This window comes from Colletotrichum destructivum, chromosome 12 (genome assembly GCF_034447905.1).
Source record: "Colletotrichum destructivum chromosome 12, complete sequence".
Lineage (NCBI taxonomy): Eukaryota > Fungi > Ascomycota > Sordariomycetes > Glomerellales > Glomerellaceae > Colletotrichum > Colletotrichum destructivum.
This window is the reverse complement of record NC_085907.1, coordinates 328,359-396,860: the sequence shown is the minus strand read 5'-3', so window position 1 is coordinate 396,860 and position 68,502 is coordinate 328,359. Positions and strand designations below refer to the sequence as shown.

General features: G+C 50.5%; 11 protein-coding genes across 11 annotated transcripts, besides 2 other annotated features; 7 read left to right on the top strand and 4 right to left on the bottom strand.

Annotated features, from left to right (window-relative positions):
• Positions 1-1,572: 1,572 nt before the first annotated feature.
• Positions 1,573-1,600: a sequence feature (Short protein (CDEST_15531, WQF90517.1) was converted to a misc_feature.).
• A 39-nt stretch (positions 1,601-1,639) lies between these two features.
• Positions 1,640-1,647: a sequence feature (Short protein (CDEST_15531, WQF90517.1) was converted to a misc_feature.).
• Positions 1,648-7,693: 6,046 nt separating this feature from the next.
• CDEST_15530 (uncharacterized protein) lies at positions 7,694-9,858 on the bottom strand. The gene is made up of 2 exons (XM_062931686.1): positions 9,520-9,858; positions 7,694-9,458 (listed from the first exon to the last, which is right to left on the bottom strand). The coding sequence occupies exons 1-2, from the start codon at positions 9,733-9,735 to the stop codon at positions 8,481-8,483; spliced, it is 1,194 nt and encodes a 397-aa protein (XP_062787737.1). The 5' UTR covers positions 9,736-9,858; the 3' UTR covers positions 7,694-8,480.
• Positions 9,859-12,297: 2,439 nt separating this feature from the next.
• CDEST_15529 (uncharacterized protein) lies at positions 12,298-12,755 on the top strand (the record flags this gene model as incomplete). Its single annotated transcript, XM_062931685.1, has 2 exons — positions 12,298-12,557; positions 12,611-12,755. The coding sequence occupies 2 exons, from the start codon at positions 12,298-12,300 to the stop codon at positions 12,753-12,755; spliced, it is 405 nt and encodes a 134-aa protein (XP_062787736.1).
• A 463-nt stretch (positions 12,756-13,218) lies between these two features.
• CDEST_15528 (uncharacterized protein) lies at positions 13,219-13,921 on the bottom strand. The gene is made up of 2 exons (XM_062931684.1): positions 13,697-13,921; positions 13,219-13,650 (listed from the first exon to the last, which is right to left on the bottom strand). The coding sequence occupies exons 1-2, from the start codon at positions 13,764-13,766 to the stop codon at positions 13,220-13,222; spliced, it is 501 nt and encodes a 166-aa protein (XP_062787735.1). The 5' UTR covers positions 13,767-13,921; the 3' UTR covers position 13,219.
• A 2,770-nt stretch (positions 13,922-16,691) lies between these two features.
• On the top strand, positions 16,692-17,449 carry CDEST_15527 (Putative HNH nuclease; the record flags this gene model as incomplete). The annotated part of the gene is made up of 3 exons (XM_062931683.1): positions 16,692-16,851; positions 16,917-17,071; positions 17,132-17,449. The coding sequence occupies 3 exons, from the start codon at positions 16,692-16,694 to the stop codon at positions 17,447-17,449; spliced, it is 633 nt and encodes a 210-aa protein (XP_062787734.1).
• Positions 17,450-24,374: 6,925 nt separating this feature from the next.
• On the top strand, positions 24,375-26,021 carry CDEST_15526 (uncharacterized protein; the record flags this gene model as incomplete). The annotated part of the gene is made up of 4 exons (XM_062931682.1): positions 24,375-24,695; positions 24,783-24,902; positions 25,036-25,412; positions 25,479-26,021. 4 exons carry the CDS (start codon positions 24,375-24,377, stop codon positions 25,771-25,773), a joined length of 1,113 nt encoding a protein of 370 aa, XP_062787733.1. The 3' UTR covers positions 25,774-26,021.
• Positions 26,022-27,435: 1,414 nt separating this feature from the next.
• Positions 27,436-27,621, top strand: CDEST_15525 (uncharacterized protein; the record flags this gene model as incomplete). Its single annotated transcript, XM_062931681.1, has 1 exon — positions 27,436-27,621. The coding sequence occupies one exon, from the start codon at positions 27,436-27,438 to the stop codon at positions 27,619-27,621; it is 186 nt and encodes a 61-aa protein (XP_062787732.1).
• A 12,863-nt stretch (positions 27,622-40,484) lies between these two features.
• CDEST_15524 (uncharacterized protein) lies at positions 40,485-41,017 on the bottom strand (the record flags this gene model as incomplete). Its single annotated transcript, XM_062931680.1, has 2 exons — positions 40,485-40,943; positions 41,015-41,017. The coding sequence occupies 2 exons, from the start codon at positions 41,015-41,017 to the stop codon at positions 40,587-40,589; spliced, it is 360 nt and encodes a 119-aa protein (XP_062787731.1). The 3' UTR covers positions 40,485-40,586.
• A 7,208-nt stretch (positions 41,018-48,225) lies between these two features.
• Positions 48,226-48,981, top strand: CDEST_15523 (Putative superoxide dismutase-like, copper/zinc binding domain superfamily; the record flags this gene model as incomplete). Its single annotated transcript, XM_062931679.1, has 2 exons — positions 48,226-48,430; positions 48,494-48,981. The coding sequence occupies 2 exons, from the start codon at positions 48,226-48,228 to the stop codon at positions 48,979-48,981; spliced, it is 693 nt and encodes a 230-aa protein (XP_062787730.1).
• A 1,728-nt stretch (positions 48,982-50,709) lies between these two features.
• Positions 50,710-51,220, top strand: CDEST_15522 (Putative zn(2)Cys(6) fungal-type DNA-binding domain-containing protein; the record flags this gene model as incomplete). The annotated part of the gene is made up of 2 exons (XM_062931678.1): positions 50,710-51,018; positions 51,074-51,220. The coding sequence occupies 2 exons, from the start codon at positions 50,710-50,712 to the stop codon at positions 51,218-51,220; spliced, it is 456 nt and encodes a 151-aa protein (XP_062787729.1).
• A 4,446-nt stretch (positions 51,221-55,666) lies between these two features.
• On the top strand, positions 55,667-56,915 carry CDEST_15521 (uncharacterized protein; the record flags this gene model as incomplete). Its single annotated transcript, XM_062931677.1, has 2 exons — positions 55,667-55,688; positions 55,993-56,915. The coding sequence occupies 2 exons, from the start codon at positions 55,667-55,669 to the stop codon at positions 56,913-56,915; spliced, it is 945 nt and encodes a 314-aa protein (XP_062787728.1).
• Positions 56,916-65,925: 9,010 nt separating this feature from the next.
• Positions 65,926-66,642, bottom strand: CDEST_15520 (uncharacterized protein; the record flags this gene model as incomplete). Its single annotated transcript, XM_062931676.1, has 2 exons — positions 65,926-66,576; positions 66,628-66,642. The coding sequence occupies 2 exons, from the start codon at positions 66,640-66,642 to the stop codon at positions 65,926-65,928; spliced, it is 666 nt and encodes a 221-aa protein (XP_062787727.1).
• Positions 66,643-68,502: the final 1,860 nt, after the last annotated feature.

The following is a 68,502-nucleotide window of genomic DNA, read 5'->3' as shown; positions in this document are numbered from 1 at the left end:
CTATTCGCTGTGACTGCGGCTTCGTCCATCTGGGTGTGAGGCAGGATGAGAGAAGACTTGCAAAGTGACGGCCATGCATCACTGATGCCGTCAAACAGCAAAGCGTCCGCGTTCTATCGTTTCCGTACTGGGTGATTAAGCTTAAACAAGTGAGGATCTGTTAAGAGATTATTCAGTAGTAGCGACTGATGGGAACGTGCAGGTCCTGCCGCTCGTTTGCCCGTAAACATTTATGACCTGCAGACGTTGTTGATTGGCTGGCGTTTTCGAGAGAAATAGCAACTTCATCTCACCTCTTCGGTCTCGTGTGTACTTCAAGCTCCGGCAGCAGTCTAAGTTTGTGTCACAAGAAAGCTCAAGACAATGGAAGACGCATACGGGGAAACCAGCAAGGGTGTGCCCATACTGGTTCGCGGACACAGAGAGGTGTTGAATGGCTTCCGAAAGGAAATCGATTCGCTAACAGAGGGAATCAATTCGCTGACAAAGGAAATTGGTTCGTAGTCAAAGAGAATCGATTCGCTTACTTACATAAGCTTTGCTCACTGTACAGCCACAGGCATAACTGGGGGGAAAACGTGAGCGACCCGGGTACGACCTAGGAGAATTTGTGTTGTTATTACTGTACTGTAACAGCCGTCTCCCACGTATCACATTAGCGTGTCCAGTGCCACGATAGGGGTGGTGCCTGCGATTTGTTGATTGGCCCAAAGCATGTGATCGTTTTTTGCCGAGAGCTACGACGAACTGGGCCTCCAGGTGAAGGCCTCAGCTTGCTTTCCAGGCTCCGAAGACGTCCCTTCGTCACCAACTGCTACCGGAATCCAGGCGTACGGCGATGCATCATCGCTGGGGAGTGCACAAAAGACCTGCGCCACCCCCTAAACACATACGCACCCGAAGCCGGAAAAGCAGCGGATTACTGCGTCAAGCGCTTCAGAACCTATGGAGTGTCTCGAAGTCGTAGGTCTCTCCTCCCTTGCTGCTAGATACAATTGCGCGCTGACTTTATGCTGCGTCTCCCAGCATACGAGAACAAGTCGAACCTAACCGAGCTCCCCACGCTGCTGTACCGAACGAGACGATAATCGTCAATTGCTCTCTTCCCGCTTCCAAGCAGTCGAGCAGTGCATTCTGTTCCATACAATCGAGCCCATCCAAGCATCGTGAGAGTGCTCCCGCCGCGACCGAGCCCATTGAAGGCAAGGAACCGATCGAGAAACATCAAGAAATCAAGTCCGTTATTGGACATAGGATCGCACTACGCGACAGCTCTCGAAATGAGCTGCGCATCCTGTGGAGTGACGATGCGACGTCGTGGGAGCCAGAGCGAGTGATCCAGACTGAAGCCCTAGAAGCGTGGCTGGCATATACATCTAGAATTGATCATCGGGCTTCTTTGGGAGAAGACCAGCGCAACAAGTGGCACCTTCTGGCGATACACTCGCACTGGATCGCGACAGCAACAACGGGCAGGCGTAAGAGCAATAAGTAATGGTCGAGGTTTCTTGGGAGGGCAGCATGGGCAGGACAGAAATAACGGAAAGCTCTGCGCGGTTCCGAAATTCAGCCATGGTAGCGGAGTACTGGCACGACCGGGGTAGCAGAGATGTTGCGCTGCTTGATGCTGATGTCAGAGAGGTTTGAGAGGGCAAGATGGCGCCGGTGTGTTGGTAAATACGAGATGCTCCATTGCCGCCATCGAGGTTTCATCAGCGGCTACTGACGAACAGGCGCAGGGAGAGCTGCAGTCAAGAAGAGAAAGCCCTCATTCAGACTGCACGGCGTCGTAGCCATAGAACCAAACATCGCTTCCAAATCTGAGATACCTCGTTACCGCTGCTATCAGCATCGCTCTTGTTCTCGTGTCGGGTGTTGACGTACGATATTCAAGTCTATCTCAAGGTACTTTTGGTGAGCGCTGGTTTCATAGGCTGGGTCCGCACAGAGTGGTAGAGTTGCTGACGGGCAGGTAGGGGTCAGTTGGTTGTGTTATTTCGACCTACCCCCCTCATTCAGGTAGGCAGAGGCGCTCTCCTTTCTATCCAAACGTTCTCCTCACGGTCTAATGATCTTCCGCGCCCTTTCGTTGAGGCGCTAGTGGGCCCCTGGTGCTCCCCCGGGGAGCCCCACCTATGGCTAATGTCCCCTGTCCTACATCCTACCGCCTGATCCAATGGCCCGGCCGGCCCTGACAGCTGGTGACCCCAGGCGTTCAGTAGTGCCTTCTTAGTGCTCAAGACGGCTATTGCAACAATGGGTAAGAACCATAGCTGCGGTGTCTGCAGCAGCTTCCTTCGTCCACACGCATTCTGAAGCTTCGAGAAATAATTTCAATGACCGAGTGCATAGAGACGCCAGGAAACGCGAGTCGCCCTCAGACCCCTGTAGAAATCCACCTTATCCAACGCTCCCAAACGGCTTTATCTGTATAGGGAATCCCCAGTCTCTTGGATGTGGGCTGACCACTCGTTAACCTTCCGGTATATATCCGACATTTGATCTGGGGCCCGGCCCCGGCCCCGGCTCTGGCTGGGCTGGCTGGGCTGGAATTCAGCAGTGCTGAATATTCGCAGTCGCTGGAGTAGTAGCTGGAAACGGTCCCGGGATATAAACCGCGTAAATGGATGGATAGAATCCTCCCTTTGCTGCTGGGTTGACCAGTAGGTTGATAATGTAGATTCCCTATGGATCCCTATATATAATAGGATCCCTAAGAAGAGGTAGATCTCATCTACTGAAGTCTTCCTCCATTTATATACTCTAGACGTTCTAGCCCGCGGGCCCTCCTTCGACAACGGCGCCGCATTCGTCCACTGGGCCCACTGCTCCACGAGGCCCCGCGGAACGTATTGGACGAATAGATCAAGCGGGCTTGACGGCAGCCCCCGCACCGGCACGTTAAAGGGTCGGAAGGAGCCCGGAGGACCATGCTCGGTAGCCGGAGGTTCGTGGGGCCGAACTGTTGCTGCGTCACAGCATCCATCCGGTACAGCCGCAGACTAAAGCTTTATTGGTACTGTGGTGCTTTCTAGCCAATTCCGAAGTGTCTGTGGACATGCTCTATCGTGGCGGTACACCCAGAAAGCGTTGGACTGGAGATGGTGGAATCGAAGAATCGAGCTCGCCCCATGATATCACTCTTCGATCATTACTTTCCAACCTCTCGACACTGCACGATGCGGTACGCGAGCTTCAACAGCTGTCGGCGATATCTCCTAATGCTGGTGGGACACATACCCTTGAACCTCACGTGAAGGCGACAGTCCTGGAAACCTTGCCTCCTGCGTCTCATTGCTTCTGGCGGCGGCAAGCTCTACTAACGGCGTGCCGAGCCGTGCCCTGGAAATACCTTGAGCCTTTGTGAGTGTGCGCCATGCTACACTAGGATTGAATGCTAACAAGCGTCAGAGACCCGTGCTTAAGGGCAAGTCTTAACGTCAACAACCCCTTATTCGTCCACCCCCCTTATTCGTCACCCCGCATCATAAGCATCACAACATAACTATTAATCGCTGAAATTAACACAACTAATTATCAGCTACTACAATACAGCTGCCAACACTTCCACTAGGGCTTCTACTACCGCCGGTTTCATCTAGACCATCGCTGACTTCGCCAGCCTCAATTTGAGCCCTGTGGATGTCTTTGATCCTTGCAAACTTAGTGTTGGGGTCTATCTTAACTGCCTTACGTTTCCTCTTCCTTATGCTGTCCATCTGGGACTCCATCATGCTGATCTTCAGCTGGGCAGCTCCCAGCTGATAATCCTTATCATAAAAGGCCTTTTGGACCTTTCTGAATAACAGCCGTTGGGTGCTGTTGTTGCTATTGCTGCTGTTATCCAACTTGCTGTATAAGTCCAGGTGATCCTTGAGCTCAGCTGGCTTCCTTGGTGTATTCCACGTGACTATAGTCGTATGAGAGTCCCAGTCATCAGCAGACCTACTCTGAGGCTGCTGATTTAGTGCTGAAGGGCTGTTGTCAGGCACCAAAGGATTCCTAAGGGGATAACTGGCAGAGACAGGCCATAACCCTGTCCGCTTCCACCCACTAGTGATATTCTGCCCTGTCAGAGCTGCCAGACGTGCCTTTCCATAGCAGCCAAGGAAGTTTCTCTTGCCCACAACAGTTGAATCGTTCCAGAGGTCCAAGTACCCTAGTTGCTTCCTATAGGCAGCCTTCAGAGGCCCAAAGACTGACTGATCAAGAGGCTGGAGGACGTGTGAGGTGTGAGGTGGCAGAAAAAGTAGGTAGATGTTGTTTTGATAGCATAGCCACATGAAGTCTGTTGAAACGTGGCTGCTGTGGCCATCCAGGATCATCAGCCTTGCCTCCGCCTTGCCCCCTGCCCCTGTCAATGGAATAAACACCTCCTTCAGCCACGTGACTGCTGTCTCGTCTGTTGTCCAGCCATTCTCAGTTGCTGTGAAGGTCCAGGTGGTATAAGGGCCAAGATCAAGAGGAAACCACTGCTGTTGGACTGATTTACCCTTGAATATAACAAGGGGCGGCAGAGCATGCCCATCAGCAGAGATACACTCGATCATAGAGGTCCAGGCTCGCGATCCAGGCTGTTTCCGCTGGACTGCCTTCACTTCAGCACATCCAAGGACTAGGCCGTTAGATCCCTTGCCCTCAAGGATTCCAGTCTCGTCGATATTATATCGATTACGTGGCTTTATAGCCCTGACTTCTGGTATGGCGAGATGCTGAAACCATGGTCTGATGATATCAGCAGTTGCTCCATTAACACGGTTGGAATCGATAGATCGGCTTCTTTTAACCTTGATAGATGGGTTCCTTTTGATAAAGGCCTGGATCCAGTTCTTTCCAATAGGCTGGCTATCGCCACTGATCTGAAGGATCCTTTCTGCAAAGTCCTTCAGCTGGCGATGGGTTGGTGGAAGGCGTAGGGCATGCTGGATTCGCACCCATTCACTTAGATGATGCTCTTGATCAGTCGATAATCGCTGGCGATAGTTATTGCCTATAGATCTGGTTTGGCAGCCTCGCATGCGATACTCCAGTGTTGATCGAGGAATCCCCCATTCAATTGCAGCCCTCCTGACAGACTTGCCATCAGTAACAGCAATAAGGGCCTGTTGGATCTGATTTTCGGTATATTGACTCATAATGATAAGAGTAGTCTGTAGTGAAAGATTGATGTTGTTTGAGTAATAATTGCAATTGTTATAATAGTTTGAAATGAGGGGGTAGAAATCATGATCATAGGATTACGCGTCGTGCGGGGTGACGAATAAGGGGGGTGGACGAATAAGGGGTTGTTGACGTTAATCTTGATTCGAAAGACAGTGCCCCAGCCGGCACTGTTTGAAAAAGGTTATCTTGGCGGCACGCTTTGCACTTGCTAGTAATTCACCCCTGTAACCAGAGTAGTAAGCTGGTCGGAGGTGAAGTCATCTGGGCAATGTTTTAATGCGTTTCAATGGCCTAGTAGGTTGGTGGGGCGCCGACTTGACAGGGCGCTTCGCTGACTACCGCGTTACAGTACTAGCAGCGTTGGGGCATCTCAATAGTAACACAGTGCAAGCCACCATTAATGAGCGTCTTAAGCAGCTGGCAACCTTCAGGAATACTTGTATTCATATGTATATTGTTACAGGCGATCAGCTTAATGGCTGCGTGCATTCTTCTATGGCTGAGGTAGAGCGCCAATCAACTACCTTAGTGTGCACTCTCAGCCAGCTTTATGATCTCGCCGGCTACAGCAGCTATTTCTGCACATAATAAAGCACTTTACTACAGCAAGGTTCCATCCCTACGCTCCTGGCCTGCCGAATTTATGTAAAGATTGTCTGTTACTTTCCTTTTCTTCTTGCTAGTATTGCCAGAAAACAAAGATACTCTCACGCAGGCAAACTAAAAGCGGCTCGTGTTTCTTCCAAGTCAAACCGATGTCTTCCAGTCAAGATTAGTAGTGTTAGAAGTGGAGAAGGGATGCCAGAGTCTCGGTTTGCGGTTGAACGGGAAGATGAAAACCAAAGATAAATTTGCTACGAACGCTCTCATCTTTCATTGGTTTTGTTTGCCAGCGTAAGCGATACAGATGGATTAAAGGGTGCTATAATTGCCTAGTTAACTCCTGGTGCCAAGGGCAAGATGGGTACACGGGCATTCATGGCTATTGGAGCGCTGCTGAGCGAGCAACACTCACTTATGCATGACCTCAAGTCGTTCTTCTAGCTACTGTTGTCAGGGACCGATGACTAAGGGGCACATGGGGGGCACCGGGGGCCCGGTATGCAAGGGATCGGCCGGCATATCCATAGTCCGACGAGGCATTTAAGGGCCTCCAGCGAAGCCAGGGGCTTGAGGAGGTCAGATCGGAATGGTCATCCTTACCCATACCTACCTTTCAGTCTATTGAGGGCATCATCATCGACTCTTTCACTCTGTGCGAACCCAGTCTCTGACAACTGTTCTGGATATGCGTCCAACGAAGAGAACGGCAAGGACATTATTCCCACTGAATTTGACAGCTGGAACTACGAGAGGGGGAAAAAGTTGATCCTATCAAAATTTGGTACGGTTAGTGATGAAAGTCTCTTCTCAAGATTGCAGCAGATTGTTTCACACCGTACAATCAACCTTTGATCACGTGAATCAACAAGCTACGGAAAGGGGTGTTTACAAGCGATGAGAGGTGGAAAATCCTGGACCCTGGGCTCTACTCTTCAAAGATAAAGATTTTCACGACACACAGCAGGTTTGAAAAGTGTTGGCAGGCGGTCCACCTACCGTCAAAGCCATCAAGTCAAATAGCGCCAAGATTTGACTGATATGACTGCCTCTTTCGCCAGCATTGGTTGAATTTGGCTTGTTGGCCAGCTATCCACAACTGGTCACGATGCCACGAATGAACCAACCTCAACACCAACAGATATGACACTCCCCTTCAGCTAATTCTTTACCAGCTGCGACTGACCCACCATCCGGGGCTTTGTCGAGTACCTTTGTGGCGTCAGGGTCGACTTAGCAGCACTAAACGCCCTGTCACAGTCAACAGCCATGGCTGAAACGGCGACTATGTCAAGTGCCAGCTTGCTGAGGAAGGGCTATGTCGACTGGTGGTCTCTACACCACTTGGTAAAACTCTCTGTTGATTAATAAGGTTACCTAAGGTACTTCTCAAGCTCATCTTGCTGTCGAGATTTCTCACAACTTCGTCCACTCTGTACCCATTGCCTGAAATGACTGTCTTTGTGGGATGGAAGTGTAATCTCAAGGATGGACCTAGAGTTGTTAGAGACCTCCTCTGACCTACACCAAGTGTCAAAGCAGTCTCTGAGTCATTTCTTCGCGTCTCGAACCCACTCAAGCTGAACCCCTTGGTCCCAGACTGCCTCAAAGTATGAGATACCAAGTGAAGGGTGTAAAATAACAGAAGCAGCAAACAGGAGAGACTCCTCCAACTTTGTGTAGTAGGAGGAGAGCTTCTGCCAGGCCAGCTCAGCAGAACTATGGAGGTGCTCTCCGTATTCGGATGAAAGGTCCCGAAATCGGTCAGTACGTTGGTTCGAGTGCTCTCTTATATGATGCGGAAGTTGAGATGCCTGATGAGGCTGACTCTGGCCGTTAAGTTACGATCGAATGGGACGTGATGATTGGGGGTTTTCCTCGGCAGTCAGGTTAATCGTAGGCTCCCTTTCTTGCTGAAAAGCAACAGGATGGGGAACAGAATTATTCAGATTCTTCAAATTCTCAAAAAGTTCAAGAAGATACACCATACCAGTCATGACCCCCTGGAGTCGACCATGCCCATTCCCCAACCCCATTCCTTCTTCCTCTTCGTCTGCAGGTAGAAAAGCTCAAGGGTAGATGTAACTTGAACCAGTACTTTCCAGTCCTCTGAAGAATGAATGTCATCGTCAGGTGTCCTCCAATGGGCATCATCCTGCTCCTGGCCCAGTTTTCGTAGGTCCGCATTTCTGCCCTCCTCTGAGGAGTTTGATGGAGCATGAGGTACATGGAATTCCTGTCGTCTTGTGGAGGGGGTTTGAATCCTGAGACCCCTGGGTGAATAGCTCGAAATCTGACCCAGCATCAACCTCTTGGGCTGGATTTTCTATTTTAGTGTACTTGTCATGTCTCCTCTGGCCCTAATCGTCGTCTGTAAACTACTAGTTGCTCGTCTTCGCTAGGTGTGGTCAAGTACTCTGAATGTGACAGCCCGAAACCCTTCAGATTTATCGTTTCGTCAACAAGACTGACTCGGAGAAGACACTTGGCAGCGGTCGGTATAGGTGAGTTTCCTACAGGGAAGCCGTTGAAAAGTCTCATGCAAATGTGTTGCTGGAGCTAAGTGTAATCTACATCAATGAAAGAGCCAATATGAAAAAGAAACAAGTCTGAGCGATGAGGTCTAGACTTGCTAATTGTATAAAAGTAACGCAGTAGCTTCACGGCTTCCGGAACGGTGTGGACTCCCGTCTACCCGACATGCCATGTCCTCCAGTTTACTTTGCATGCTGACGACTTCGTCGCAGTTGCAAAGCGACCAATCGAAAAAAGCGATATTTTCTAATATCTGCGGCGTTAAGAGCATCCATTGGCGGCATTTCCAGCCCTCTGCTACGAAATCGAGCGGAGCGGGGAAGTTGGTCTCGGGTCATCAGACGAGGCTCTGTGCCATCTGCGGCCATCCGCTGCGGCACTTTAGTAAACTCGGTGCTACCTGGTCCGCTATTACTATTGTGTCGAACGGCGAGGTCCACTGGTGCCGACTCAGCATTCAATGTGACGTTGGGATGCCCATGATGTTTCGCGAACCAAAGTTGTTTGGATACTTGTTGGGAGAATTGACGATTGTGCCTGCTACCTTGACGGGCCGGAGCCACTCGGGCGTTGGCTGCATCTCTTACCAGTATCCGTACTGGCTCACGTGCTGGTGCTATTCTGAGCACCTCTCCACTTCGTCTCTCGTTTGCCATGATAGGCGTTCGGTCAAAGAGGGCAGATTCTTCGTGGAACTGCGCGCTATGCTGCCCTTCTGTAATTGAGCAGTTGGCCCCACCATGAGAGCGAGGTGGGCTCTTTTTACCGGCAGCGTTGTCGGCATGGCTGACTGGACCGTCCTTGATTGCTCCTGGGTCGAGCACGCTGCTTGGACGATCATGATTGCTAAGACCAATGCGAAGGCCGACTTCTGACTTGGACCCTTGAGTCGTACGAAATTTTGCTTCGTCTTGAAGCTCGTTCTTTGAGTTGTCTGTCACCGAGTTCGCTACGTGGCGTGGCTTTTCTTGGATACGGCAAAGAGTGACGGCAGCCTCAAAGACAGTGGCATCGGTGGTTCCCTCACTTCTATCAACTTTGTCGATTGTCTTCACCGAAATTTCGTTCTGTGCAGGAGTCCTTGTCCACCGTCCACTTTGAGCAGCTCGGTCATGCCGGTGCGGGACGCGGAGTTGCATGTCGTTTGAAAGCTTTCGCAACTAGAACGTAATCGTGTCAGTTCAGGCAGTAATTAACTTTTTCTTCAACACCACAGCTTACAATTTGGTTAACATTCGGGATGCTCTGCCCTCTCGGAACATGGACGGCTCCGTCCATTTGTTTGGAGATCAGGTTGTAGTAGATGACGGCGGAAAACACATTGGCCTCCTGGCCTAATTGGATCGCTTGTCGTTTAGCGCTACCACCAAAATCTTGAGCTTCATTTTTGGTGTTCTTATCGCGTCTGTACTTTCCTAACGAAGATGTATCTGCCATGGTGCTCTAGCATCGGAGGATGAAGGCGCGGAAATAAGCGTTTCGAATTGTGTTGTCCAGCGCATCAACATCGTATGGGCTTCGGCCGCTTAAATACACCTTGAATGGACATGGAGCCAATAATGGCTGTAGTTGACTCCGAAGGCCAAGGATGCTTGATTCCAACGTGCCCTTGGACTCCGGCTCGACAAACCCAGTCCAAAGCATAGCTTTTCTCCACAGGGACGTCTGTCTTGGAGTAGTCGTTTCCGGCCATTTGTTGGCTCATTACCAAAGTAAGAGCAAAAGTTCGCTTCTGTATGAAAGCGGGTCTGTCACTGTCCAAGGAAACGACGTTCATGACTCGAGAATGCAACCCTTTATCGTGCTGTGGTCAAAGCTGTGTTGGCTGTGATCCACATTTGCCTGTCGTCATGCGCCCCCAGCTTGATAAGGAAGAGCTTCTACTGGACACATGACTCAATGCTTCTGCATCAAGAGAATTCTAGACCCTCGGCCGACCTTCGCGATCCAGGGCTAATAACGCGGAGCTGCGATCCTGTTACATCCGGGTGGGTGGCTGGTAGGCGTGGCCCACAACGACCCCGAATAGGGCCAGGACAAGCTTGCTTATGACGGTGCATATCGTACCGAGACTGAAACTCCTTTGTGTGTATGAATGTCACCAAGCCAAAACCTGCTTTCACTTACGAACGAGACTGCGGATGCCAAGATCAAGAATGTGATGGTGTGGGCGTCAGAATCTTCCGTGTTTTAGTCTGCGTGATGTATATCATAGCAGATTGATGTTTCGACCTTCAAAGGCCTTTTACGCCTGGAGATGGCGTCTAAGGTATCGATTCGGAAGGGTTTGGAATCGGCCATTTCGACACTATGGGCTATTCAGTGGTTTTTGGATGAGGATTCCTTGAGCTACCCAAAAGCCGATCAAGCCCTCATCTTATATCTTCAGCGTTAACCATTGAGGTTATTCCCAAGTCTCTGCAAGTCATGGCTCTCTTGAACTCTAAACTTTGTGGTATTTATCAGGGTGTTACAGCAGACAGTAATTGCTGCTTAAGTTGCTTAAGTTTTGTGAACCAAAGGTTGATTTCGCCGATGACTCAGCCTGTTAGTTGGGGCCCAGCAAGGTCAAGCACTTCGGCTCAGTGTCTCAGTCATCAAGGCAATTGGAGTCGCATTAACGATGTTACGGTGTGTGCGGCCAAACTATCCTTGGGGTTGCTAAGCCACGGCAACGCATTTGCTTGGGGGTGCGGCCACAATCAACACTTTCGTATTTGGAAACATTGATGACTGGCTGAAAGTGGACTTTGGGGCGCCAAGAGACTCACGGTTGGGAGCAGAAGCAGCCTCGTGTCAAGCAGCTCTGGCTGGCAAACAGGCCTACTATGTAACATGACTGGTGATGGCTCGAGCTGCGAATAGTGGTAGGTGCACCGATCACAACGCGAGTCATTAACTCCACCGCCTCCTTCCTGCGCATCCCCACATCCTACGCACCAATATCACCACTATCACCACTACTAACATCAATTATTCCTTAACCCTACCACCCTCCCAAATACAGCTTTCTGCTTCACTAGATAATTCTGATGCCCTGGATTAATCTGGAGCCACTTCGCCGTTTTGCGACCGTCGGATGCACTTTATATCAGCGAACATGCTATTAGGCGACATTGGAACTTATTGATGTAGTTTCTGGCTCAGAAAGGTGCTGAGTAAGGGGTTCCAGAAGGAATTGCTCTGAAAAGTTGGCATTCTTATCTCCATGCCATAGCCCTTCGACCACGACATACGTGTCAGTCAAGTACATTCTCGACATGGATACCCGATCATTCCCTCCTCGGATTAGTGGTGTGGAAGAAATGGCTAATCGACTGCTTTCCAACCGCGACAAGCCTCCTTGGGGGAGGGCTGGGCTTCGAACTCATTAAACAAACACCGCAGCTCCGGGACGCGTTTCTTTCGCAAGTATGACTTCATGAGAGCCCAGTGCGAAGTTCCAGCCGCGATTAACGCGTGATTTTGCCTTGTAGCGAACACAATCGCGAAATACGGCATTGTTGATCCGCATCTCTACAACTTTGACGAGACTGGCTTTTGATGGGCCATATTTCATCCGGAATGGTCGTTACAAGTGCTGAAAGGCGCTCAAACACGAATATGGTGCAGCCTGGCAATCGAAAATGGGTTACAGTTATCCAGGGCATCAGCTCGTCAGGCTACTCCCCGTCTCTCAATCTGTCAAACTTTTTGTAATCGCAAAGCTGCTTCTGTCAGATTGTGGCTTTGACAAAGCTTCCTCTTCCCAATCGGACATGGCGCCCACGCCGCTTTGCACGTGCACCACCCCTGTCCACGCCAATTGCCCCTGTCCCTTACGTAAGTACGTTGCTGCCTCTTTGGGTTCCAGCTCTTCAACGTCAAGACGATACGTGCCCTACACATGCTGGTCGAATGTGCACCGACCGTTGTGAGCACCGTGTGTGCACGCGTGTGTTCAGTATGGCTGGGGTTCATCATCGCGTTGCTTCTTGTCATCAACGCGTCGCACTGCCCATGAACACCAAACGTCATTACTGTCAACACCACAACAGCCACCACGCCAATGCGTTGAGCGATTATTCGCTACGGATACTTTTTGACCGGAATTGGAGAGATGGCGGTTGCGAGGTTCTCTCGTCGAGTCAGCGCCAGAGTGGCCTCGAGACAGCCAACCACTATAAAAACCTGAAGTCGGTCGGAAGAATCTGCTCTGTCCGAGCCCAAGCTCAGGAAAAAGAAGGTATCCAAAGCCGCGGGGGTACGAAAATCGAAAGGTTCGAAAACCCGCAATGGTTATCTGAGTTTTCATATTCTGTTGCATTTTTAGAACAAAAGTTTACCATTGGGTAGACTATGTTGAGTCCGACGAACTTATTGGGTGGAAATGCTCTTCCTCGACCAAAAATGTTGATATACTCTCCCGTCGCCCTGCGGATGGTTCCAAACCACTTGTCCCGGGGAGGCTCATCTAGCAGATGTGCCCCTTACAGTTGTACGCTTACTGGGAGTCCTTCTCTCAACCCCGTCAGAAAGTAATCGGGACCGATCAATATCACGTTTTCGACATCATCGAGGGGAATCCTTCAGACAAGCTTAAAGTTCAATGGGTTGGTTACCCGCAATACGATAACGATGTGAAATGGAAACCCGCCTCAAAGATTCGCAAGATAGCTCCAAATTTGCTTGAAAACTACGTCATCCGGAAAGAAGTCAGCAAGTAGCATACACACACTTGCAAGTCTGTGGACATGTCTTAGCCAGATACTACAGATGGATCCTGGGGCTGAGAATGTTTGGCCAAACCGAGTTTCTCGAAGCGAGTACCCTTGCAACTACAAAGCTGCTGGCTGGCCCGATGGCGGGCGTTTCATATAGTTGATACAGCAGAATTTGATGGTATAGAGATGTAGAACCAGGCAGAGACGCTGTTCTCACATTAAATTTCCCCACATGATAAGGGTCTATACAACTTCTCAGGGAGCCGGCGAAAGAACTCCTTCCGTACTTGTTGTGAGGACATTCCTTGAAAGCATGGACGATACTCTATTTGACCATGTGTGACATTCGTTGCGTTTGGTTGAGTGTCGAGTGCCATTGACCCGAGCCGCAACTGGCGACGAAATCTACCCGTCGTATCAAAGCAGCCATACACAGCGCGAAAATTTCCGTCTGGTCCCTCCACTACACCGAGCTCGATACACTTCCCCACCATACCGGCTGGTATTGGAGATATGGACGCACGCTTCGTTGCATGGGGGCCTTTCCGCCTTGATTCGACAGAGCTCTTTGGTCTTGGGCTTGATGGGAAGGTTCGTCTGGCGTCAGGACCACAGAGGTCCTTAGCTCGACTCGAGGGAACTTTGGCGACTGTGTTTCGTTAGTAGAAGTTCTTGTCTGCGGCTGATTCACAAACCAGGCGAAGACCAAAGGAAGATAACTTCGTCATGATCAACGTTTCCCTCGTTCGATAGAGAGGCAGTCATCTCTGTGATAGTAATGGTGCGTGGCGATCGCAGGCAGTGATTAGCGAGGGGCTGTGTGGGCAATGTTCGAAGGTAAGAGAAGCGCGCGTCAGTTGGCAAACGGGAAGTTGTCGATCCGGAATAGACGATGATAGACGCGTCGAGTGGATGTCACGCTTTGCTGCACGTGTTTCAATCTAATCTTACCTTTTGGCACAGGACTACGGGGACGAAATCTGACGGTGCATACCACACAGAAGGACTAGTGTCTGACGCATGTATATACCCACTATGGTTACATGCATGCGTCAGGGAACCCCTTTTGTACACGGCCCATGGTACAAGCTACAGGTCTGATAATTAGCCACTACACACTGCAGTACATGCTGTGTAAAGTGTGGACAAACATACAAACACACACACACACACACACAAAGTTCAGTGAATAGCGCTTACTGACCCCTAAGTCACACCTGATGGGCGCGACAGACACATTTGCAACCTCGAGCTGGGCACCCAGGTGGGCCACGTGCATGCATGTGATAAGTGCATTCCCAACCTTATGGCGGCAGAGCCGTGACCAAGGCGTTTCAGCGCTTGTGCCAATCAAATAGTATGTTTCCCTCACATCTGACAGGGCTTCCCTGTCTACAGACCCGCCTCAGTTGTTTATATCCAATCGGATGATTCGCAAAGCTGCACAAGCGCTCTCTGTAGGTTGGGAGGGCGGGAAATAGGTCTTGCTTCCTGACCGTTAGTCAGTGCGGCTATTGAAATATGCATTTATGAGTGAGCAGAAAAGAGTGTCTATTCGTACGAAAGTTACCACAGCCTCTCGCTGGCATAGTCTTTCACTTTGACAGCTTTGTGTCGGATGATGGCGGTCTTCCATGCAAGGCAGCGTTCCTGGCTTCTCATAACCAAGCTTCAGTCCGAATCTTGTGCGCTCCGACCAACGTTCGCACCTTTCAGGTAAGTTTTTTTCTTTTTTCCCCTTAGGTCGACCTTCAGAACACTGTTTTTTAACTTGCCGTTTTCACAGTAAGGGCTAAATTAGTAGTTAAATTGGTAATTACTAGCAAATACTTAGTATTATATATTCTTCCTTTTGTATTCTTACACTTCCTAGCTTTTGCACTATAAGGGGATTGTTACGCAACGTATGGTCATTTGCCCTTGAATCCACGGAGAAAGGGTTTCTCCATTTCCCGGATTATTCACCATGAAATCCCCGGTATTCCGCATGAGCATTGACCACGGAATAACCAAGAAGACACGGAGAATAGATCAGCAATTCCGTAGATTAGCTAATAGGCGACAAGGCCTACTCTCCATTATTTCATGGAGAAATAGCAGCTACTAGCAGATAGGCGGGATATCGAATTTCACATCTATTTATCCGCACCCAAAGTACAACAGGGATACTGGACTGCATAGAGGAAGGACTTGACCTCCTTTATATAGAAGTCTTAGTTACTATTTTAAGTTAATAGAGCTTAATATAAAGAGTTAAAATTTATTTCTAAAATTTAATTTAGAATAGATAATACTTAAGAATTTCCCCTAAATCATTGTATTATAACTTTAGGCTATACCAGATGATATGTTACGGTCGGCTTTCCGTGGTAGTGTCTATTAGCAGAAGCCGAGGCAACGAAGCTGGGAACAGTGCTATAAGTCGTGCTGAAAGGATCAGGTCTTCAGAGGATACGGTGATCAGTCGTATACTCAACAAGGGGCTTGTAACGTGGGTCACTAGTGAAGGGTGCCGAGAGTATCCAAGGGGATAATCACAAAGTTGATTGCTGAAGAGCTATGGAAGTCTGTCCCTGAGTCCGTCCAAGTCCATCCTATATACAATTCCTGTCTTGTCTTGTGTAATGCAGTTCCTGCTGTTCGCGACATCTTGTCCGTCGCGCGCGCTCTACATTGTATCGCACGCGCTTCGCCAAGAAGCGTATCAGTTGCTTCCTGCATCATCTCCACGTGACTTGTTCATAGTTCTTCCGTTCCAAGGAGTCATCCGTCCGACCCTGTCTTTTGTCCATACAAAGGCTGTGCCGCCCGCGTTCCTGCTGGCCGGGTGGGCTCGTACCGCCTGTACCTTGTTGGGTCGTAACATAATACTAGTATACTACTTAATTTAGATAGTCTTACTAGAGCTAAATACTTTACTAATAAACTCCTTAGACATCCTTATTGCTAACTTTAATACTTTTACTATATTGAGTAGTATAGGTAGTATTTACAATCTTACTTTACTATTGCGTAGGCTGTCCTAATTATTAGAGGTAAAGGTTTAGTTAAGCCCCCTTAGTATTTATAAGCTACATCTCTTATACCCTACTACTGTAAGTTAGTAATAAGTAATACTTAGCCTTAGACTAATTTATTTATCTTCTTTATTATTTCTAATATATTATATATAACGTAGTTGATAAGCGAGCGGATCCGACAAGCGAGAGGATCAGCTTAACAGAATCTGACTAAGATGCATGCGAAATTCTGTTACCAAATTGTTAAGGACTCTGAACAGTTCTATAACAGAATTTTGCGTGCAGCACACCTGGATTCTGTTAAGGTGATGTTACGAGCTAGTCAGGGCAACTAACTGTGGCACAAAGCAAAAGCTTCGGTAATGATGCACCTGCATCATTATCCCCTGTTCTGCCTTATATAGTTACGCCGGCCAGCACCCAACTGGTTGGGCCGTAACAGGTGGGCTGCTCGCTTATTAACCACGTTAACAAAATATCATAGTTAGCTTTTTGTAGTAGTATCTCTTAGCAGAAGCTAAGGCTGCAAAGCTAGTAACAGTGCTGTAAGTTATGCTCAAAGGATTAGGTCTTTAGAGGATATAGTGATTAGTTATATACTTAACATGTAACAAGTATAATTATTATTAGTAAGAAGACGACCAAGTTTGTTCATAGTCACAAGGAGCCAATGGAGTTGCTCGACCCAGCAATGTTCACACCTTTAGTATGGTCGGCGCTCGCAATGGCTCCTATGGAGCAATTCAGAGACCTTCGCCTGTTTGAGTTCCCCCGTATTCCCGCCATGATGGGGCATCTCAAAGGCTGCCTGCCCGTACTCATGATCATTTGTAGGGCCCCCAACCTCATCCCCTTCCCCAATCTTTTGATCCGATTGTTAACCTCAGCTTGATAGTCCTTGCCAGAACCCCGGCTCCGAGACATGAAGATAAGGGTGATGCATCCGTTTCCACTCCTACCAACAAGAAAAAACGGAAGAAGGGCAAGAATGAGGCGGATGACGCGGATGATAAAAGCAAGAAGCCGCGCGACCAGAAAACCAGAAAACTCGTGAGTTTATCTCTCCCTCGATACAGTCAGAAAACCCAACACCCTAACCATTCTTTGCAGGCATTCGAAAGGGACAAGGGTACCTGTGTGTTGACCGCTGCGCCTTTCCCTCAGGTTTGCCACATCATTCCACACAGCGCTCAGGAGCACAGGACAGAGGTAGATGAGGCGGTGAAGGAGCTTTCAGCCCTTTGGGGGCCTCAGGTTGGAGCTTCCCGCGCACTCCTTACTGAGGAAGGCTACGATCAGCCTCGCAACATAACCTCTTTGAACTGTGCGTTCCACACTTTCTGGGGCAAAGCGATGGTGGCCCTGGAGCCATTCGAGGTTGGCCTATTCCAACACTCAGCACGGCTGAGTCCTGTGGCGAATCATTGAGGCAAATGACTTCCCATGTTAGAGATGCGCCGTTACCTCGTCCACCACCGCCCACCGACGCCCACGCTCATTCAGGAACGACCACTCGCCGCTTTACAATCGAGCCTTGATTGAGAATAACAGTAGAATTTTGAGACCTTGAGCTATTGGAGTAATGTAAAATGAAGCTAGATGGTTTTTCCACTTGGAAATTTGTTACTCTAACCTCACTTGCAGTAGTGTCGGGCAAAGCCCGCGGCAGCTTAACAAAAAAATGCAGTTGTATCACCTGCCCAAAGGAGTGACTTCCAGTCGGTCCATGTTATATTGCCTCGTGGTTAAATGTTTTCAACGAAGTGCGATACGCAAAACACCCGGGGTAGATGTTGGAGGGGAGCGCAACAGCTCTCCATGCAGGAGGTCAAGATGAGCGTCTCCTGTGGATGCCTTAATCGTCCCGACTGGTCCCTGAGATGCTCCAACGTCTTAAAGGGTTCTCAAGAGGGCCAGTCAAACTTGAAAAAGAGCTTTGTCATCACGTCATGCAACAATTGTTCCCGATTAAATTGTTTTTGACGGTTAGTCAGGGTGGCCAGCGGAATATGCATATATGAGTGAGCAGAAAAGAGTGTCTTATTCGTACTAAAGAGTGGATGGTATCACCACGGGCTTGTGGGCCTAATGCTATCCTAATAACTGTTCCAGAGCTAGGGCCAGGTGGAAATGACAGGCTGGCCTGTTTAAGTACAGTCAGACCATCCTGGATGGGTTATGTCCATGACTCGCATAGAAGCATGCATGGATTCTGTCACACCCCCTCAGAGAAGCAACTGTTGAAGTTGTGTCTCTGGATAAAGCAGAGCTTTTGATAACTGACGATTAGCGAGAGCGACAGAAGGTAGGGTAATGTAGTGTTGAAGACCCAAGATTGGGATTTCCCTTGATCAAGTCGTGTGGTGTTGTGACCACTGCTGATCTGGTCTGCAGATCATCCTACCCAAGCATCTAAGCTGCCTGAGCTATCTCGGCTTCTCTGAGAGCCTTGACTTGTTGCTCAACGTTTGCCATACCTAGCTGGGCTAGAAATCGGCAGTGCTTCTGAGCTGGCAGTGCTTTGGTGAGTCCGTCTGCGACCATCTCATTGGTTTTGATCCAGTTGAAGTTGATGAGACCACCCCTGACTTCCTGACGAAGCCAAAGATTGCTGATATTGATATGACGAAGCTTGCTAGTCACTTGAGGTCTCTCGGTGGTGAGGAGTCTCAAGGTTGCTTGGTTGTCGCACTGGAGAGAGTAGTCACCATCAAGATCAAGCTGAAGTTGTTCGACTAGTCGGATAGTGGCCTTGTATTCCTTTGCAGCTTGCGTGAGGGCGACCAGCTCAGCCTCAGTACTCGAGGTAACAACGCGACGTTGCTTAGATGACCTCCAGCCAATAGGGCCACCAAACATCATCATCATATACCCTTGGGTGCTCTTGCGAGTTGCGAGGTCGTCAGCAAAGGAGGCATCTGAGGCACAGAAGAGAGTTCCTGGTCCTTGAGAGTTGTATTCGATCGCGAGATAACGAGTATGATCGAGGTAGTCAAGGCAAGCGTCGGCTGCCTTCTTGTGCTTGGCTGATGGGTTGGTGAGGAATTCAGAGAGTCTGGATGAAGTTCTAGAGATGTCTGGTCTTCCAACGACTCCTGCATAGTTGAGGGATCCAATAAGTCGCTGATAGTGGTGGATTTCGGCTGGAGTTGCTTCCTGATCGTTAGGAGCTAGGTTGTCGACAGCCATTGGTGTCCCAGCTGGCTTCTTCCTCTTGTTCACTGCGAATTCGTCGCAGATCTTGGCAATGTAGTTGTCAAGGCTTAGCCAAAGCTTGCCAGCCTTGCGGTCTCTGATGACTCGTATGCCTAGGAAGATGTTCATTTCTCCTATGATCTTCATCTCGTAGATCTCTTGAAGTCCCTTGACGACTTGCTCGGCCATCTTTTTGTTTTTCTTACGATAAATCACAGCAATATCGTCCACAAAGAAGAAGACTAGGACTCCCTTACCGATGAGGATACAGTCGTCCTCATCAAGGGGAGCAAGTCCAAGTTTCTTGAGAGTGTCGGAGAGGCTCTTCTGCCACAAAAGAGGGCTTCTCCTCAGACCATAGAGTGCCTTGCGAAGGATGAGGCAGGATCCCGGCCTGCTGTAGCCCGGAGGGAACCAGACATAAACCAGTTCATCAAGAGTAGCGTTAGTGAAGGCATTTACAGCATCAAGCTGCATCGTCTCTAGGTTGAAACGTGCCACAAGGGCCATGACGCTGCGAAACGATCTTCCAGCGAGTGTCGATGCGTAGGTTTCCAGCCCATTGAGTGGCTGAAGATCTCCTCTGACACAGATCCTTGCTTTGAATCGCTTGAGAAATCCATGCTTGTCGAATTTGTAGGTATATACCCACTTGAGAGGAAGAATTCGATGGATCTTCTGATTGACGTCTTCTAGTCTGGTAAGCTCGAAGGTGCCCTTCTTCCAGACTGTTCGATATTCCACGTTCATTGCTGCCAGCCACTTGGGCCAGAACTTGTGCTCTTTTGCTTCGGAGTATTTCTGGGGAGGTGAGGGGAGGTCTCTGCGATGAATTTGACCTAGATCATGAGCGAAGTCGTCCCATCTGTCCTTTTCCTTGGTTGAATCTGTCAACTGGAAGAAGGAAGATCTGATTGATGAAGATCTATCCTTAAGTCGGCGAGAGGATCTTGTAGCTGCCTCTGGTTGGTGATTGGTTTGACCAATTGGCGTTTCCCGATTGTAAATAGGGTTATTGCGACTTCCTCTTGGTCGTCCTCTTGGTCTCCCTGTACCTATAGTAGGAGGTGGAGCATCCGAAGAATCAGCGACGTGGATTGTTGACTCAGCGGTCGTTGCTGAGGATGATGATGAGGTGGAGGGCGAGCGATCCTGAATTGCAGTATCCGGAGTGGGTGACTCTTCATGGGTTGTTGACTCAGGAGTAGGAGGGTCCTGAATGAAAGGTTGATCTGAGTCTGAAGTTGTTTGTAGTGACAGTTGCTGAGTAACTGTCTCTTCTTCTGGGTCTGTATAGGTTAAAACATGCTCTTCCACCCCCTCAACTGAAGGAGTGTGTGACTCCTGAAGTTGTGTTCCTGGAGAGCCAGTAGGAGTAGGCAGTTGAGGCTCTCGCTGTTGGTCGAAGCACTGTTCCCTGGCATCCCTTGGTCCAACTGCAGCAGCTGAATGATGCCAGAGGTCTTCGTCATTCCACAGTCGTGAATCCAAGGGGAGATCTTCACTCTGAGGATCAGGAATCGGAATCTCCAAAATAGAGAAAACTCTCTCTAGCTCCGTTCGATGAAGGAGACTGGTATCCTCCTGGCTGGGGTCGTATAGCTTCGTTTCGTCGAATGTGACGTCCCTAGTCCTCATGACCTTGTTGATGGCTGGGACCCAGATGCGATAGATGTTGGTACTGTCATAACCACAGAGATACCCAACGTGGGCTCTAGGCTCGGTCTTTTTCGCCTTCTCTTCCCCTCTAAGGTATGTTGCAGTGAGCGGGTAGGCCTTGCAGCCGTATCGTCGTAGATGAGCAAGTTGGGGGAGCTCAGCTCTCTGATGAGTAGTCCAGGGCCTAGAGTTGAGCCAAGAATTGATCAATCCCTCTGGGGTTTGCCAAGCGTGCCTCTTGCGGGGCATTCTGTTGCTGAGATAATTTGCAGCTCTCACAAGTTCAGGGGCTAATTCCTCTGGGAATCGTGATTGATATCGTAGGGCCCTGGTGATCTTGAAGAGAATCTCACCAGCCTTCTCTGCTGGATTTTGAGCCCCAGTATAGGCTGCAGATCGCTCAATAAGCTTGCCGTTATCTGCTGCCCACAAGTCGAAGGCATTTCGAAGAGCTGTTTCCCAATCAAGGCGAAGGATCGAGAGTTTGAAGTGGTATTGTTGCTCAAGAAATGTGGCCATCTGAATGATCGCCTGGAGTCCCTCCTTACGAGAATTGAGGAACCGGACCCATGTAAACCCACTCCATTCGTCCCTTACGAGCAGAACGATCTTCTCACCATTATAGGTCCTTCTCAGTGTGAAGAAGTCTATGGAGACGTAATCTCCTGGGGCGGTCGGATTGTGGTCAGGCCTCCTTCTTGAGACTTTACGAATCGCCTTGCCTGTGCTGCAAGCCTCGCATTCGATGGTCGTCACCCCCTGAATCTTGATTCCCCGGCTGTTCTTGAGCAGATGCTCGAGAGCTTTCGCACTTGGATGGCCGAGACGTTCGTGCCAGATCATGGCCTCTGCATTGGAGGGCGTAAGGGGATCCCTAGAATTAGGTTGACCTCGCTTTACAGCAGGCTGGGCGTCTGAAAGAACGAAGCTAACATGTTTATCAGGGGTTGGATTTGTTGGGATTGACGTCGAGGTGTCATTGTTGTTGAAGGATGAAGCTTGAGCAATAGTCGAGTCATGATTGTGGTACTCCAGGAGATATTGACCATGTTTCCAAGGTGTGTGGTACAGGACCTCTCCTGTTCTGGTCTCAAGTCCTGGATGGCGAACCGTGAAGATCAGGCCTTTTTCCTTCAGGGGCTCAGCTCCAATGAGGGTTACAGGGTAGTCTGGGCAATACCAGGCATCCCGTACGATAAACCCTTTCTTCCTGAGACCACCTTGGTTAGGGCGGATCTTCATAGTCCCGCGAGCGATAGCTGTCATTCTTCCTCCTCCAGTAGTGAACTCTGTTGAATGGCTGAAGTCTAGATCCTTCATTCTAGAGCGATCGTTGCAGATGTGGAATCCAGTCCCAGAGTCGACGATAACACTGTTCCGGAGTGGAAAACCAGCATATAGACTTATTGCTGGAGCGCTGTTTGGGGCAGCATAGAAGGACGAGGAATCAGAACTGTGTTCGGTGTCCCTATCGGAGTCTGACTGCTCTTGGTTGAAGTAGGAAGAACTTTGACCTGCGTTCTCCTTGTACGGTGGAGAGGAAGATTGAGTAGCCGGCTTGTCTGACGAGGCTGACGAGGAGACTTTAGCGTTGTTGAGTCGCCCCTGCGCCCTTGGGTTCTTCTTAAGCCAGGCCTGACCCCGTTCAATAGCCTTCTTGTTCTGAGGATGGTTTGGGTCGTAACTAGCCTTCCTCTTCTCCGGGTTGAAGTGAGGACAGTCAATGACCCAGTGTTTTATATAACCAAGGCAAGCAGGACACTTGGGAACCAGTATCTCGTTTCTTTTCCCTTGTGACTCTGTTGGATTGCCCTTCTCATCTTCTCCTTGCCAAGTGGCGAAGCTGGATGCTTTGGCGTCTCTGAAGAGCCAGTCAGGATGGAAGGACCTGACCCATTGACGGAAGAAGTTGGCTTGTTGAATTCCAGCACATTTCTCTCCTGTCTTAGGAGGCTTCTTTATGCCGTTTTGGTTGAAGGAGAAGGTAGCAGTTGTATAGTAGCTGGGAGCGAGTGGCTCTACTGCCTTAAGGAAGTCAGCAACTTGGGTGGTTGGGTCAAGAAGCGCTGGAAGTCCAACGTCAACGACCTCATCCATGATGTCAATGTAGTTGCTGAGCCAATCAGACAGCTTGGATCGCTTGATTGAGCCCATGTGAGCTTGATAGCGACGAAGAATGAGTTGTTGCCTCGCGTAGTTATCCGGGGCAAGCTCGTCCCTGAGAGCGATGATCATTTCTCTGAGACTCTCTTTACCACTGACGTGGTTGATGTACTGGGCCTCAACTGTGGAGGTGACCCAGGAAAGAACGGCAATGATGCCTTTGTTAGCCCTTTTGTAGTCTTCCATTCGATCGGCATGTCTGGCCTTAGCCAAGGCAAGCTCGTTGACGAAGTTCTCGGCTTCAGGGCTTGGTTCAGTAAGACGGGGCCTGATGTTCACCACTTGTTGGTCTGGATCTATATAGTTCCAGACCTCATGGATCCTAGCCACCAGCTTGAGGTTTCCGTACCATTTGGTCCAGTCAGCGTCAGAAGTCAGCTTCTGAGTGACCTTAGATGACTCCATGGTTGAGGAAGAGGCAATTGTAGCCTTGTGGGGTTGTATCGATATCGTTAGGATGGATCGATTGCCTATAGAGAGGCAGAGTTGTTGCTTCCGTTGAAGCTGAAGATCCTGGCCTGTGTGGCTGCAGGATTGGCGCTGGCCAAAGGAGACTGAATAGTCTCAAGAGTTGCAATGCACTTGATCGATTGATGCTGTCTGAGTGACAGGTCCTTGCCTCTTGGCTGAAGGAATCAATCAAGACGACAGTTGCTAGAGTCGACTGGGCTCATAACTGACGGTTAGTCAGGGTGGCCAGCGGAATATGCATATATGAGTGAGCAGAAAAGAGTGTCTTATTCGTACTAAAGAGTGGATGGGATCACCACAGGCTTGTGGGCCTAATGCTATCCTAATAACTGTTCCAGAGCTAGGGCCAGGTGGAAATGACAGGCTGGCCTGTTTAAGTACAGTCAGACCATCCTGGATGGGTTATGTCCATGACTCGCATAGAAGCATGCATGGATTCTGTCAGTTTTCAGGAAATTTGTTTGCTGTTACGAGCCCCTGCACCTGTGTCGACCAAAGCAAGCTGCAGGTAGTCTGTCACACCTCTTTGCGATTAAAACCAGAGCAAAGGACGGGCGTTTGACTTTCGGACGGATGAATTGATTAGCGGCGAGAAGCTCTTCCTATTCCACTTCTGGAAGCTCTCCTGAGCTACTGGAGTCTTATCGTTCCCCTGCGCTGCCCTCTGCACCCTGCACCTGCATCCTGTCTGCACGTCGACTAGAATAGCCGTCACTATAAGGACATGGTGTAAAAAGCAAACAACCACCATTCTTGAGCGCGCAGCTGGATGACCCGAGGTCTTGAGAGAAATGAAATGCCATCCCGCGGACAGCAGTAGAATCTGGCGACCCCAACAATAAAGCAATGTGTTCTCCATCTTCCCATGATCCCTCAATCCTCTGTCCCATCAAGTCTATCGCAACCACAAGGTGTTAGCCAGGACCCATCGTCCTGTTATCGCAAGCGCCCGGGTGAAAACGGCAAAGACAACATGGCGGCACCACCATCACCACCATCGACGAAGCCCATGATGGGAGGCGGAATCGCCATCTTTCCTCTCGAGAAGCAGACACAGATTTCTGTGGTCGCGGTTTCCATCGCTTTTATTGTCCTGCCGACGACAATGGTCATCCTGCGCCTCATTTCTAAACGTTTGACGCACAGAGGCGTGGATGCTAGCGATTACTGCATCGTCGCCGCATGTGTAATCTCCCCCGCCTGGATTTTCACATCTGATCAACTGAAAAACAAAAGCGGTGTACAGATGCTGATATGATGTTTCTTTGTCCAGTTTTTTTCCAACTCTCTTCAGGCCATCTCTATCGTCAGCGTCGTACAGTGTGGCGTCGGCTTACACAACTTTGAGATCATACCAAAGTTCGGATATGGGCCCATCGTCAAATTCCTCAAGGTCCGTGTTGTCTCTCTTCTATTCTTGATACGATCTCTCTATTTTCATAATTTGCCCAGCGGGCGTATGATGTCCACCGCTGACGAGATCTGCTCTGGGCATTTGAGCTAAAATGTCGCCTCCTTCAACACAGGTCCTTGTTGCCCAACAGCTTCTCTGGGCCATCAGCCTCAGCCTCTGCAAGATCGCCATCCTGTTATTGTACGCCAGAATATTTACCACGCGCGGCATGGTACTGTTCACGAGGACGGTGGCTGGCTTCATCATGATGTGGACCGTCGTAGTCATCTCGATCGCCTTCTTCATCTGCCGCCCGCTGTCGGATCACTGGTCGCTCGACCTCAAAAACAGAAGCTGCGGTAACCAAACTGCGGCTGACAGTACCATGGGGTTTTTGAACATAATTACCGACGTGGCCGTCCTCCTTATGCCCGTTTCGCGTTTGTGGCGGCTGCGTATTGAAATTTACAAGAAGATGGCCCTCGTTGTGGCTTTCTCTCTAGGAATACTGTGAGTTGTCCGACGTTGGACTCGGTGGTTTTAGAGCCGCGGCTAATCGTGATGTTGCGACAACAGCACATGCATCGCATCGGCTTTACGGCTATACTACCTTGCCAAACTGGAATACTTCGACGTGACTTTCAACATCCCGAACGCCCTCATCTTCAGCGCCCTCGAGCCCGGCGTCGGCATTACGCTCGCGTGCATCCCGTTTCTCCGTCCTCTGCTAGATCGCTCACGGTATTCGTCGAACGGTACGGCGGGCTACTGCAGCTCTAATGGGAATTCGAAGAGATTAGCGAGTGATGGGCGCCAAAGCAACGGCTTTGTTCTTGTCGAAGAGAACTCAGTTCAACTCCAGCTGCAATAGTTTGAGCACGGCGACAACATGTCTTTTCCAAGCAAATTCGGCAGAAAAAGCAGCGAACGAGACAGTTGTTAGAATAATGGCGTAAATGATAAAAATCTATACGTAATATATTATCAGGCAATAAGGGCGATATACGAAATAATGGGAACAGTGTCACCTAGATAAGAACCGTAGCGATGATTTGCGAACGTCTGGAAAACATGAATATGTAGCAGAAGTTAAGAGCGCCGTTGTTTCAATCAATAGTGGCGAGCAGCTGTTGTCACAATTTCCTGCGACTCGATGAACCTCTTGGAGATCACGGTCGTGGACTCTTGCTAACGCTATGACAACGAAGACTGCACCAGTGATCTGAGAAGGGTCTGGGTTGAGGACGATGGGACTTCCACGAACCGTCATGGGAGCATAACAATTTTACTGAGTTCCGGCCTTTGTTTCAACCGTCACATAACTGGCTACATACTCTGATGAAGGGTCGTGGTTAGTTTGACCGTTAAAGTGGTTGTTGTTGCCTGGGTCCGCTGAGGGCCACTGGTTATTAGTTTTGGCACCAGGCGAGCTATTGGTGTCGAAGCCACACAATGCGGGGATTAGTTGTGATGATGTTGAACTGGCACTCGCTCAGGATCGAGGTCGTAGTGTACCGTAGCTGTCTCCAGACGCAAGGCGACGGCACCGGAACAGAATGCTAGCCCACCACAGGTACGTAAGACGGCGTTGCCACCACCACTGCGGTAGCCGGACTCGCCGCTATCGTGCCTGAGGGCTGAGTGAAGACAAAGGTTGAAGGATGACAGGCGAATTACATGACATACTCGACGCTAAGGTCCATTGAAGAATAACAAAGTACTTTTCGACGTGGCGGACGCAGAGTTGGTGCTGCCAGTCTCTTAGGACGTCGTTTGCTCCCTGGGTTTATCCTCGCAAGTGACTGGGCTTCTTTGACCAGGTTCAGAACCGTCAAGGATCGAGGCAAGAGCTCTGAAATCTGCGCAACTGAAACCAGCCACTTCCACAATCGCTCAATACTATCTCCTGAAGGTGTGAGCTCTTGTCGGTCGTCAAACGAGACCTCCAAGCCACTTAACCGCGCTAGGGACAAAGGACCACGCGTTACAACTTGTTTGCATGTCCGACACTTCATGAATGGCTGTTCGCGCGCTCCACCAGCGGAAGTAAACCAGCAGTCACCCGAAAAAAGGCTCGGCGGAGGCCAGCAGAGGCGATCGCAGATTGCCAGCGACAGACTGGTCCCAGATCATAATCAAGGGGTCCACGCTCCAGAGAATTGTAGCAAAACTGCGGTCAAAGACTAGGACGCAATTCCGCATCCTGGGCAGTGTCCCAAATGCAGAAGGAAATGACAAGTTCACCTACTGATTAGGCCAGCCACAAAGCAAACTTCTCCACTTGCAAGCTTACCCGCGGCGAATCAACTGTTGATTGGAGCGGATGCGTCCTTTTGGAGTGGAGAAGGCGACAAGTGGGTTATGTATGCACCCTTGATGTTTGTTGTTGACTGTTGGACAAATGGACCAGGTGTGGCAATCGCAGCTTCATAGCAACACTGCCCCAGGAAAGGTAGCCCATGTCGAGGGGCAGCTGGCCCCGAGGGTTTGGGTAACGAGTGCCAACTTGGCGCCTCAGCGAGCCCACTCTGTCATGGATCAGGTTGGTCTGGCTACGCGGCGCAGAAGACAGTTGCGCCACGTCTTAATCTGGAAGTCACCGGCAAACTATGGCTTGACAAGTCACCGGAGCTGTTTTAATTGCGCGCGGATAATGACGACCTTGCACAAGCATGGGTCGCAATCAGCTTGGGGCGCTCCACCAACGGGATTCAGCTAGTAGTTCCTAGAAATTCGGCTGGATATACTATGGTGTGAACCAGCAGTGGCGATTAAAGATTATTCATACCAGATCACAACCAGTGGGGACACACCTCAGGAATTGCAGACAAGGTACGATCCAACATTAGCGTCCTGTAGCAACATGAAAGATCACCCACCAGCCACGGACCACATTCTCCGCATCCTAGCGAGTGTCCAAAATGTGGCAGGGGAATGACAACTTCACGTATGGATTGAGTCGGCTGCAAATGCAACCTTGGCCACTTGCGTGCTTATCTGCGGCGGATGCGTCACTTTGAAGTGGAGAAGGCGTTGGATGAGTTACGCACCTTGATGCATGTTGGACTGTTGGACAAAAGTTCCTGCAACCGCAATTTTAGGGCGGGGCGACACCCCAGGGAAGACAGCGCGCGTTCTGGAGGCAGCAGGTCCCGACAATCTGGTTGCTAGTGCTGCTTGGTGTGCTAGTGCTCTACTGTAATGGATCAGATCGGCGTGATCACGCGGCCGACTAGACTAGTAGAAGAATGCTGCGCCAAACCCCACAGGAATACGCTGCCTCTGTTTCTTTGGCCGTAGTAAGATTCATCCCACCTACGATGTATGGTAAACCACATCCTTGCCCAGGCGAGATCACCCGGCGTAATCTGTGCGCGTGAATCGTTAACGAATCAGAAACTCGGGTTTGCATCCGCGATTGTCAACCCTGTTGGCTGTACCCCATCTCACTCTACTGTCGCTTTTGCGACCCAGCAGGTCATTTCCGCTTCAAGAAATACAACGGCCTGAATACCAAACCGACTCATCCTGGAAGCTAGGCATGCTTCGACCCTGGGATTTCATGAGCGCCACCATCCCTTGGGTTCGAAACTGTGGCCTAATCACTTGGCGACTGGCCGAAAGTGTGTACCGATGCGTGTTTGCGAACGAGGCTTGAGCCCCTTGGATCAAAGAAAGACAGAGTCGCTAGTGGAGATACCGGGGTTTTTGGGTGCGCGCGTAGATTGAGGACCTTGCAACAAGAGGAGCAATCAGCTCGGGGCAATGGTGACAGCCCAAAAGTGGACCTCGTCGAGAGACGCTCTGTAACTTCTTGCCAATGTTTGCTCGACATGCAGCCCCGCAATTCATCGGGGCACTTATGGGTGGCGCATGACCTAGACCTGCATCATTCGATGCCTGCCGCTCCACTTCAAAGAAGTGATGCACACGGTGTTATTAGTTCCTGAAGGGCTTGGGCTTTCTCGCCGATTGTCCGGAAATAATCGATCGGTCTTTCGGGATCTTTTCATGGACTGTTCTGTTGCCTGCCAGGAGCATTGCGTCTTGACGCAGAGTTTGATACCGCTTCGTTGGGCAGCGGCGCTGACGATTACTGAAATTATTGGCGCGGCCATCAACATGGCCTGGATAGAAGGCGTTGTTATCAACTCAGGAACAGTAATCTTAGGTGTTGTTGTTGTTGTTGTTGTTGTTGTTGTATTTAACGCCATGGCGGCAAGGGTGGAACCCTTGTCGCAGACCTCCCGAGGGGTATGTGGCATGGAGAGCCGTGGGCTAGGACTATGTACTCCATACCTCGCCCTTCCTTTCGTCCTCCAAATCCTGCCTGATGGCTACTATGCGTTCTATCTGTCCCTGGTTCCCGCTGGTTCCCCAGATTCATTGCTTCCTGTCTATTCCCTATAAGGGTTGAGTTGGCTGTCTAGATCCCGTGCCGAAGCCCGTTCCCTAGTAGCGTGGACAGATCTTCCGGAAGAAGTTTGTCACGCGAAGGAAGGGCTCAAAGCCTTTTGGGTCAGTCATTAGTCCCTTGAAGTATCGTTCAAGGGATCCCATAGGTCCTATGGGGTCGAGCGGACCAGTTGGGTCGAGGGTGGGCCACTGCTGCCTCCTCGCCAGGGTCGCTGGGCAGTAGACCAGATGATCTACCTCCTTTGCCTCCCCGCAGGAGCAGGTTAGCAAGGCCTCGGTGTGTTTAAAGCGTCGGTGATAGTGTTCAAAGTCCCCGTGACCCGACCGCGCCGCTAGAGGGTGGTGGAGGGTGTTCCGTGGTAGGGCGAGTTCGGGAGGGCAGGAGAAGTGTAAGCTCAGTCCAAGCTGGGTGTACCGTTCTGTCGCCTCTTTACCCCACCACTGCCTGTACTGGTTTTGCAATCTCTCTCTACCAAGCCGTTTGATCCCGGAGAGCGTAGCCAGTTGGCCTAGAGGGACCGGCAGCGCCGTGCCCTTCTTGGCTAGCCGGTCCGCCTCTTCGTTGCCCTTAATCCCCTGGTGCCCTGGCGCCCAGTGAGTGCGGATGTTGTATATACTAGCAGCAGCTTGAATCTCGAGCACCGCTGCTTGTGAGGTGTTCAGGGCCTCACCCAGTGTTCCTTGGATGACACTGCTGTTGTCGATGTAGATGTGTATAGGTTGGCTTTGGGGAGTTAAGATGGCTCGCCGGAGTCCTGTCCTCGGCCCTTCAGCCTCAGCGTCGAACACCTCTGCTAGACCGAGTCGGCCGCAGCCCTGGGCCACGCGCCTGTTGCTGCGGTAGGTGACAAACCCGTACCTTTAGACTCCGTTCGTCGCTCTGAAGCCATCTGAGAAGACCACCATGTGGTTGTCTGGTACGGTTTTAGCCAGGCCTGGAAAACTTTGGCTGCTTCTTTCTTGGTCTTCAGGACTATCAGGTCTTGTAACCCTGGGAGGGACTGCGGTTTGATGATTGCAAATCTGGGGCATTTTGGTGCAAGGTCTGCAGTCCGTTGAAGCTTCGCCTGCTGCCGCCCTCGTTGGGAGAGCCTCAGTACAAGAGGATGTTGTAAATCAAACTTCCTTGGGCGCGCTGCGAAGCGTAGGCGGACTCCTTCCAGGGCCACTTTGCTTGATGGTAGTCCAGCATCCCTAAGGAGGCTGCGTGTTGGAGTTTTCCAGGCCGGCAGGATAGCCTTTGCCGCTGTTGTGATGACGCTTTCGACCTTACACGCAAGGCTCTTCTGGCCTGTACTGACTGTGCTTGTCTGGGAGGAAACTTTGCGGCCGGTATTGGTGGCTCTGGTAGGGGCTGGCTTGGTCATGCCTACATACCAGGTCTCGGCCCCGTAAAGGGCGATTGGCAGGACGCAGGAGATCACAGCCTTGCGTACAGCAGCGGCCGGGAGCCCGCCTTTTGTGTTTGTCAGGTGACTAAGATGTTGGGCCGCCTTCTTCGCCGCAGCCAGCTTCGTTTCAACATGGTGTCAGAAGGAGAGCCTCTTGTCGTACCAGACCCCTAACCAGCGAATAGGCACAATGGATGCTTCTATTTCCAGCTCTCCCGCCTTTATCCCTGGCAGGTCTCTTGATTGCTTGTGTTTTCTTGTGAAGTGGATAGCTTCGGACTTGTTGTGGTCGAAAGCGACCTTGTTCTCGGCTCCCCAGTCGAGGATACATGTGATCTCTCGGCAGAGGATCGCAGCGTTGCTCTCGAGGGAGGGACCGATGTCGTCTGCGTACCCGAACCAAAGCTTTAGGTCTTCCGCTAATCATCCGCGATATATAACATGAAAATGATAGGCGACAGCGGGGAGCCCTGGGGGAGTCCGCAGGCCAGGGTGAATTTCTCTGTTGTTGCGTCCTTAAGCCTGACTCTAGCGGTTCGGTTCAAAACAAAATGGAATATCAGTCTGATCAGGCTGTGAGGCCAGCCTTGTTGGTAGACTGTTCCGAAGGACAGATTCAAAGGCCCCTTGGATGTCCATCGTCACCAATTTAGCTGTGGGCCCCTTATTCAGAGCCATTTCGATAGCGTGGGCAAGGCAGGTGGTTAGGTCAACCGCTGACCTTCCAAGTAGAGCCCCTAATTGTTGTGGGCTTGTCATCCCTTCTAGGATGGCAAGGTAGGACATTGGTCTGGCTATCAGCCTCTTGAGCCCTTTCCCAAGACAAGATAGTAGGGCAATTAGCCGCCAGGATCCTGGTTTGGAAAAGTCTGTTTTCCCTGCCTTCTGGATCATAGCGAACTCCGCTCAGCGGAAAGGCTGGGGGAAGTACCCCGTCTGCGTCTATGCCAGGCGTCGTGGTCCATGTCAGGGTAGCCTCCTTCAATTCGTCCCTACTGATGGCATCATGCCAAGGTATCCGTCGTCGAAGGACTGTAGGGACGTTTAACGGGTCTCCAGGCAGATCGTCCTTGGCACTGAACCTCTCTAGGAGGGCCCTTCGGAGTGCTTGGGCCTTACCCTGAGTGGCGTTGGTCGTCTCACCCTCCACTACCAAAGGAGGGGCTTTTACCTCCAGGCTAGCCTTTCGCCAGCCCATAATCTTGTAGAGTTCTTGGTCCGAGGTAGCTCCTTCGATCTTGGCAGCCCAGTAGGCCCGCTTAGCTTTTTTGACTGTACTCAAAAATACTTTCTGCTCTTTGAGGATAGCAAGGCGTGGGGTGAGAAGGCGTGGGGTCTGCTCTAGTTCTTGGGTTTGTCGGCATCGGGCCTCGCGGTACGCTGGGTGGGCTTCAGCGCACTCCTGTGTCCACCAAGGGCCCCTTTCCCATGCTTTCATCGTTTCTTCCCTACAGCCTGGATGGCCGTGGAGAGAAGGCCACCTATTCGTCCTTCTTGGGTGTCCAAGTCAGCTGCGGTGGGCATGTACTGGAGAGTAGGCAAGACTGAGGCTCCTCCTGCTCTGATCAGAGCTGAGTCTGGGACTGATAGTGACTGTGATTGGTCTGTCTGTTGTTGTCGGTCCTTTTGAAGCGGGATTGTTGAGATAATTGCTTGATGATCGGACCCCGGGTGAAGGTGTGGGCTGGACACTGCGTGTGCGAGGAGGATGTTCGAGAATGCAAGGTCAATTACATGACCTTGGGCATGAGTCGTAGTCCCTGTCTCCCCGATGAATGTCAGGCTGTGGCCATCTGCCCAGTCTGCTATGTCGTCCCCCCTATTCCTGTTCCTCGATCCAGGCTCCCAGGAGTAGTGATGAGCGTTAAGGTCCCCTGCTTCAAGGACTCTTCCTGGCGGCCTGTATTCTAGTAGGTTTGTGGTTGTGTGATTGTGAGGGTCCCCTGGTTGTCTGCACACGTTAACCACAGTAATTGCGTTATCAACTGTGGTCCATAAGATGTCCCTCGTCTGTACGGGCCTCTGCTGCTGGGCCTTCCACTTCATCCCTTTCCGTATGTAGGTCATGACCCTAGGTCTGGTTTCCCTGTCCTTCCAGGAATCCACTGGGACGTAGGAATCGAAACCTGGGTGTGTGTTGATTTGCATTTTGTCAACATAGCCTATCCAGGGTTCCTGGACCAGTACAATGTCGATCAGCTCAGCCCAGCAGAGCTCCAGGAAAGCTGTATGTGCTGGCGACTGCTTCCCTACGTTGCACTGGGCCATGTGTAGCACCTGTGGAGAGGCCTGCTTCGGCCTACGTCTCCGAGTCGAGTTCCAGGTGGGTGTAGGCATTAGCAACGTTGTAGTCCGGTTTCTGGGCTATCCTCTGACTCCTGCTCAAGAGAGGTAGGATAGCGCGGTTAGTCTGGTTAGTCTGGGGAGGGTCCTCAGCATCCTCGGGCTCATCCTCACCCATGCTGCTACTATCGGTGTCCCTGTCCCCGAGGCACACAATTGAACTCTCGGATGGTGTCCTTTTGCGTGGCCGCTTGGAGCCGGGCGGTTGATCCTGGTCGGAGGGAGGGAGGTCCCCAGGCTGTTGGGTGCTGTTCCGAGCGGCGCTTTGACTGGCCTCATAGAGGGCATCATAGGCCTTCTAACCAGCTTTGCGGATCCGGGCCCGCTCCTTCCGGTCTGGGAGAGCAGGGAAGCCGTTCATCGTCAATGGCCTTGCTGGACAATTCTTGTGGCTAGCCTGGAATGGGCCACAACAGTTTACGAACTTAGGTTGAGCTATACAGGGCCCAGTCTCGTGCGAGTCTGAAGGTCTGCCGCAGTTGTTACAAAGCGGCTGCTGGTTGCAGTAGCTCTTTGAGTGGTAGGCCTGACAGCCAGGGTCGTGTCTGATAAGTGTCTTCCTCTTCTGAATGAGTTGGGACCTGCCACTTTGGTTAAATAGTCTGAATGGCTGTACCTCTGTTAGGAATGAGATCACCCAAGAGACTTTGTTCGTGATGGGGTCCGGCCCAAGGCGGGATTGCCTGGCCCGGGTGGGCTTCTGTCTTGTCTGGGCAAAGACCTCGTTTTCGATCAAGATGGCCGGGTCCAGGGCGTCCCCGTCAACGCTCCATAGTTTGGCTGGTCAGCGTGGGACGACGTAGGTAATCCACTTTATGGGGGTCTCTATCTTGTAAGCCCCGCTAGTTTTCGCTTGACCGCCAGGAGGCCTTGCTGGATCTGCTTGTTTGATGGCCTCAGTGAGTATCCGGTCGCAATGAGGTAGAAATGAGGGATATCTGCCAGTTGGAGGTCAAAGGTCCGGCAAACCGTCTGGCGCAGGGCAAAAGGAGCGTTCTTTCGGGCAGCTGACAGGCCCTCCTCCGGGATGCGGGCAAAGTCTCTGAGGTCCTCTCTCGTCTGGGGTTGAGGCTGGGTTTGGGGCTGTGATTTTGTCTGGGGTCTGGCCAGCGGGCGGGTCGGAGCCCTGTGGGGGTCCAGCGCTATGGCTGGTGCCGAGGCCGTGACGGCGGCCCAGCTCCGGGTCAGTGTCGGAGCATGTTCCTTGTTAATGAGCTTTTTTAGAGCTTGGATCACATAGGCCATAGTCTCTTTTGCGATCTGCTTCTTGGGGCCCTCAAAGCTGGATACGATAATATCGACAGACTGCGCGATAGTCAAGAAGACATCCTTGCGGGCCTCATGGTGCCTGGCCTCCTCGTTAAGGGCAGACAAGACAGACCTGTGGCGGTCCTACCAGTGGCTGGAGCTGAGATGTAGTCCTGTGTGTGTGTGTATAACACCCATACACAAATATCCTCCTAAATTTGTCACATTTTCGCTTGCGTTCGTCGCCGAGACTCTCATTAGATACGTATCAAGTAAGTCTTACAAGAGCGAGACCCTGAACGATTCGTTGTTGAATACAATCCGCCTGTAGCGACGTCTTGGCGTTCGCGTGCTCATCTCTACTCAAGAGCCCACTGGGTTGTCCAAGCTCCTTGACCTCTATTTGATGACAGTAGTTCATCGGTTCACTTTGCCGGGTTGGCCACACACACCCTGCGCGGTCATAACGCTGTATCTCATCTCTTCCAGTGACTGGACCAGAACAGCAAGAATTCATTAGAGATGTTAGTCCCCGTTGGGTTGGGAACAGTATTCAGTTGGCTAGCTTTTTGCTAGAATTGTATCTCTACAAACGGGGCAGGCTTTTGTATTCGCGTTCGTTGGGGCCATTGGACTGAGAAGAAAGAATAACGAATCGGAGGCCATCGTTCAGCGACTGGCACATAAACCCCTTTTGGTCAAGTTCCGGTTCCGGCCGATTCAGGACGGTGAAAAGACAGTGATGACCTAGAAGAGGAAAACATCTTATAATCTTATTACATATGAGGTTATTATGGACGGAACACTGTGGAAAAGTCTCGGCGCCATTTGGGAGAGGAATTGGAAGTATACTGGTGTATGGTCTAATGGGGAGAACAGACGTGATCTCACAGGTCCAAACTTCATTTTCCATACGTTCCCAGAATCCGGTGCCTCTCATCCCTTGAGAAAGTCTCGACAGCTGGCGCATGCAATGATGCCACAAGTAGGGCAACTGAAGGCAAAGCGACTCTGTAGGCGCCGACATCGATGGCACTTTTCGCGACCCACAACATGGGTCCACCAGGCCTTGTGTCGGCAAGGAGAGCTGCTACTGGCCGTGGATTCTCTTGGAAATTCTCCACGTGCCCTCTTCGCGTCTTCGTACGCCTTGTGATGTGCAGCTTGTTCCTTTCTCAGCTCGGTCTCTCGCCGGATCCGATCCTTTTCCTGCTGCTCTCGTGTCTTTCCAATCCCGCTTCTCGTGCAAGCCGACCAGTTGACCGCTCTGCTGCCCGTTTATTCCACAATTCCTCGTCCTCGACAGACAAGCGTGCCTTGAAGAAGTATCCAAACCAACTTTTCCTAGCAGCGTCTTCCATGTCATAATTTTTCTGCTCCGCTTGTAATCTTTTGAGCGCTTCTCGACTTTTGAAGATACCGTTATCCGCTTCTTTTAATGCTCTTTGGAGCGTTACTCTTTTCCAATGAGAGTTTTTCAACAATCCCTCCAATTCGTCAATTTCCGCTTGCACGTTCGAGCCCGTTCATGAGCTATGTAGGGTTCTTCCGCATTCGAAAATGAAACGTTGCACTCGAGATTCGTTCTGGCTGCGGCAGAACGTTGGATGGAGGGGTATTGGATGTCGTATTTTTGCCTTAGGGCTGGATCGACCAGGGTATAATAGGCGGCTTGCAGCTAGAAAGACTCATCGCATCAGATGTCTACTTTCTTCATTTAGTCGTCAGCAATGTACCCACAGATTGGAATTGATCTTTTGCGTGGGGATTGTGCAAGTCTTTGTCAGGATGCCGCAACAAATCCAACTTTTTGTACTGCAATTTTATCTCAGCATGGGTGGCTGATGGCATGACTTCAACAATGGCGTAATAGTTATCTTGGAACCGGCCTGAAGACATTGTGAAGAGAGCGTCTGTGAAATAGCGGCAAAGTATGCGCAGGCTTGGGCTAGGTGTCAGAATATCTCACAGCGGCGTTTGATGGTGTTGGGGGGAAATCCAACAGGCTTATCCGAAGATCAGTTGTTAGTTTCATTTGCCCGTCCCGCCTCTCAATTCCGACCCCACTGTGAACGCCATCTGCTCCCGAGAGTTCGTAATCAAGCAGACCCTGATTAGATCAACGGCAAGGCGTCCTTCTTCCGTGTGCAGGCAAAGCAGGTTTATCGAACCCGGCTACCTGCATCGTGCGCCCGGACGATTGCTTGCACACCAGCTACGTTCCAATGATTTGTTGGTCCCATGCCGGGCATGCATGGTTGCAAGCACAAAGACGGATGATTGCGTGGTGCGTCTTGTGCCCCCCCCCCCAAACTGCAGCCTCTCGACTAGTGCGCAACAAGCTCGCCCGGTGCTGGAGATATCATGTACTAACGTTGGTTCCCAGACCCTCTGGACTGGCCAGGCAATTGGGTCCACAACGGAAGCTTTGGGGGTCTATCAAATCGTTTGCGTTCTGCAGTACCTCGCACGGTGGACCGAAAACGAGTATTGACCTTGGTACCGTCGAACGGTTCTCGGGCTCGCCACCCCTATGCCTGCCAGTCCTTCAGCCGGTTGAAAGCGACGGATAACAGAAATGAAAATTAGCGACATGTAGGCAATGGCTGTTGCAAAGCACAACGATACCGTATTCCCATTGAAGAATTCCATGTTCTCCTTCACAGAGTACCATGAAATGACCATGTTGAGCTGCTTACGAAGATGCAGTCCTGGATGAGATAGGAAACCTTGTTCGTTGTAGACGTAAAATTGACATTACTTGACGTTATAATATTTTAGCATTACAAGTCAAACGGAGGTCCGTATATAGACTTCTTCTTAGACCCTTTTACTATGCGCAGGAAAAGGAGGGCTAGAGATGAATTTAGTTCCCTATTCTGCCCTTTCTTTTCTTAACCTCTTCACTCCGTACATAGCCCCTGCTAGTTAGACATAATGTTTCAATAACGTCAACAACCCCTTATTCGTCCACCCCCCTTATTCGTCACCCCGCACGACGCGTAATCCTATGATCATGATTTCTACCCCCTCATTTCAAACTATTATAACAATTGCAATTATTACTCAAACAACATCAATCTTTCACTACAGACTACTCTTATCATTATGAGTCAATATACCGAAAATCAGATCCAACAGGCCCTTATTGCTGTTACTGATGGCAAGTCTGTCAGGAGGGCTGCAATTGAATGGGGGATTCCTCGATCAACACTGGAGTATCGCATGCGAGGCTGCCAAACCAGATCTATAGGCAATAACTATCGCCAGCGATTATCGACTGATCAAGAGCATCATCTAAGTGAATGGGTGCGAATCCAGCATGCCCTACGCCTTCCACCAACCCATCGCCAGCTGAAGGACTTTGCAGAAAGGATCCTTCAGATCAGTGGCGATAGCCAGCCTATTGGAAAGAACTGGATCCAGGCCTTTATCAAAAGGAACCCATCTATCAAGGTTAAAAGAAGCCGATCTATCGATTCCAACCGTGTTAATGGAGCAACTGCTGATATCATCAGACCATGGTTTCAGCATCTCGCCATACCAGAAGTCAGGGCTATAAAGCCACGTAATCGATATAATATCGACGAGACTGGAATCCTTGAGGGCAAGGGATCTAACGGCCTAGTCCTTGGATGTGCTGAAGTGAAGGCAGTCCAGCGGAAACAGCCTGGATCGCGAGCCTGGACCTCTATGATCGAGTGTATCTCTGCTGATGGGCATGCTCTGCCGCCCCTTGTTATATTCAAGGGTAAATCAGTCCAACAGCAGTGGTTTCCTCTTGATCTTGGCCCTTATACCACCTGGACCTTCACAGCAACTGAGAATGGCTGGACAACAGACGAGACAGCAGTCACGTGGCTGAAGGAGGTGTTTATTCCATTGACAGGGGCAGGGGGCAAGGCGGAGGCAAGGCTGATGATCCTGGATGGCCACAGCAGCCACGTTTCAACAGACTTCATGTGGCTATGCTATCAAAACAACATCTACCTACTTTTTCTGCCACCTCACACCTCACACGTCCTCCAGCCTCTTGATCAGTCAGTCTTTGGGCCTCTGAAGGCTGCCTATAGGAAGCAACTAGGGTACTTGGACCTCTGGAACGATTCAACTGTTGTGGGCAAGAGAAACTTCCTTGGCTGCTATGGAAAGGCACGTCTGGCAGCTCTGACAGGGCAGAATATCACTAGTGGGTGGAAGCGGACAGGGTTATGGCCTGTCTCTGCCAGTTATCCCCTTAGGAATCCTTTGGTGCCTGACAACAGCCCTTCAGCACTAAATCAGCAGCCTCAGAGTAGGTCTGCTGATGACTGGGACTCTCATACGACTATAGTCACGTGGAATACACCAAGGAAGCCAGCTGAGCTCAAGGATCACCTGGACTTATACAGCAAGTTGGATAACAGCAGCAATAGCAACAACAGCACCCAACGGCTGTTATTCAGAAAGGTCCAAAAGGCCTTTTATGATAAGGATTATCAGCTGGGAGCTGCCCAGCTGAAGATCAGCATGATGGAGTCCCAGATGGACAGCATAAGGAAGAGGAAACGTAAGGCAGTTAAGATAGACCCCAACACTAAGTTTGCAAGGATCAAAGACATCCACAGGGCTCAAATTGAGGCTGGCGAAGTCAGCGATGGTCTAGATGAAACCGGCGGTAGTAGAAGCCCTAGTGGAAGTGTTGGCAGCTGTATTGTAGTAGCTGATAATTAGTTGTGTTAATTTCAGCGATTAATAGTTATGTTGTGATGCTTATGATGCGGGGTGACGAATAAGGGGGGTGGACGAATAAGGGGTTGTTGACGTTACATGATAAGCACCGGCTGGAAGGCGACGGCCACTATTTCCCACCGCCGAGAGTCACATTACGCAGCAGTAGACCGGTCGGATTCGTTAGACGGGGTAAACGGGGATCCGAGCGCCCTACTACGCCGTAGGGACACATTGGCCAACCGCCCTACATTGGGCTGCTCCATTTGGCAAGGTCAAGTACTGCTGTTCCTCTGCTAACTGGATCCAGGCTACAAACAAGAACAAAGGTCCCTATTCTCTTACTCGTCTACATGCACGATGCAAGCAAGGCCAGAGTAAGGGATCCACGTGACCTCCGGATACTCCAGTTGATCCGTCCTCCGGCCTGCATTCCAACATATTACATCATAACGCTGTCAGCTAGGTAATATCTACGTCCTGGTTAGGCTGAAATGCTGCTGCCTGAAAACACATCTTGTGTCCCCGCATTGTAGTCCTTTTAAGCACATTTCGATACGTGTTGTGGCCGCATTTTTTTTAATCAACTACTGCCTCCACTGTATCTAGATCCTGCGGAAACAATGGGCCGTCTTGTTATCCCTGAGGGATCGTTCTTCACTGCGAGCCCGGAACTTTTCATCCAATGCGCCAGAGAATATGACCGACTTGCTCAAGACACGTTGACTCAGGAGAAGCGGCAGTTTCCCAATAAGGGATTCCATATGGATTGCTTGTTGCGACCCCAGAGTCCTGCTGAACGAGATGGACATTTGGCCCGGCTTGAAGGGGTCCGGAGAATGGATTATTTCTTGCGAATGATACGTACTTGGGCCTCAAAGACTGTCTTGTACCAACATTAAAGAGTGGGTCTGCACCAACTTTAATTTCGCCTCCTAATATTTATGGGACAGCCGGTTGGATGGGAGGTCACCATTGGCGAACATCCTTGTGTTATGCTAGCCTACAACGAAAAGTGGAGGAGACTCAAGTAGGGCGAAGAACAACCTGAAAAAGGCGAGTACGGATACTCAAAAGAGGGTGAGTTCCAGTGTTTCTACCGTGGTGTTATCAAATAACTGCTATTGTATGCAGAATGTTTATACTGTAACAGAAACTATGACAAAGCGATTCAGGAGAAGTTATGGTCTGAGATTGGCGAGTTGGGAAGAATTGAATACGCTGTACTCCAGATGCTTGACTCTAGCCATTCGTCCACTGGCCCTTGGTAATTGGGGGATTAATCGCCGCTGACAGACTCATAACCGAAGGTGAACGATTTACATCCACTGTGCGTGGGGCTTCTACAGTCGTCTGCACATGGACATTAAATGGCGTGCCAGCCTCCATACAGATAAAGGAGTCTTGAGACGGGGGGTCTTTGGCCGATGAGTGGTGCTTATTTCCTCAGTACAACTTACGTATATGCTGTTTTGAACGAGGGCGCCCCTGTACACTGGACGAAAAGCCCTTCACTGGTCTCAACCAAATTCTGTCTAGGCCGGGACCAAGAAGGTCGCAACATGCCTCGAAGAGTTCACCTATCATTCTTTTCGTCCGTTTGCCACCTTTTCCAGGATCTCCTCTGAGTAGATTCGGGATACATAAGGTTGAGAACGACCGTGACGCCTATTGAGGTGTACTTCATGCTTTCGTGGAAGGACTTGAGACTTGGAATAACCCCCCTGAACTGTAATACACTCTTGCGCATCTTTGCACGGAGCTGCGCATCTTGAACTCTTGTAAAGGCCTTGCCGCTATCAAATGCTTCTTTCACGGTTCTTCGGTCGCTTTTGATAAGCTTTGGTGCTCGCCCTTCAAGAAGCTGTACTGTAGCTATGTCAACAACTGCCGGATGGTTGCAAGAGATGTCTACCCAGACATTGGGGATGCGCTGTGGATAACTAACAATCTCATCATCGAAGTGCAAAGCGAGGTGCTTGTGGAAACTGCCTAATGGTAGACCATCCAGAAGGCTGGGAAAAGGTATCAGCTCGTCTAAACTGCTGTGACTCGCGGAACCCCGAGATCCGGCTCTATCTTCTATCCCTATAAGTCAACATACCCACTTTCGGACACCCCCCACATGCGGACACCCAAAAATGCCTCATTTCCCCCTCATCACCACCACCCTCCTCCAACTTCAACCCATCACAGCATTATCCTACCTTATCCAAATGGGCTCATTTTTTCAGCATACCTTCTTTTAGGTATTATGACCCAATATACCGAAGATCAGCTTCAACAGGCTCTTGAGGCTATCAGTCGTGGCCAGGCTATTAAGAGTGCATCTCGCGAATATGGGATCCCTCGAACAACGATATATCGACGCATGACTGGTGCCCAGCCAAGGGTTATTGCCTTTGCAGATCTCCAGAGGCTTTCCCCTGACCAGGAGGCTAAGCTGGCTGAATGGGTGCGAATACAGCATGCCCTTGGCCTTGCTCCAACTCATCAGCAGGTGAAGGTATTCGCAGAAAGGATCCTTCATGCTATGGGGGACACAGAGCCTATAGGCAAAGGATGGATCCAAGCCTTCCTCAAGAGAAACCCATCTATCAAGGTCCAGAGAAGTCGCCCTATTGACTCCAGACGTATTAATGGGGCCAGGGTTCAAATCCATACCACGAAATCCACATATGGATCCACAATATGGATCCATGTCCATTCCATTCCATTCCACGTAGGCTTCAGCCTTTCCATATTCACGCCACAGAACCCCTTCCATATGTTCCATATGTGGAAATTGTGGAAAGGATTGAAGATTTAGGTGGGGGCTGAAAAAACCTGGATTTCCTTGTGAAATAGCGCATACCCCAAGTACTTTCTATCGCCAACGACAACGCAATAGCAACAATTTTCCACCCCGTTTTACCCGTACACGAAGTTCAAACAAGTCTATTCTAGGGGGGTTACTACTACTCACGCCCTTATTTCCCCAAATCGAAATGGCCGCCCTCCATCCTACCAAGTCAACCACACCCGTTCCAGAACGTACAGAAGAAGACAATCAACGACTCTTTCAGCTCTACAAAGGCTGGACCTTGACGGAGAGAGACGGCCAAGTGCGTCAATGGGTATATCAGTTCGGCTACGATATCCAGCATGCCCAGAAAGGGGAACGCCGATGGGTGTGTTGCCTTTGCATCAAGCAAAAGCGGCCGAGGCCAAAGAGTTATGCCATCAAAGGGTTGCAGAATGCGGAGGGTCACCTGTACGCGGACCACAATGGCATTATGGATCCGACAGGCAAGAGGCAAAAGCCTGCCAAGGCATCTGAGAAAGCACATCAGTCCATTGCAACAATTCTACAGTTGAACCCGAAGGAGCCGAAGGAACAAGATTTGATCAATACCTTGATCAAACGTTTTGACAAAACTGTATTCCAGCAGAAACTTGTCAACTGGATTGTCAATTCTAACCAATCCTTCTCGATCGTTAACGATCAAGATCTTCGAGACATCTTCAACTACCTCAATCCATCGGTGGAGATCACAAAAGCCAACATTACTGACGTGACCGTGCGTGCCATCGCAGAGCGAGAATTTACTAACAACATGGAAAGAGTGAAGGACGCTTTGCGAAAGAGTCCGGGACAGATCCATATCCAGTACGATGGCTGGAAGTCTGGTAACCGACACGCCTTATACGGCATCACATGTGTTTTTCGGGATTCAAACAATCGGCCACAGAAGTGTGTCCTCGGACTGCCTGAGCTTACAGAGAGGCACACAGGCGAGAATATCGCCGGGCAGATCATCGAGATCATTCGAGAGTACGAGATCAGCGATAAAGTCGGATATTTCACACTGGATAATGCCGGTAACAATAAAACTTCGATGGGGGAGCTTGGATTAGAATTCGGCTTCGAGTGGGAGAAGCGATGGGTTCGCTGCGTTGGTCACGTTGTCAACATAGTAGTGAAACAGATGCTGTATGGCAAGAACCCGGATGCTTTCGAGAAAGAGGTCTTCGAAGGACTTCATACGGCAGCGAAGGAGCATGAAGTCTGGAGGAGGCGAGGCTCTGTTGGAAAATGGCATAACTTTGCTGTTGTAGGTGGCTGAATCCCCGGCTTTATTTGTTATACTCACGAATACCTAGGAGGTGAGCAGATCGGACACGTGGACCGATATGCTCAAGAAGGTACAGGCTATCGAGAGCCAACTCTCTGATGACGCTCAGCTCAAGAAACACCGTCCAGTTGGAGTTGTGGTCGACAATGCTACCCGGTGGCTTTCTCAATTCTCGATGATTGAGCGCGCTCTCGTCTTAAGGCCATTTTATAATTCTTTTGTCCAGAGAGCGTCAAACGAGTGGGAGAAGGTCAACTTGACGAGAGCTGGCCACATCAAAAAGGGCTCCAAGCTGCCCTTCTTCCTGAAGGAAGAGAATCACATGACACCTGATGATTGGCATGTGCTCGGGACTCTTTACGACATTTTGCTTGACTTCCAGCTGGTTGTGAGAGGCCTTGAGGGTGATGGGCAGGGAAAACACCGGAGAAAGGTCGAGGAAAACGAGATCGACCCTCCACTGTCTGGTAAGCCTTAATTATACTTCTCAAAAGCGGCCCGATTCTTATTCTAACAGCTGATTTGTACAGGAACAAGCTGGGATCTTATTCACGCGTATGAATTTCTTCTCGAAACCCTCGAATCCGCGAAAAGAGCAGTCGCCAATTTTCCGGACGGCCATCACCTCGCTGTCAACATCAATCTGGGCTGGCTCAAATTGAACGAATACTACGAGCATCTGAACGATAGCCCCTTGATCTATGGCGCCGCAGTTCTTCATCCTGCCTACCGGTGGGCACTGTTTGACGATTTGTGGGGAGACGACGACGAAAGACAGTTATGGATTACCAAGGCGAAGGAGATGGTCCAGGATCTCTGGGAGAGAGAGTATAGGGACCTGGAGGTCGATGACCCAGAGATTGAGTTGCCTGCCAATAAGCGGCTGAAGACCTCAAGAAACAAGTTCACAGCGTGGCGCACAAAGAAGCGAGGACTGACGGCCGGGGGGGTTTCTGTTACCGAGTCGCCAATTCAATCCCCTGCTCAATCGCCTAGGTCCTCAGTTGGCGGTCTGGATCTTGATGAATACGGGCAGTGGCAGCGTGATATCGAGGATGCTGATGCTTCTGTCACAGATCCCTACGAATACTGGCACATGAGGCGGCTTAAATACCCCCGGTTGTCTAGGATGGCCTTGGATCTGCTTACTGTGCCACCAATGTCAGCCGAGTGCGAGAGGTTATTCTCGACCACTGGCCGCATGGTGACCAAGAGCCGCAATAGGCTAGATGCCAGCACAATTGGGCTTTGTCAGACACTACGGAGTTGGTTGCGTGCCGGTTTGATCGGGTCGCTAGATAGGATTCTGATGGACGAGTGACAATAACATCGACGTCACCAAGGCATGGATGCGGCCCACTAATTACCATTGTTAGACAAAGTAGGTTTCCATTCCACCCATTCCACAATATGGATCCATTTCCATAATGGATCCATTTCCACCCATTCCACATCGAAGTTATTAGTCAGCATCCATATCCACGCCATATTCACGAATGTGTCGTGGAGTGTCGTGGATTTGAACCCTGAATGGGGCATCTACTGAGGTCATCAGGGAATGGTTCAAACTCCTCGCCATACCAGAGGTCCAGGGCATTAAACCATCCAATAGATATAACATGGATGAGACTGGTATCCTTGAGGGCCAGGGATCTAATGGGCTGGTGCTGGGCATGTCTGAGACGAAGTCTGTTCGCAAGAAACAGCCTGGATCAAGGGCATGGGTATCCATCATCGAATGCATCTCTGCCCTGGGCCAGAGGCTTCATCCCCTTATTATATATAAGGGCAAGACAGTCCAGCAGCAGTGGTTTCCTCTGGATCTTGGCCCTTATGAAGGATGGCTATTTACAGCAGGGTTCAAATCCACGACACTCCACGACACATTCGTGAATATGGCGTGGATATGGATGCTGACTAATAACTTCGATGTGGAATGGGTGGAAATGGATCCATTATGGAAATGGATCCATATTGTGGAATGGGTGGAATGGAAACCTACTTTGTCTAACAATGGTAATTAGTGGGCCGCATCCATGCCTTGGTGACGTCGATGTTATTGTCACTCGTCCATCAGAATCCTATCTAGCGACCCGATCAAACCGGCACGCAACCAACTCCGTAGTGTCTGACAAAGCCCAATTGTGCTGGCATCTAGCCTATTGCGGCTCTTGGTCACCATGCGGCCAGTGGTCGAGAATAACCTCTCGCACTCGGCTGACATTGGTGGCACAGTAAGCAGATCCAAGGCCATCCTAGACAACCGGGGGTATTTAAGCCGCCTCATGTGCCAGTATTCGTAGGGATCTGTGACAGAAGCATCAGCATCCTCGATATCACGCTGCCACTGCCCGTATTCATCAAGATCCAGACCGCCAACTGAGGACCTAGGCGATTGAGCAGGGGATTGAATTGGCGACTCGGTAACAGAAACCCCCCCGGCCGTCAGTCCTCGCTTCTTTGTGCGCCACGCTGTGAACTTGTTTCTTGAGGTCTTCAGCCGCTTATTGGCAGGCAACTCAATCTCTGGGTCATCGACCTCCAGGTCCCTATACTCTCTCTCCCAGAGATCCTGGACCATCTCCTTCGCCTTGGTAATCCATAACTGTCTTTCGTCGTCGTCTCCCCACAAATCGTCAAACAGTGCCCACCGGTAGGCAGGATGAAGAACTGCGGCGCCATAGATCAAGGGGCTATCGTTCAGATGCTCGTAGTATTCGTTCAATTTGAGCCAGCCCAGATTGATGTTGACAGCGAGGTGATGGCCGTCCGGAAAATTGGCGACTGCTCTTTTCGCGGATTCGAGGGTTTCGAGAAGAAATTCATACGCGTGAATAAGATCCCAGCTTGTTCCTGTACAAATCAGCTGTTAGAATAAGAATCGGGCCGCTTTTGAGAAGTATAATTAAGGCTTACCAGACAGTGGAGGGTCGATCTCGTTTTCCTCGACCTTTCTCCGGTGTTTTCCCTGCCCATCACCCTCAAGGCCTCTCACAACCAGCTGGAAGTCAAGCAAAATGTCGTAAAGAGTCCCGAGCACATGCCAATCATCAGGTGTCATGTGATTCTCTTCCTTCAGGAAGAAGGGCAGCTTGGAGCCCTTTTTGATGTGGCCAGCTCTCGTCAAGTTGACCTTCTCCCACTCGTTTGACGCTCTCTGGACAAAAGAATTATAAAATGGCCTTAAGACGAGAGCGCGCTCAATCATCGAGAATTGAGAAAGCCACCGGGTAGCATTGTCGACCACAACTCCAACTGGACGGTGTTTCTTGAGCTGAGCGTCATCAGAGAGTTGGCTCTCGATAGCCTGTACCTTCTTGAGCATATCGGTCCACGTGTCCGATCTGCTCACCTCCTAGGTATTCGTGAGTATAACAAATAAAGCCGGGGATTCAGCCACCTACAACAGCAAAGTTATGCCATTTTCCAACAGAGCCTCGCCTCCTCCAGACTTCATGCTCCTTCGCTGCCGTATGAAGTCCTTCGAAGACCTCTTTCTCGAAAGCATCCGGGTTCTTGCCATACAGCATCTGTTTCACTACTATGTTGACAACGTGACCAACGCAGCGAACCCATCGCTTCTCCCACTCGAAGCCGAATTCTAATCCAAGCTCCCCCATCGAAGTTTTATTGTTACCGGCATTATCCAGTGTGAAATATCCGACTTTATCGCTGATCTCGTACTCTCGAATGATCTCGATGATCTGCCCGGCGATATTCTCGCCTGTGTGCCTCTCTGTAAGCTCAGGCAGTCCGAGGACACACTTCTGTGGCCGATTGTTTGAATCCCGAAAAACACATGTGATGCCGTATAAGGCGTGTCGGTTACCAGACTTCCAGCCATCGTACTGGATATGGATCTGTCCCGGACTCTTTCGCAAAGCGTCCTTCACTCTTTCCATGTTGTTAGTAAATTCTCGCTCTGCGATGGCACGCACGGTCACGTCAGTAATGTTGGCTTTTGTGATCTCCACCGATGGATTGAGGTAGTTGAAGATGTCTCGAAGATCTTGATCGTTAACGATCGAGAAGGATTGGTTAGAATTGACAATCCAGTTGACAAGTTTCTGCTGGAATACAGTTTTGTCAAAACGTTTGATCAAGGTATTGATCAAATCTTGTTCCTTCGGCTCCTTCGGGTTCAACTGTAGAATTGTTGCAATGGACTGATGTGCTTTCTCAGATGCCTTGGCAGGCTTTTGCCTCTTGCCTGTCGGATCCATAATGCCATTGTGGTCCGCGTACAGGTGACCCTCCGCATTCTGCAACCCTTTGATGGCATAACTCTTTGGCCTCGGCCGCTTTTGCTTGATGCAAAGGCAACACACCCATCGGCGTTCCCCTTTCTGGGCATGCTGGATATCGTAGCCGAACTGATATACCCATTGACGCACTTGGCCGTCTCTCTCCGTCAAGGTCCAGCCTTTGTAGAGCTGAAAGAGTCGTTGATTGTCTTCTTCTGTACGTTCTGGAACGGGTGTGGTTGACTTGGTAGGATGGAGGGCGGCCATTTCGATTTGGGGAAATAAGGGCGTGAGTAGTAGTAACCCCCCTAGAATAGACTTGTTTGAACTTCGTGTACGGGTAAAACGGGGTGGAAAATTGTTGCTATTGCGTTGTCGTTGGCGATAGAAAGTACTTGGGGTATGCGCTATTTCACAAGGAAATCCAGGTTTTTTCAGCCCCCACCTAAATCTTCAATCCTTTCCACAATTTCCACATATGGAACATATGGAAGGGGTTCTGTGGCGTGAATATGGAAAGGCTGAAGCCTACGTGGAATGGAATGGAATGGACATGGATCCATATTGTGGATCCATATGTGGATTTCGTGGTATGGATTTGAACCCTGATGTGATCAACCATTATATAAACGCGTAGTACATGACTAAGCGCCAATCTTACGCGCCTTCTCTCATCAGAGTCTCTGAACGAGCAAAGACAATGCTCAGTAACTTGTTGGGTTTACAATATCACAAAATGTGGAGGCTCTGTGTCTTCTTCGTCATCACTATGGCCCTTGCCAGCACCGTATCGCGAATCACTGGTGTAAAGCCACCCAAACTCCCACACTCTCACGTCAGGGTTGACGAATTCTTGATGCAGGACCTTGGAGATGCTCTAGTCGTCACAAACCCTCCGGGAGTTGTCTATGAGGCGACGCTGCCGGACACGCCATTCTTCAAAGGATGCTCGTTGAACGACAACGTCCGAGGCATTATCACCGCCGTAACAGCTCCGGATGGAAACGGCGTCAAGTTTACAGTCGACTTTTCGAACCTGCCAAACGAGGGTGGACCTTTCAGTACGTTGACAACCACTTCCGCTGACTAAACCGTAATGTAGCTGTTCTTCTAACATGCTGGAGCCTACCATCTCCATGTTGATCCGATCCCAGAGGACGGAAACTGCACCAAAGCACTCGCACACCACGACCCGTTCATCCGCGGAGAGGCTATACCGTGCGATGCCTCCAGGCCTGAGACCTGCCAGGTGGGTGACCTGAGCGGCAAGCACGGCTCCGTCACTGGCGACCACCAACAAACCTACATCGATCCCTATCTTTCGAATGTGAGGGGTCCGGGCGCTTTTTTTGGCAACCGTAGTTTCGTTTTTCACTTCGCAAACAAGACGCGTATCAGCTGCGCGAACTTCAAGCTGGTCAAGAGGTCTGCACCATATGACAATACAACCGGCGTCTCCAATACCGGTCACGCTACCAGTGCTCGAGCCATTGCGACTCCTCGCAGCCATGTGCCGTATCTCAGCGCATCTTCCACGGTTGGCGCGTCATTTTGTTTACTGGCTGCGGCCTCCACTCTAATCTATCTTATCCAAGAAATTTCCAACGTTTGAGTTTTGAGGCTGGTCCAAACGCCGCGAATCACCTAACCCTAACGTACAGATGTAGATTGAAGCCAAATAGATTGCAATTCGTAGCTTTTGGACTGCATCATCACAAGAAGACGTCCTTGGGATGATGATGATGATGAGCAGAAGCATTTTTCAGTCTGTACATGCTCAATGTGAAAGGAAAGCCTACGTCGCTACATTTAGTTACCACCAATTGCTCCTTAAGACCACGGTTATATTGTAGCTTCGTCTTCTTCTATTGTGTCCTGCAATTCCGTCTTTTCTATGACGATTGATGAACCAGTGTAACTACTGCGTAGGGACCATATATGAAGAAACGCGTCCATAACCGGAAACGTGACAAAACACGGCTTGTCTGTAGCGCAAGGGGAAAAGTGACAAAAAAGGCACTACATTGCCATACAGCTGTTCTCTTCTGGAAGTTACTTTTTGTGAAGCAGCACTCAGCTTCAGCTAAAGACCGTATTCATATTCAGAAAGTCTTCTCCGCGTTTTCTATCGCTTTGTCAAGATAGATTAATGCATCAATCCAATCCTTTCACAAACAAAGTTCAGTTACAGTTCATGTAGTGTCCACCAGTTGGCGATCGAGTAAAACGCAAGTCCCAACGCAAGTCCCAACGCAAGTCTGAATGCAGCTCCAACACTGTTGAGACGAACCATCGCCGTATTCTCCGTAAGCAAACCTATGTCTGATCCTAGGCACCGCAGCGTCGTGAACTCCAGTTCGGTAGGGGCCGGGTTTCTCTCGACAGCAGTCGCAATGACCGTCAAGAAGATATGTGGTGACAGTTTCAGTTCGACCACGCTGGCAGATGCGATGAGGGGATGTACCCTCACATACTTTTCGACTAAACGTGTAGTTGAGACAATCTTGGCACTTTAGGATGTGAATTGTGCACATGATTAGTTTCAGGCTGGCATGCTTCTTATTTTGTACCGGACTGTTCTCCAAGGGAGACTCTGATGGAATCCGCTGACATATTATTTGTCCTGTGCGAAGCAGCTGAACGGAAAATCTCGATAATGTTACCTAGCTGGTATGTCACTCGAGCCTGTTGACGGGTCTTTATGGTTAATCCGTTGTTATGCTTTTATATCTAACCATTCTCCTGCGCTGTTGTTGCGTACTTTTCAACAGTCAGAGTGTTTTATAACACATGCGTGAATGTAAATATATCGAGATTACGTCAATGTCGGTAAACATAACACATAGATGAAACAGGGATAGGTATTGGAGCAAACCGTCACGTGTCAACCATACCTCTGAGCTCGCCCTGCCACGGAGACTACAATTCCATATTAAATGCAACCGCTGATTGACAAAGCTTTCGGTTCCCAACCCATAAGTTTGACTCCTCCTCTGTAGGCCGCTGTTTGTGTCATGAGCGAACTCGTTGAGCAATGTTACCATCATCAAGCCCAAGAAGAGATATCTCTAAAAGAAAACCCTACTCGAAACTGATTCACGAGGCGTTCCATGAGAAGGATAATCAACCGATGACTCTTGATTAGCTCTACACCTGGTTTAAGGACAACATGGAAGAGGACGGATCTTGGTGTAAGAGCAGCATACGTCATACTCTCTGTGTGAACAAGGTTGGTAATACTTCTGTTGCGAATGCTTCTCCATCTATGACACCAAAGTCGCCATGCGTCAGATCACCACAAAACAGGTCGGAATCTTAGCTAGGAGATGTTCACTAATGTATGACGCAGGATTTTACGAAAATGAAAGGTGTACGGTCAACATGGCATCTGTCGTCTGGATTGATGCATGATTTGCAATCTACGAGATCATTCCACATTTTGGACGCCCCAACTCAGGGCTCTGTTTGCTCCTCTAAGTCGGTGTCGTCTGAGACCATCCACGACTCCCATCACCATCAGTCTCCTTTAGAAAGCATACAGGAGCTAGAAGCAAACGAGGAAGTCGCTCCGCATGCTTCTATGACCATGGAGGAACACCAAGTCACGGCGGATGTTTCCGGGATGGGCTTCCAGTTTTCCCCGTCAGTGGTAAGACATTACTCCGCATACACCGTTCAATGGCCGGAAACTGATATAATACCAGGTCTGCTTTCCTTGCTTGCTGAGTAACAACTCTCAATGTGACGGCCAAAGCCCTTCATGCTCCCAATGCCTACAGTCTGGCTTGAACTGCGAAGAACATGTTCCTTTCTTGACGGGGGGCGAAATGTGCCTGGAAACTTTTCCTTAGATTTGTACCTTGCGAATGGCTCGACAAGTTATTCAAAATCTTCAACATACAGTTAACTAAGTTGAAAGCAAAAACATTCCTGTTAGACCGCGTCAAACGATGCTGTGACCGGAGTGTTTCATAGGGTAGTGCTTCCCTTTGAGACCCAATGTTATTGAAAGAGTTGCCTTAACGTGTTGAAAGAGAGGGCCCCACCGCCAAAACATGGGTTGTGGCTGGTACTTCGGATGGCACACGTAGGGTAGACATATCTGTGTTGGGATTATGAACCAGCTCGCCAAGCCCTAACGAACCCTAGTCGCAAGCAATTACTGACATTTCCAAATGGCTAGTGTTTTTTTGTTTTTGTTTTTTTTTGCCGCGGAACTCTCTGTTTTTCATTTATGGCGGTGCAAGCGAATTCATAACAGAACAGTAACGATGCACTGAGGGAGTTGATGTGAATGTTATACCGCAATGTGTTAGCGAGTGACGCCGATAAACAGGGTGGCATCACAGAGATACAAGCGCTGTAACACATTATTGTATCCATAAATAACAAATGCTACATTAACCCTTTAGGCTGGAGTTCAGTAACTTAAAATGCAAGCAATTCTCTCTCCGTTAATTCCCTGATCGCATCCTCCACCCTGCGCCATCCGACTCAGGTGACATAGTGCACAGACTTATTTATCATGGACATTTCTTGTCAGGTTTCGGATTCCTCAGGTAATCCCATCAAGGGGATTTCGGCCACTTTGGTTTGTATGGAATACCCCAGCATCTCATTCTCTGGCTTGACAGCATCCGATGGCAGGCCAACCTGGGCGTATGCGGGATCGACTCCAAATTACATCGGGTTTGGACCGTTAAATTCCCATTGGCAGCTAACCCTGTACTCACTCGGTAAGGATATACCAATCATTCCTGTCTTATTCTTCGTTTCCACTTCAGCTCATGTTTGGGTTGACTTGACGCGGCGCGGGTATGCGGTTGAATTCCAGGACGCTACTGGGTCCAGAATCGATCAAAGTAGTCGACGAGACATAGCTGCGGCTATAAAAGGCTGCATTGAGCAACAGAATCGAAAGGTTGTCTCAATAACGGGCCCTGTAAAATACTAGGGTGTTACATGTCCATACTTTTCATTTTGCCATAGCACGAATCGAGGACAATACGTTTCCCACTTCTGTTTCCAAGTCCATGCCAACTTCCAAATTCCTTCCACTGTGGCAATGGCCAATCATGCCTGTTCAGGCCTGTCTCTAGATCGAAAAGAAGCCTCCACCTGATTGGAGCGGACTTTCAAGTACGTAAGAGCGGTAACTTTAGCCGCGTAGCTCGAGAGCATGGTGACGGCCTCGAGACTGTCGTTACGAACAGCAAAGTATATAGGCGGCTCGCCCCACTCTCCAGGGATGTCTGGATCAGCGCCAACATACAAGAGTAACTTTGCGCTCGCAAGGTTATTGTACAAGATCGAGACACCTAAAGGCGTCTACCAGAATGTTTGTTCGCGCGTTGATCAGCGACATGCATGCGGCTGTGACCTCATCTCTGTGCTCGCCGTCACCGCGCCCAAGAAAGAGCTTGAGGAACGGGTATCCTTCCGTTCCATTGTATAGGTCGGGTGGACCAAGGTCGTAAACTGAGGTCGACGTTCCCGTCGAGTAGGTTGCAGACTACGGCCAGCGCTGTGTGTATTCGGGCTGCAGGTCGAATGTGTCGTCCCGATGAAAGACACGAGCCGGTGTTTTGAGCACTGCATGGAATATAGTCGCCGTTAACTTTGGCAACACTGCCTGCAAAGTTGTGGTTGGGATTAGGAGGGAGTACATAAGTCAACATACCCACTTTTGGAACACCCCCTCATTTGGAACACCCAGAATGAAGCTATCCCCAACATCACCACCATCTTCAATTAATTATTGACTAGGCCTAGATGCCACCACAATACAGCTTTCAGCTTCACTAGGGGTATCAGAGTCGCTGGATTCATCTGTGATATCCTCTTTTTCGCCAGCCTCAATCTGAGCCTTCTGGATGTCCTCAATATTGGCGAACTTGGTGTTTGGGTCGATCTGGACTGTCCTTCTTTTCCTTGCTGCAGTATTGGTGACTTGGGCCTGCAGGAGCTCCAGCTTATGCTGGGCAGTAGCCAGCTCATAGGCCTGCTCGCTGAAGCCTTTTTTCACCTTCCTGAATAGAAGGCGTTGAGTGAAGGCATCATTCTCTAGCTCTGTGAATAGCTTCAACTGCCCAGCCAGATCCTTCATCTTCCTTGGCGTCGACCATGCCACTGCAGATGACGCAGATACCCATCCTTCAGCTTCCTTGCCTCCAGACTGCCCTTTGCTGACCTGATCAGATGATCCTGATGCTGCTGGTGTTGATGGGAGCAGTAGGGAGCTCATTAGAGGCTTCGCCATAGAGACAGGCCATAACCCTGTCCATTTCCAACCACTTCTGATGTTCTGCATCGTCATACCTGCAGTACGAGCCTTCTGATAACAGCCTATGAAGTTCCTCTTGCCTACAATAGTAGAGTCATTCCACTGACTAAGGTATCCAAGCTCCTTCCTATAGGCTGCCTTTACAGGGCTGAAGACTGACTGGTCAAGTGGCTGGAGCACATGGGAGGTATGTGGTGGTAGGAACAATAGATGGATGTTATTAATATAGCAGAGCCACATAAAGTCCGTCGTTGTGTGACTCCCATGGCCATCAACAACCAGCAGTCTGGCCTCCTCCTTGCCCTCCTGGCCCTCCTTGCCCTGGGAGGCAGTCTGAGGGATAGTCTGAGGGATGAAGACCTTCTGCAGCCATTCAACTGCAGTGTCGTCTGTAGTACATCCATTCTCTGTTGCAGTGAACTGCCATCCTTCATAAGGGCTAAGGTCTAGAGGAAACCACTGCTGCTGGACTGTCTTGCCCTTATATATAATAAGGGGATCAAGGGCATAGCCCAGGGCAGAGATGCATTCGATGATGGATACCCATGCCCTTGATCCAGGCTGTTTCTTGCGTACAGACTTCGTCTCAGACATGCCCAGCACCAGCCCATTAGATCCCTGGCCCTCAAGGATACCAGTCTCATCCATGTTGTATCTATTGGATGGTTTAATGCCCTTGACCTCTGGTATGGCGAGGAGTTTGAACCAGTCCCTGATAACCTCAGTAGATGCTCCATTAACACGTCTAGAGTCAATAAGGCGACTTCTCTGGACCTTGATAGATGGGTTTCTCTTTAGAAAGGCATGGATCCAGCCCTTTCCTATAGGCTCCTTGTCCCCCATAGCACAGAGGATTCGTTCTGCGAATGCCCTCACTTGTTGATGGGTTGGGGCAACACCAAGGGCATGCTGGATTCGCACCCATTCAGCCAACTTAGCCTCCTGGTCAGGGGAAAGCCTTTGAAGGTCTGAAAATGCTGCTGCCCTTGCCTGGGTGCCTGTGAGACGGTTGTGGAGGGTGGTAATTGGGATGCCATATTCGCGGGCTGCCTTCCTTAGGCTTTGGCCGTCTGAAACAGCCTGGATTGCCTGATTGACTTCATACTCAGTATACTGGGCCATAAGGCAGGAATAAAGGTCCTCTGAAAAAATGAGGTTATTTGCATAAGGTATGAAATTGTTGTGATAGTTCGAAGTTGGAGGAAGTAGGAGGCTGGTGGTGGGGTTGAGGCATTTTTAGGTGTTCCAAATGAGGGGGTGTTCCAAAAGTGGGTATGTTGACTTATATCATTTGCGTGCCATAGAGACAAGTATCGTGGAGGACTTCGGAATTGGCGGCAGATATGAAAATTCTGAGGCGACAGAGAGCCTCGACCTGATTCAATACTAGTTTTTCAGAATTGTGTCGATTAGTTCTCTCTCGTCTGCTGGATGGATCGTCAATCCGCTAACATCGGAGGACCAAGAATTGGCCGGAGAGCCAACTATCGTATTGTCCGAGGTTGAGCTTCTGGGTGTCGATAGTTACTCTTGACGCTGACCTGCCGTCATCGATCTACCTTGATTGAATTCTACAGCGTCTGGGCGGGTGTCGAAGCTGTCGGTGTCAAGATACTCGGACGGCGGATCGCTGCCGACTATCGAGCGTAACCACGCGTGGACGGTCGCCGCGTTTGCTGCTGATCTTGCTGATCCCGCTAATCTCGTCTCATCGCAACGCGCATCTGAGTCATCCTCAACTGCATTTATAAGTGTCGACACGACACTGTAACTGAAGTAACATGAACCTGGGGGTGATGCATTGCCGATAAATGTTTCGCCAGAGTAGGAGCTCGTCGACGTCAGGGGTCTTGCTTGAGCGTCCATTGAAGGAGTGGTACTCTTAAATTCGTCGAGGCTGAGAAGCGTTATCCGATTCATCAACGTAGACGGCTTTTTGGTTTATGTGCGTGAGGTAGTGAGAGACTCTCAGACCAAATCACTGCCAAAAATATCTGTATTCTCACATCACTCCATGCGCTTCATTCAATTTACTGGTCAGTTTCCTCTCCGAGAGCACAATACATCATTTCTTAGGGTAATGCTGGTTAGATATCGTAATCCTCTCCCGAAAATATGATGTAAGAGTTCCAGGTCGTTTGCCATCTCGCATCAAGTGAGACAATCAGTAGGACGGGATCAATGCCTGCTAGACAGCTGGCGAACCAACAGTGGGAATTCGAACACAAATATATAAGGCCCCAGATGGCGTATTATGATTCTTTGTTGTTCCGATAATGAAGTGGCTCGCTTGCGTTACAATCAGTACTTTTACTTCTTTTATATTGACTCGCGTTGTAGCGGAGGCAGCTGAGGAGGACTGCTGGAAGGGCCCCGCCATGAAACTCGGTGGCTTGGAATACTTCGAAACCCCCGATAATGCAGCAGCGTGCCTTGAGGCTCATATTTACTTCTTGGGCCCTCAGAATGAAGTCCTCTTATCCCGTCACGTAAACATCACTAACTCGTCGACTACCTGTGATTCCAACCTGTTACAGGCCATTTCTTTTCCAGCAGACGTTGCTGCCACCTATGCCAAGATCACTTTCCTGTGTGGCAACGATGACGGACCTAGCTGTCAGATGATCAGGCTTCTGCCGGCGGAAGGATCAGAGCCAGCCGTGCCGTTATCCCTGGCGATGGCTCGAACATGCCTTGATTCCGGCACTGCGACGGCGACTTCTCCGACGCCAGACGCTATCGACACAACCAGTGTCCCATGGGACAATACCCCATCGACAGCCGTGACTAGTTCTTCGACTGCGGTGAACGGGGATGCTTCGGCATACCCCACTCACTTGACGGAGATCCAACCACCGTCCGCATACTCCTCTACTGACGTCGAAACAGGTGGCTCCGCCATCCAGCCAACATCGTCTGGCTCTAACCTTGGTTCTGCTGAGCCAACATCCACCACTACGGACTTTTCTATTGATCCTTCAGAGACGAATGTCATGCCTACAACGTTAATAGAGACCACCGGCGGCGCCACGGCGGGTGTACCATCTATCGCCCCTACTGACGCCCCTTCTGTTATCACTCCTGAAGTCTCTCCTGCCATCCCCTCTGGCATGCCTTCTGCTCTCACTCCTGAGGTCTCCTCTATCATCCCTTCTGGTGTTCCGTCCGATGCCACTTATGAAATGCCTGGAGCAACTACACTTATCACATCTACTGTTGCGGGCATCAGTCATGCACCCAGATGCACGTGCGAATCCTATTAGCAGTGTCTGTCAATCATCGATGATAAAATGAAAGTGTAGTCGTTTTTCGCTCCAAAACAACCAGCACAAACGAACCATTGCGTTTACTGAAAGTTTGGTCTCTCTAGAGAATAGGTAAGACGATTTTTATGGGATCTTGGTGTCGTTCAGGGGACTGTCTCTGCGTCCATAAACACGATGTGTTTGAGTAAATTTGGGCTGATCTGGAACCCAATAAGAAAGCAATTCATGCGATGCAATGTGCCACCATGTCTGATAGAAACATTGTTGATTTCTCACATAACCGTTTACAACTACCCAAAGATCATATAGATTCTGATAGGTGTCTTTTCCGGGACACCTCGCATGTGTTTGAATCAGATGGTGTAGATAAAGGGGCTGTCAGGGAGTAGCCATACCAGTGAACCTATGTTTGTTGATTAATCGGGGGGATTGTGGTAGAAATGTGATAGAAATGTCTATTTTGCGTCACATCTAGGCCGGCCGGGATAGAATAAAGTTATACACGTACAGGTATCAAGTGTGTCTATGGTTGATTTCTCCACTCTGATGCCAGCATTTGTAACATTGTGAACCTCCATGAATTCTCGGTGTACGCATCCTATTGTGCTCTCTCGTCCTGTCTAACACGTCTTGAGTATTGATTAGCCTGATGGCCTGCTTTCACCGTCAACCTTCTTGCTGTTTCCCTAACATACCCCAAATGACGCACCTCTTGTCTCTTTATACCTAGGTAACATGATTTGCCAAGTCTCCCGCACGATGCAAAGCCCCGAGAGCGGCTTTGCCCAGCCTACTCTTGACATAACTGTCATTGTGTAGCTGCAGGCCGATAACCTACATCTCAGCGGTACCACAGAGATAACATGTCAGCAGCAGCATGATTTTGATAATGCGATCTGTTGCCACAGCAAGACTGTAGAGTGCGGCTGTGTCAAACACTACATAACTGTTGACATCGCCGTGTGAACAGCGGATGTCGCAAGGCAATGCCTTTGGAAATGAAGCAAACAATGCATACCAAAGTGTTATGCCTTGTTATAGAGCTTTGTCTGGCATTTCATAACGACCACGCAATATGGAACAGCACGATGAAACCAGCAAACGTATTTGTCTGCGTCGATGAGATCGAGACAAATACTGCGCCTATTTCTACGAATATTGGGTCAATAGAGTAGCAGACTGCCATAGAAGCAATATTTCATCAAACGGCCATGAACCCATCCGACACAAACCCCATTCCTGTGCATCTACGGTGCTCAATCTGTTCCGAACTAGCAATGTTTGCCAACAAGTTACCCTGCTGCCAAAGTCTCATTTGCGGCTATTGTGGGTGACAAGAGCTCCTATGTGTATTGACAGGAAGCCTGATGCGAAACAGGCACATACTCTAAGAATTCACTGTGTCAAGTCTGCGAACAGACAGCTTTAGATGAGCCCACGGTAGCCAAGGAGCTTTGGCCATCGATCATCAGTTACCTGAAGCAGCGTCTTCAGAGTTCAACGCATTGAAGACCGCAGTAGTTTTCTTCTCAACCACGAACTTTCGTTGTTACCTACAAGATTCGTAAACAGGTTCACGAGTGACTTGACAATGGTAGTAGTAGCAGCTCTTAATGCCCGCAAATTTCTTCTGACTCGTAAGACGAGTGTGTGCTTCACAATAGTGCGGATTCCGGCGTTAGGTTAGATTGTTAGCGCCACAAACTAGTCTCGGGTGCTTGCCACAGAAGCGAACGCGTTCACAATTTCTGCATTTTGAGTTGCCTAAGGCTGTAACCAGTAGACAAGCTTGGGCAGTCTCGCGGAGCATTAGCATTCTTCTACCTGCGATCGAGAGGAAAGAAAGGTCACACTTAGAGACAAAGACAACGAGCTGTGACCCGAACTGTACTCCCAAGTTAGTATCGTTTCCTTATAGGCGATTTTGAAACTCGCTTCACGATTTCAAGAGATGAATACGCCAGGGTGTTAGCGACGCTCATTATTGGAGAGTATGGTAATAACTAAAGCTGCACCATGAGCTTTTTATTTGATCATTTTCAGCGCTTCCCGGCTGGTCTCGTGCAGGTCCGGAACCCACGCCACGCAACGACTGGAGAAGGATCAGGGTCGCTATTCCATAAAAAGGTGTTACATCTCAATCCCACATCCATCTTTGGTCTGTAAATTCAGACAAAGCGATGAAGTTAGGCTGGCAATTGATAATGATTGGTCTTATACATATTGGCATTGGTTATTCCAGCACTGGATCAACGCTTTTGCCAACTATGACAGCCACATCCTCGTCGACTGAGGCCCACGCTGAGGCGCAGACTTCTTCCCTGTCAACAGGGAGTGTCATCGCTGGACAAACCCTTGCATTGACGCTGACTGCCGCAACTGCACTAGTCGCTATCGGGGCTCTCATCTGTCTTGTTTGGCAGAAACGACAGCAGCAATCGGGCTTCCACCTCTCAAGCGACAGGCCTCGACTTTCGTCTCCAAACACAATGAATAGGGTAGCTAACCATATAGGACAGTCTCCTGTTCCCGAAATCTATACAGTCAAAACTTTCCACCCCAATGTCAACTTTAGCCCGCCAGACATGCCAAAATCAGCGCACGCGTCTTTCGTAAGCTGTCTTCCAGCACATCACATCAATGGTAGATAAGACGCAAGGCGATAGATAATACAACAAAGGTAGTCATCGAAGGAGTCAACTCCTGAGAAAATATAGTGATAGTGTTGATATTGAATCATCTATCTTTACCCTTGGCAGACTGTTAGGATAGATTGCATGGCGCGACTGCCGTGATCCTTCAAATAAGTTCAATGATCTCAATATGCTATGTAATCAAATACTGTGGCAGACCGAAGATCCCTTAGTGTTCAGTGCCATCAGAGGAACGTCATCGCCACCAACAGCACCTACATGTAGGAAATTTGCTCCTCGCATGCTACCATTCAGAAACCACCGCTGCATTGCTTGGTACAGCATACTCAGGGTCTTCAATCTTGATACTTGTAACATGAAACTCGCGTCTAATCAGGATGGCCCTTGGCAAGGAGTTTCTCCAAGATGAAAACGATTTCTGTTTCGATCTCTTACCTAAACTACAAGTGTTCAGGAGAGGCCGAATTGTTGTTGTTGTTGTTGTTGTTGTATTTAACGCCATGGCGGCAAGGGTGGAACCCTTGTCGCAGACCTCCCGAGGGGTATGTGGCGTGGAGAGCCGTGGGCCAGGACTACGTACTACATACATCGCCCTTTCTTTCGTCCTCCAAATCCTGCCTGATGGCTACTATGCCTTCTATCTGTCACTGGTTCCCGCTGGTTCCCCAGATTCATTGCTTCCCGTCTATTCCCTATGAGGGTTGAGTTGGCTGTCTAGATCCCGTGCCGAAGCCCGTTCCCTAGTAGCGTGGACAGATCTTCCGGAAGAAGTTTGTCACGCGGAGGAAGGCCTCAAAGCCTTTTGGGTCAGTCATTAGTCCCTTGAAGTATCGTTCAAGGGATCCCATAGGTCCTATGGGGTCGAGCGGACCAGTTGGGTAGAGGGTGGGCCACTGCTGCCTCCTCGCCAGGGTCGCCGTGCAGTAGACCAGATGATCTACGTCCTTTGCCTCCCCGCAGGAGCAGGTTAGCAAGGCTTCGGTGTGGTTAAAGCGTTGGTGATAGTGTTCAAAGTCCCCGTGACCCGACCGGGCCGCTAAGAGGTGGTGAAGGGTGCTCCGTGGTAGGGCGAGTTCGGGAGGGCAGGAGAAGTGTAGCCTCAGTCCAAGCTGGGTGTACCGTTCGGTCGCCTCTTTACCCCACCACTGTCTGTACTGGTTTCGTAATCTCTCTCTGCCAAGCCGTTTGATCCCGGAGAGCGTAGCTAGTTGGCCTAGCGGGACCGGCAGCGCTGCGCCCTCCTTGGCTAGCCGGTCCGCCTCTTCGTTGCCCTTAATCCCCTGGTGTCCTGGCGCCCAGTGGGTGTGGATGTTGTATATCCTAACAGCAGCTTGGATCTCGAGCACCGCTGCTTGCGAGGAGTCTGGGGCCTCGCCCCGTATTCCTTGGATGACACTGGTGTTGTCGATGCAGATGTGTATGGGTTGGCCTTGGGAGGTTAAGAGGGCCCGCCGGAGTCCTATCCTCGCCCCTTCAGCCTCAGCGTCGAACACCTCTGCTAGACCGAGTCGGCCGCAGCCCTGGGCCACGCGTCTGTTGCTGCGGTAGATGACAAACCCATATCCTGTGGCTCCGTTCGTCGCTTTGGAGCCATCTGAAAAGACAACCATATGGCTGTCTGGTACGGTCTTTAGCCAGGCCTGGAAAGCTTTGGCTGCCTCTTTCTTAGTCTGCAGGACTATCAGGTCTTGTGACCCTGGGAGGTACTGCGGTTGGATGAGTGCTGGTCTCGGGCATTTTGGTGCAAGGTCTGCAGTCCGTTGGAGCTTCGTCTGCTGCCGCCCTCGTTGGGAGAGCCTCGCGACAAGAGGGTGTTGTGGATCAACCTTCTTTAGACGTGCTGCGAAGCGGAGGCGGACTCCTTCCAGAGCCACCTTGCTTGGTGGTAGTCCAGCATCCCTAAGGAGGCTGCGTGTTGGAGTTGTTTTCCAGGCCGGCAGGATAGCCCTTGCTGCTGCTGTGATGACGCTTTCGACCTTACGCGCAAGGCTCTTCTGGCCTGTGCTGACTGCGCCTGTCTGGCGGGAAAGATTGCGGCCGGTATCGGCGGCTCTGCCAGGGGCTGGCTTGGTCATGCCCCCATACCAGGTCTCGGCCCCGTACAGGGCGATTGGCAGGACGCAGGAGATCACAGCCTTGCGTACAGCGGCGGCCGGGAGCCCGCCTTTTGTGTTTGTCAGGTGTCTAAGATGTTGGGCCGCCTTCGTCGCCGCAGCCAGCTTTGTTTCAACATGGTGTCGGAAAGAAAGCCTCTTGTCGAACCAGACCCCTAGCCAACGGATGGGCTTCGTTGATGCTACGATTCTAAGGTGTCTCGCCTTGATCTCTGGCAGATCTCTTTGCTGATTATGTTTCCTTGTGAAGTGGATAGCCTCGGACTTCTTTGGGTCAAAAGCGACCTTGTTCTCCGTTCCCCAGTCGAGGATACGTGTGATCTCTTGGCCGAGGGTCGCAGCATTACTCTCAAGGGAGGGTCCCATAGCCAGAAGGCCGATGTCGTCTGCGTACCCGAACCGAAGCTTCGGGTCTTCTGCTAAGATGTCTGCGATGTAAAGCAGGAAAAGAATAGGAGACAGCGGGGAGCCCTGGGGCAGCCCGCAAACCAGGGGGAAGTCCTCTGTTGTTGCGTCCTCCAGCCTGACTCTGGCTGTTCGGTTTGAAGCAAAGTGGAATATCAGTTTGGCCAGGCTGTGAGGCCAGCCTTGTTGGCGTAGCCGGACAATCAGCCGGTTCCGAAGGACAGAGTCAAAAGCCCCTTGGACGTCCATCGTCACCAATGTAGCTGTGAGCCCTTTGTCAAGGGCCATTTCGATGTCGTGGGCGAGGCAGGTGGTTAGGTCAACCGCTGACCTGCCAAGTAGAGCCCCTATTTGTTGTGGGCTGGTCACCCCTTCTAGGATGGTAAGGTAGGACATTCTTCTGGCTATCAGCCTCTCGAGACCTTTCCCAAGACAAGATAGTAGGGCTATTGGCCGCCAGGATCCGGCTTTAGAAAAGTCTGTTTTCCCTGCCTTCTGGATCATAGCGACCTCCGCTCTGCGGAAAGGCTGGGGGAAGTAGCCCGTCCGTATGCAAGCTTGGAACAGTTGTCTGACAGGATCAGATATAAGGTACCAGCAAGCCTGAAGCAGCCGTGTTGTGATCCCGTCGATGCCAGGGGTCGTGGTCTTTGTCAGGGTAGCCTCCCTCAGCTCTTCTCTACTGATGGCATCCTGCCAAGGTATCCGTCGTCGAGAGACCGTAGGGACGTCGAACGGGTCTCCCGGCAGGTCATCCTGGGCACTGAACCTCTCTAGGAGGGCTCTTCGGAGTGCTTGGGCCTTACCCTGAGTGTCGTTGATCGTCTGACCCTCCACTACCAGAGGGGGGGCTCTTACCCCTAGGCTAGCCTTTCGCCAGCCCATAATCTTGTAGAGGTCTTGGTCCGAGGTAACTCCTTCGATCTTAGCAGCCCAGTAGGCCCGCTTAGCTTTCCTGACTGTACTCAAGAAGGCCTTCTGCTCTTCGAGGGTAGCAAGGCGTGGGGTCTGCTCTAGTTCTTGGGCTTGTCGGCAGCAGGCCTCGCGGTACGTTCGGTGGGCTTCTGCGCACTCCTCCGTCCACCAAGGGGCCCCTTTCCCATGCTTGCCTCGTTTCTTTCCTACAGCCTGGACAGCCGTGGAGAGAAGGTCGACTAGTCGTTCCGCTTGGGTGTCCAAATCGGCAGGGGTAGGTTCATCCTGGAGAGTAGGCAGGACTGAGGCTCCTGCTCTGATCAGGTCTCTAAACCGGGGTAGGGCCGAGTTTGCGACTGATAGTGACTGTGGTTGGTCTGTCTGTTGTTGTCGGTGCTTTTGAAGCGGGATCGTTGCGATAATTGCTTGATGATCGGCCCCTGGGTGTAGGTATGGGCTGACCACTGCGTGTGCAAGGGGAATGTTCGAGAAGGTAAGATCGAGTACATGGCCTTGGGCATGAGTCGCAGTCCCTGTCTCGCCGATGAATGCCAGGCCGTGGCCATCTGCCCAGTCTGCTATGTCGCCCCCCCTATTCCTGTTCCTCGATCCGGGCTCCCAGGAGTAGTGATGAGCGTTGAGGTCCCCTGCTACAAGGACTCTTTCTGGCGGCCTGTATTCTAGTAGGGTTGTGGTTGTGTGATTGTGTGGGTCTCCTGGTTGTCTGTATACGTTAACCACAGTAGTTGCGTTGTCAACTGTGATCCATAGGATGTCCCTTGTCTGGACGGGCCTCTGCTGCTGGGCCTTCCACTTCATCCCTTTCCGTATGTAGGTCATGACCCTAGGCCTGGTTTCCCTGTCCTTCCAAAAGTCCACTGGGACGTAGGAATCAAAACCTGGATGTGTGTTGATTTGCATTTTGTCAACATAGCCTATCCAGGGTTCCTGGACCAGTACAATGTCGATCAGCTCAGCCCAGCAGAGCTCCAGGAAAGCTGTGTGTGCTGGCGACTGCTTCCCTACGTTGCACTGAGCTATACGTAGCACCTGTGGAGAGGCCTGCTTTGGCCTACGTCTCCGAGTCGAGTTCCAGGTGGGTGTAGGCATTAGCAACGTTGTAATCCGGTTTCTGGGCTACTCTTTGACTCTCGTGCTGCTACTATCGGTGTCCCTGTCACCGAGGCACATAATTGAGCTCTCGGAAGGTGTCCATTTGTGTGGCCGCTTGGAGCCGGGCGGTTGATCCTGGTCGGAGGGAGGGAGGTCCCCAGGCTGTTGGGTGCTGCTCCGAGAGGCGCTTAGACTGGCCTCATAGAGGGCGTCATAGACCTTCTGTCCAACTTTGCGGATCCGGGCCCGCTCCTTCCGGTCTGGGAGGGCAGGGATGCCGTTCATCGTCATAGGCCTAGCTGGACAATTCTTGTGGCTAGCCTGGAATGGGCCGCAACAGTTCGCACACTTCGGTTTAGCTGTACAGGGCCCAGTCTCGTGCGAGTCTGAAGGTCTGCTGCAGTTGTTGCAGAGCGGCTGTCGGTTGCAGTAGCTGTTTGAGTGGTAGCCCTGGCAGCCGGGGTCGTGTCTGATGAGCGTCTTCCTCTTCTGAATGAGTTGGGACCTGCTGCTTTGGTTGAACAGTCTGAAGGGCTGTACCTCTGTTAGGAATGAGATGACCCAAGAGACTTCGTTCGTGATGGGGTTCGGCCCAAGGCGGGATTGCCGGGCCCGGGTGGGCTTCTGTCTTGTCTGGGCAAAGACCTCGTCCTCGATCAAGGTGGCTGGGTCCAGGGCGTCCCCGTCAACGCTCCACAGTTTGGCTGGGCAGCGCGGGACGACGTAGGTAAACCACTTTATAGGGGTCTCTATCTTGTAAGCCCCTAAGCAGCCCGCTAGTTTTTGCTTGTCTGCCAGGAGGCCTTGCTGGATCTGCTTGTTTGATGGCCTTAGTGAGTATCCGGTCGCAATGTGGTAGATGTGAGGGATATCTGCCAGTTGGAGGCCAAAGGTCCGGCAAACTGTCTGGCGTAGGGCAAAAGGAGCGTTCTTTCGGGCAGCTGACAGGCCCTCCTCCGAGATGCGGGCGAAGACCCTGAGGTCCTCTTTCGGCTGGGGTTGGGGCTGGGGTGGGGCCTGGGATTTTGTCTGGGGTCTGGCCTGCGGGCGGGTCGGAGCCCGGTGGGGGTCTGGAGCTGTACCTGGTGCCGAGGCCGTGACGGCGGCCCAGCTCCGGGTCAGTGTCGGAGCATGTTCCTTGTTAATGAGCTTCTTTAGGGCTTGGATCACATAGGCCGTAGCCTCTTTCGCGATCTGCTTCCTGGGGCCCTCAAAGCTGGAGACGACATTATCCACAGACTGCGCGATAGTCAAGAAGACATCCTTGCGGGCCTCATAGTGCCTGGCCTCCTCGTCCAGGGCGAACAAGACAGAGCCAGTGGCGGTCCTACCAGTAACTGGAGTTGAGATCGGAGGCCCCTTTGCCGTTGGGGGAGCTGGGTTGAAGGTGTTAGGCTGGCTTCCCGCGAGGCTGGGCCGGAGTGGCTGAGTCTCGGTATTGCGGCGGCGTTTAGCCCTTGATGGAGAGGTTGGCTCTGGAGGTGGCCCAGAGCCCCGATCGGGGCCGGCCGGTGAGGCCGGCAGCGGTCCGATGCCCGCCGGAGGCTGTGAGGCCATCGCGGAAGGGCTCCGGAGCAGAGAGGTGAAGAGTTTTCGGCTGTTAAGGATTCTAGTGGTTCATCACCTGATTCACTAACAGCGGATGCCAAGAAAAATTAGGCGAGAGGGAAGTTGCAGGAGAGGCCGAAGTGTAGCAATGCATCCTGCAACAATGCCGATTGAAGGTTCCAAAAGAGACCAAAGAGCGACATCGCTTGAGTTGAATCTCTGTTAACGGTCTGCGAGTCATTTGGAAGGTCAGCTCACTCACACTGTTTCATAGAGAAAGTCGGCCGATATCTCAAGCACCTTTATGTAAGGTATCCTAATGATCATGATGATTCCAGCACTTCCAGTGCGCTCGGTGTTAGCTAGGGAGGAAGAACGGAGGCGGACAAGAAGCAAAGCGTACATCATTGCAACTCCGAAAAAAAACAATAAGCGAATCTTCTTCTCTCGCTTCATCTGAAGTTGCCAAAGTATCGACATGGGTAGTATACCCATGATCCAGTCGCTCACGGCGACTACGACGCTGTGGAAGATTGTGGCGTTCGGCACAAGACTTGTAGGGCGACAGCTTCCCTGCAGCCCCTCGAATTTGGACCAGTAGTAGCGGATCGGGTTGCACTGAAAGACAATTATGAAGAGATACACCACGGACGCGACGCAGACTGCGATAATGGTTCCTTGAAGGATGGTCTTGGCCGTTTTGTGTAACCTGCCGTCGATGATGCGCAGAAGAAACAAGCCAATGGAAGTCCGGATGAGAGCGCAAATGAAGGCATAAAGAACCTCGCATGTGTACCAAACCTTGAGGGCTACAACAATACTTCCTGCATCCAGCTCGGAGGTGTGCCGGCCTATACCGCCCTTGACAATGCCGAGGAAGGCGACAGCTGCGTACACAGAGTACAGAGTCTGGCCAAGAGTTAGCAGCAGCTCTGCAACAACTTGAGGAGAGAGACTTACGGTGGAAACATACATGACGCCATCGTCGAGTGTATGCCTCTTTGTGATGGCTACTTTAACGTATAACTCAACCCCCCAACTTGCGAGACACCCCCACATCCGAAACACTATCACCACCACCATCACCACCACTATCACCACTTATTTCACCACCACCACCACCCACCCATATGCAACTTCCGGCCTCACTGGGTAATTCGGATGCACTGGATTCATCCGGACTATCCATATTGCCGATATCCGGACTTTGCGCCCGCCGGATATCCCATATAGTGGCAAAGGTGCTGTTGGGCGATAGGGGGACCTTTTTCCTCTTGCGTTGCCGTAGGTCCTCCAACTTGCCCTCTAGCTGGCAGACCTGGTGCTCTAGAAGTGCCACTCTAGATGCCTGGTCATCATACCCCTTTTGCACCTTTCTAGATAGGTGACGAATAGTATGGGTATCTAACCCATCCTTGCCTATCTGGGTTAGCTGGCGTAGTTGGTGCCGTAGCTCGGCAGACCGACGAGGGGTTGACCATGGGACGATAGATAGGGCTTCATCCCACTGTTGTCTGCTAGGCTGGTCAGTCTGCTGGCTGGTCTGGCTGGTCTGCTGGTCCTTAGTTACCATAGGGTTAGATAGAGGCCGCTGTATGCATATTGGCCATAGTCCAGCTGACCTCCAGCCACTTCTAACGTTCTGGGCTGTTATGGCTGCATCTCTGGCCCTTATATAACAGGCCAGAAATGCCCTCTTGCCAGCAACAGTTGAATCATTAACCCAGTCATCTAGATATCCAACCTCCCTACGATAGGCATGCTTCAATGGGCTGAAGACTGATATATCCAGTGGCTGGAGGACAGCAGAGGAGTGTGGCGGTAGATTTAGTAGAGATATCTTATTCTGGAAGCATTCCCACATGAAGTCTGTAGATATATGGCTGTAATGCCCATCCAAAACCAGCAGTCTGGCTGCCTCTGGTTCACTAGGCATAGTGCCTGGGATAAACACCTTCTTCAACCATTCAAGGGCAGTTTTTTCAGTCGTCCAGCCATTATCCGTATATGTGAAGTGCCATCCTTTATATCCAGATAGGTTGGATGGGAACCACTGGGCCTGGACTGACTTGCCCTTATATATAACCAGTGGGCATAGGGACCTCCCATCGGCAGCCACACACTCGATAATAGATACCCATGCCCGGGATCCTGGCTGCTTTTTCTGGATATGCTGAGATGCTGCAGAGCCCAGCACTAGCCCATTAGATCCCCTGCCCTCCATAATGCCAGTTTCATCCATATTCCATCGGTTGGATGGATGGATTCCCTGGATGGCAGGGATATTAGTCAGACGATGGAAAAAACCCTGGATAACCTCGGAAGAATGGGCCTTCCATCGCCGGGCATCGATTGCTCTGGATCGCTGGGTCCTAATTGATGGGTTTCGCCGCAGGAATCGGCATACCCATCTCTTGCCCAGAGGTTGATGGGCATCATGGGTATCGCCCAGCATACGCTCTGCCAGGCCCTTTAGTTGTTGATGGGTAGGGTCAGCGCCTAGGGCATCCTGGATTTGAACCCATCCAGCCAGATAATCCTCCTGGGCTTGGGATAATCGCTGCATATGGGTATAGGCAGTATTTATGCTTTGCCGCCCATGGAATCGGTGATGAAGTGATGCAACTGGTATACCCCATGCGCGAGCTGTTTCCCGGATACCCTTCCCAGCTGCTACCTCTAGAAGGGCCTGTTGGAGCTCATCTTCGGAGTATTGCTTCATGATGGGTTGAAGAAGGTATTTTGAAAAAACGGCGTTGTTTGGTTATATATGGTAATTGTTATGATAGTTTAAAAAAGGTGGTGATGGTGGTGAAGGAGGAGAAATGGGGTGTT

Coding starts and splice junctions, on each gene's coding strand:
- CDEST_15530 (XM_062931686.1), bottom strand. CDS start 9,735: ATGGCAGATACATCTTCGTTAGGAAAGTACAGACGCGATAAGAACACC. Junction 9,459..9,519: donor TCCCGAATGTTAACCAAATT/GTAAGCTGTGGT, acceptor ATTACGTTCTAG/TTGCGAAAGCTTTCAAACGA.
- CDEST_15528 (XM_062931684.1), bottom strand. CDS start 13,766: ATGACTGCCTCTCTATCGAACGAGGGAAACGTTGATCATGACGAAGTT. Junction 13,651..13,696: donor CTTCCTTTGGTCTTCGCCTG/GTTTGTGAATCA, acceptor AACGAAACACAG/TCGCCAAAGTTCCCTCGAGT.